The 72,089-nt window shown below is 44.8% G+C and overlaps 1 protein-coding gene across 1 annotated transcript; it reads right to left on the bottom strand.

Moving 5' to 3' along the window:
• Positions 1–16,894: 16,894 nt before the first annotated feature.
• On the bottom strand, positions 16,895–56,444 carry LOC147726153 (C-C motif chemokine 19-like). Its single transcript, XM_086960259.1, has 4 exons — positions 56,231–56,444; positions 45,723–45,849; positions 29,228–29,333; positions 16,895–18,199 (listed from the first exon to the last, which is right to left on the bottom strand). Exons 1-4 carry the CDS (start codon positions 56,289–56,291, stop codon positions 18,176–18,178), a joined length of 318 nt encoding a protein of 105 aa, XP_086816385.1. The 5' UTR covers positions 56,292–56,444; the 3' UTR covers positions 16,895–18,175.
• Between the last annotated feature and the right edge of the window lie 15,645 nt (positions 56,445–72,089).

The following is a 72,089-nucleotide window of genomic DNA, read 5'->3' as shown; positions in this document are numbered from 1 at the left end:
AGGCACTTTATTTTTTTTCTGTTGGGTCTGATGGTTCTGTGGAGTAAAGTATGGGGCTTGAGTCTGCTTGACCTTGTGGCCACAGGTTCAAATTCCAGCTGGCCCATTCAACTTTTCACCCTTCTGAAATCAATAAAATGTGTGCCATTGATGTGCTAACAATAAACATCTGGGACCATAATATCAAAAGTACAATGGGCTTGTACACTTAAATCTTGCACCCACTCTTTGTGACCCCAGGCACTTGGTCTTGCAGAATGGGAGGCAGATGCTTGTGTGGCCACATCTGTAACACAGGGCGCACTGGCACAGACGCACTGCCAGCGTGACATCAAGGAGGCAGATGATTGTGTGACCCTTTCTGTAATGCAGGTCGCACTGCCTCACAAGTCATGCCAGCTCGATATCAAGGGGGAGTTCCCTCAGTTTCATGTAGGTGTGAGCCCAGGCAAGTGAGGAAACACTTTTGCCATATTATTGATGCTGGTGTACAGGTAAAGGACATGCCAAAGGGTGTACTGACTCGTGCCACAGAGAGATGGTGCAAAGCCAGTGATCCCCCAAGGTGAACCCTCAAAAGTGGAAAAAGTGAGAGTCAGAGAACCACTCAGGCATTCCCCTCCAGAAGGATTCATGTACTTTTATGATCTGATTTAATGAAAGATCGAATAACGTTTTCTATGATGATGATTCGGTCACTCACTGCACACGTCAGCAGGCATATCTCTGCCACCCTTTATGGGAGGAGGACCTTGGAAAACCAATACCAGAGACGACATGGCCACGGCTCGTGCGGAGGGCCTGGAAAGGCACGCGCAACGCCCAGTTTCAATTAGTTCAATATTTCACGCTGCACAGGGCTTATTTAACACTGGTCAAAATTCAGCGAGCTTTTGGGGGGACTCATTCGATGTGTCCCCGATGAAATGCAGAGGGTGCTGATTTTGGTCATATGTTTTGGTCCTGCGCGGGTCTGGGTTCTTATTGGACAGAAGTGGTGGCGTGTCTGAACCGGGTAACGGAGCGTCGGATTGAAGTGGGGATGGGAGTTTGCCTTTTGCTTTGGTTCCCACATACACCCGCCACAAAAATTACCAGCCAGTTCTACGATTTGGGGTTGGTCATGGCGAAAAGGGAGCTCACCTTGCATTGGAAGTCGAGAGCGGGACCTAGCTTTCAGAGATGGCGGGGGAGTTTCCTGAATTGGGCGAGCAGTGAAGGGACGCTTAGACTACAGTTAGCCAGGCGTACCTCTAATGACAAGGCGCTAGAAGCAGCTAGAGCGTGGGGCGTGCTGGTAGTGGAACTTCAGTCTTCAACAGAGGCAGATGAGGAGGATGGGGGGGATGTGCCAGCGACCCAGGAACTAGAGACTGGGGCGGGGAACACGGGGGAGCACACTGGGGACGGGGCCACCTAGACACATGCAGGCTGGAGTAGGTTTCCGCGCACTAGGTTGGGCAGGGCGGCGGACTCGGAGTAGGGACACAGGGTACACCTGATTATTTAAATGGAACCATCAATTTTCCGAGGCGGACATGGCTGTGCACATACAATGGCTGGAGTTAGGTACCTGAACGCACGGGGTTACTGTCATTTCATTAGGGGGGGTAGAGGAGGGCACACTGACATGGGGGGTGGGGGTAGAGGGGGAGGTGGGTTGGTTCGGGCTAGGCAAGAGATGTTGGGTATTGGATACTCCTGACTTGTATTCTGAGGATCGGACCGTCGAAGAGATGGCCCAGATTGAACTGTAAGAATGTTGGTAAGGTGACTGAAGAAAATTAATACAATTTGTTTACAAAAAAAATATCTCTGCCACCCTTTCAAATGCAGTCCGGGTGGTCTGGCAGCCATAAAAAGTGGGTCTGTCTTTCTCTTATGCACTGGCCCCAGGGTAGGCACAAGTTTATGCTGCTGGGCCTTGCATTTACGATGAGAGGGAGTCCAGATCCTGTTTGCACAAGATGTTTCCAGTTAAAGGTGTGCTGTGGCATTAGCCAAGGAACTAACCCTTATTTGTAATACATGTGAGCCCTATTGGAAATGGGGTTTACGGTTAGCAGAGTTATGCACCCTGTCGAAGCAGAAACTACAATCCTTTTTCATGGTAAGTTAGATACACAATCTAATTTAACCTGTGCTCACCCTCTGCAGCTTCGCACAGAGCAGTCAGACTTAACTTAAGAGGCAATGTGTAAAGTACTTTTGTAATACTTCAAACATTCAAACAGTGAAAACAAAAAGATGCCAAAACTGGTTAGAACAAAACAAGACCAAAATGACAAAATCCAATAAGTAGAACCAGAGCTTATGTTTTTTAAAAGAATATATTGAATTACAGTGTTTATAAGCATAAGGCGCTAACCGGGGCTATTTCATCAGGGTCAGATCCAAAAGTTCAGGCTGACCTCTTTGGTGCACGGGTCAGATAAAGGGACCAGCCTTGGCCTGCTGCAAATTACCTTTTTTGTGTCGACTTCAAGGGAGATGCGAGGAGCAGAGGTGGCGAGGCGGTGTTGTCAATCCTTGGGACACAATTAATTAATTAGATGATGCATCAGCTCAGAGCAGCACAAAGTCAGAGATGCATTGGAGATGGAGGTGATATGTTGCACTGCCAGCAATGCGATGCATTAAATCCTCGCAGCAGAATCACAGATGGCAGAGAACAGGTGCTGTAGCAGGGTAGTTGAAAGCCACTGATGTACCTGAGACTTCAGAACAGGAGGTCAGCTAGAAAGTCGTAATCACTCTCGGTTTAATTTGTGCAGGTCCAGTCCTTCTCACCCACGCAAGGAGGGCAGAAGGCTGCAGGAAGGTCAACAGAGCAGAAAAGCAGTACTTCCAGAACAGCTGTCCAATACAGTGGCGGTCCATCAGCAGCACAGCAGTTCTTCCTAGCAGAGTATCCACAGGTCCAGAAGTGTTCTGAGTTGGTGGTGTCAGAGGTCCAGTACTTATACCCAGTTGTACCTCTGAAGTTGGGGAGACTTCCCAGAGGGTGCTTTGAAGTACATAGACGTCCTCCCATCCTGCCTTGGCTCCAGACTTACTACAGGGTGTAAAGCAATGCTTTATGTGGGGAAAGGACACAGCCTATTGAGGTGTAAGTGTGAGGCTGTGCCTAGCTCCTCCCTCCCATCCAGCCCCGTAAGGCCCATAATGATGTGGATGGCCCACCAGTCACACTTCTAAGCTCCCTTTGTGTGTGGCTGTCTATAGGGAATGCAAAAGGCCCACCTGTCACTCACCCCAGTCATGTTTGGAGACGGGCAGCAGGCACACAGGGCTAAGAGCAGATAAATGCCATATTTCTGATGGTGGCATTTTTAAAACTGCAATGATGCATTCGACTTTACCATTACAGATGATTTATCATTACAGTTCCATAGGTACTAAACATGACCGCTCTACTACCTTCCAATTGGGAATTACACTTATTAGATGTAGCAAGGAACCCCCAATGTTAACCTATAGGTGAGTTAGACCTCAATGTAATGAAAACAAATTTGAGAGTTTTTTACTATCAGTGCATGTGAAACTTAAAAGTACATGTCCTGCCTTTTACTTACACATCACCCTACACTACAGTCTACCTTGGGCCTACCTTTGAGGTGACTTATATGTAGTAAAAGGGGAGTTTAAGGCTTGGCAAGGGGGTTTAAATACCAACTCAACATGGCAGTGTAAACCGCACACATAGGGCCTGAAGTAGCAGGCCTGAGACATGTTTTAAAGGGCTACTCATGTAGGTGGCACAATCAGTGCTGCAGGCTCACTAACAACATTTAATTTACATGCCCGGGGCACAGGTAGTGCACTTTACTAGGGACTCATAAATGAATTAAAAATGCTGATTGTGGATTAGTCAATCAAACCATGTTTAGGAAGAGAGCACATTCACTTCAGCGCTTGTTAGCAGTGATAAAGTGCCCAGAGTCCTAAAACCAACAAAACATTTGGGGGAAGACCACCCTAAGGCTGACTGTTCTAACAAGACCTGGTAATGAAGATCCCCCAATGACCCAGGGATGAACTTATGCTTTAGAAATACAGGTTATGTTGAGACATCCAAGCAATTTAAAGGGCTGTTACATTTCATGTAAATGCACATGATAACAATGCACATTTCTATGGTATACACTGTACAATCCAGTTATCTGAACACTGAGAAAAGGTAAACGTGTGTTTAATGTCCAGTACCTGAAATCTGTGGTTTGCATGATTTGTGCTGCAAGTAGCCCCCTATGCTACTATTTGACCACACTCCTGTAGGATTACTAAAGCAGTACAGTACCCTTTCTGACCATGCATGAATCAATGCACTTCTGGTAAAGCACTGGGGTCTTATATTTGCTTGAATATTAGACCCCAGGTGCACTTACCAACACGAGGACGGGTCTAAGTTTGAGTTGGAGGGTTGCCTTTACCCTGATTATTTTGTAGATTTTCTTTCCAGCAAGGCTCATGCTCCTACTTTAGCTGGTGAATTTAAGATTGAATCATTTAAACTATAATTGAAAATATTGAAACTATGCTGTATATTGGCATATGGATATCTGTCAAGGGAGGATAGCAGCGATTTAGCTAGCAGCTGGGTAAATAGTGAATTGCATCTGCTCTTAGGCCAGCAGTTATGAAAATTGAAGCAAAGCTTCACTATTTATCCAGCCACTTGCTAAGTAATAGAGATTCTGCACTGGATGGCCAGTAGGCATGCGAATGGAAGAAAATCTTCACTATTTACCCAGCTACTGGCTGCACTGTTTGACCAGCAGCTTTGCACATAACAAGGACATTTCTCACCACTTCCACCGCTTCAACTCGGTCTAGTGGTTGCGGGGAAGGCAGCTGCTGCTCTGCAGGGCTGAGTGGCGGGGAGGGGCGAGGGATGATGCACTGGAGCGGACGCGCACAGCGGGCGTGCTGCTGGTGCGCCAAAGGCGTGCCTAAGGCAAGCCCGTCTGTGCCTGTCTGCACCCGAAGGGACCAGGGGCCAGGACCTCTGGTCAAATTCAGTCCTACTCGGCGGAGTGCAAGGATCTCCCCCTGGAGAAGCACGTAGAAGACACACTTGATATTCAAAAGAGAGGAGAGTCAAGGCTAAGAATTTCGCACCAGTCTGAGATACCTTATCTATGCAAAATCTATTACTTACTTCAATGGTGCAAAGGGGCCTGAAACATGACCTCCATATGTCCCAAAAAGAAAGTCGCACGAATCCCACTAAAACAAATTAAACAGAGGGTGGCCCAGCACTCAAGCATGTACATTTATGTAAAAGGAACTTATTTGTAATCCACAAATGCAAAAAGACAACAAGTAAGCAGTGTGTCAAAATTTTCCCAAACAGAAATAAAAAAAAACACTTGTAAGGGCGATCTTGAATTTTAACCATTGAAAATAAGAATAAAGAACATTGCCATCTACAAATTGGCTGGGTCCCTCCGGGTCTTAGCCCCGATAGTAATCGGACAATTGAAACTGGTCCTTTTCTGGCCCTACATCCATGTCAGCACTTCAGTCCCTGTTTATATTTTAAATGTGTTACTTGCATTCTCTAAGAGTGTAAGATATTAGCAGGATGTTGTTTCTTCGTGTAGTATATAACTCTTGCATAACATATGCTTTCAACTGAGTCTCCTCTGAGTATTTATAGCAGGCCTCGAGCGAGAGCTCTGGAGTTGAGGCTGAAGGCAGTGTGAGTTTCTCATAGTGCCTGTACATGAGTCAGAAAGGTCTTCAGAATACTGGATCTTCCAATCCTTGGCCTCTCTGCAGAGCGCACAGAGCAATGGTCATGATTCTATTTGCAATTGTGACTCTGTAAATGCTTCGGAAGGAGGTAATACAGTTGTCAAAATATTGACAAGACGAAAATAAAAGAAACTGCGATGTTTACAGGGGCGGGTGTGTTGTGTTTTTAGAGGGGGTAAAGTGAAGGAGATGTGAGAAATTACATTCAGGATAGAGTGAAACGAGGGTGCTGAAGAGGAAAGAGATGAGGTGTAATATATGCAGATGGTCGAGATGTGGAGAGAAATAGGGTCTGAGTATATAACATAGAGTGAACATAACAGGAGTGATTGAGACACTCTGGAGACTTTCCCCAGGTCCCAGTAATGGTTAACTCACCGTTTTACAATTTCAGAACTGAAAAATGTTCAATATTATTTACAATAACGTCTTTGTTGTTACTCATTTGCCTTCCTAACAAGATTAGATTATGTATCCCTTGTGTTATTTATCTGAATGAAATGAGAGAAAGCTAAGTGAGGAACTAAAATATCACTAGGGTGGCTCACTATGTGAATTATGAAAATTCAGCTTTCATATTTAAGACACATCCTTGATTGCATAGGCCATGCCCTTTTTAAGTCTTGCCTACACAGCGCGCATGCGCTGCATAGGAAAAGGACCTTTTGGAATCAATTCACTTTTCGCCCTAAAACGGGCACTTGTTGCATTGCTTTCAATGGCAATGCCTGCACGTTTGGCGATTCCCTTGCGGGTGCGAGCTTTGACACCATATGTTTGTAATTAACTTGCAAAAAAATGGTGCCCCTGGCTCTCTCCAGCAAGAGAAACGCTTTGTTGATTATCGGTCGCACTCCCCTCAACTCTCCCACTTTGTAAACCCGCTGCATTTTTTTTTTACAGCATGCGCGACACTGCAATTGTGTTCCCTGTATTTTTTCCTGCTTTCCCTGTGCGATCACAGCAAGGCTACAACCTGAGTGAGTTACAGTCACTCTGAGGGCTGTCATTTGGCCTTTTGTAAAGCATTAAAACATTTTTATTTTGCTAATAGCCTCTCAATGTGTGGACTTGCAGATAAGTCGCCTTTCTCCCGCCTCGCTCTTGTGAGTGGCTGTGCCCCAGCAGGGTGACCGCCTGGGTCCATCGCCCATGTGGATGGGTTATGGTAAATACTGTAATTCCTAAGTGGGCCTTTATTACGGTTTTACAAACGTAATGCATTTCGTTTTGGAGGGTGTGTTATAAAGCACTCACGCCTCCGCTACCCCAGTGTGCACAAACGCTCTGCAAAAGGTGACATCAGCGCCGCTCAGCCCGTCGCCAATTCATATCTCCCTCGTTGCTGTCTGTGCAGCTCTTGCACCGCGCCGCACCTGTGAGCAGCGACTGACCACGTTGCCACAATGCTATGTATACCACGATTACCTTCAAGCATCAAACTCACCAAGAGAGCAGCCAGTTTTAATGATGCTCTTCACCCTGGAACTGACTTCCTAAACACTTATAAGGTCCCAAAGGCGAGACCTATTGGCTATGCCAATGCTTGTTAGAGATCTCCCCAGTTTTTTCATCCCACTTAAAGCTGTGACAGCTAGGCTCCGAAAATAAACTTTCTGATAAAAATAAACTTTCTGATAAATGAAGCAGTGATGGCAGTGCCGGTAGTAACACCCGTGGTAGTTCTTATCACTATATTTAGAGGGTGCCTGGAATGATGGGAAATAACCAGAACACAAGTCGGAGGTAACATGCGGGTGTACAGCGTCCATGCATTATTTTTACAGGGTGGACGCCGTCCACCCTTCCAAGAAGTTGTGCCCCACTGTAAAATATGCTGAGCTCGTCCCGGTGTAATTTTAAGACACTGAGACACATCCAGCAGCGAATACTTAGTATCTGCTCTCCTTCCAAGAAGCATCGTGCAGGAGGGGAGGGAGGCTTTGTCATTTGATACTAAAGCTGAGCCACAAGAAAGGCCAAACTTAATGGGGTCATTTGGCATCATTTTAACCAAATATCCTCCAAGGGAGCTGCCTGTAACCTCACTAGAAGCGAAGTGGAAGGGAAACAAAAGCAAGCAGCTTGTTAGCACTTCACAGGTACTTGAGAAAGGCACAGATTTTGACTTTGTTAGGGCCCCAATATGTAATAGATATTCATGCACTGTAAGAATGTCAGATGTGTTACTCTGTCCCAGCGCAAAATAACAATTTTTAATTTTTATTTATTTTCCATAGCTATTCATCCCAATGTAGGGTGTCAGAGCACTTTACATCACATATACACATTATTTTGACAATAAATCATGCAAACGTTTGTAAATCATTGTCCAGGATGTATTACATACGACAGCGAGGGTTACTAGGTGTTAGAGCCACATACCATCCTTCATAGCTCGCTGTGCTATATTAGAAGGATTAAAGTGCAATTGCAAGTAACCTCAGGATCTGTGTTTAAAGCAGTAACCCACTTCATAGCTACATAAAATAAAATCTGCCATCTGCATGATACATGATGTGCTTTGCAGGAGGCGCATTACACTGTATGCTACTTTGAGTCAAAACTGGGACTAGACAAAACACAGATCTCTCCAGCAAACGTGTTAACATCCAGAGTTATTTTACCATTAATACTATTCCCTCAGACTTACTGGAAACACAAAAATCTCTACAGCAGGTGCCTTAACCCCATATGATATTTTAAAATTCAGGCTTTGCAAACAACTAAGCAAAACAGATGTATTGCCACTTGCCTCCTTGTTGCAAAATTCCTTGTAGCAGAGTTAAAAAAAATAATTGTATTAGTTGAGGCCCAGATTTTACGCTGGGGTTCCGTCACCTTTCTGGCACAACCCTGGGGCAAAATCCATTTTGGGATCTACAGTGCTACACAAATCCTGTTTGTGTGGCGTTGACAAAAAACCTAACACAAAGCAGCACTTTGCCCTGGCTTGAGTTATCTTGTGTCTTTTAGACAGTACAAGATTGGTAAGTGGACAATACTATGCATTCACCCATGTATTTTGATGCAAGCCCATATTTACAAAGACTTGGTTATTCCCCATTTATGTGAGGCGACTTTCCAACTAGGCCCCACTACTGAGTACAAGTCTTTGAAAGACTCTTTCTCGAGTGGACGTTTGGAGTGCCCTGGCACATGTCCACGGGAGTTGAGCAGAAGTGTCGATGCTACGGGAGAGGCACTCCTCCACCTTCATGGTAAGCCTCCCTGAATCCGGCGGAAGGTCTTAGGTCCTTCTGGATGGATTGTTATCTGAATCGGAGCTCTTCCTCCACCGGGAATGGCTTGCTTCTCCTTCACAGCTGCATGCTGCCCCTGGGCAAATTCCCTTTCACGTCACCATGGACGCCTCCTGGCATATGGGATTCATAACAGCGCACACAGGGAAACAGCCCCTTCAGGTCACAGCACTGCACAAGGCGACAGTCCTCTTCTCGATAGAGCAGTGCTCCAGGGCGACAGTCCTCAATCATCACAGCAGCTTCTGCCTGACATATGAAGGTCACAGGCAGTACACAGAGTTTCTGCATTCACTTTGTGCCATTCAGCTACTAAATGGAACTCTCTTTGTTTGTCCTATTTCACACCAAAGGTTAATGTTTTACCTTTAAATTCTTGGGGGCAGATTTACAAGAAAGTAACGCATCTGGCGCATGTTGATGCATCTTTTGGGGAAAAAGTCACTCATTGCTGGAGTTGTGTCGCAAGCACGACGTAACTCCAGCAATGCATGGGGAGGTCTATTCTCACTACAGTGCGTCACTCCTTACGCCTGCTGCAAGCAGGCGTAAGGCTTTGACGCAATGGCGTCCTAGAAGTGACGCAGTAAAATCTTGTACATTTCACTGTGTCACTTCTACAAGGCTTCATTATAGCTGACGCAGGAATGATGTGACGCAGGGCTTTACAACGTGACGCATCTCCCGAGATGCGTCACGTTGTAAATGGGCTACATTTTTAATGCCACCGCAGCGTCACAAAAGTGACGCAACAGCAGCGCAAACGTTTTGCAAGGGGCTTGTAAATCTTCCCCTTGGTGCATGAGGTTAGTGTGGCTGGCCGGCAGAAGCTACATGAAAATCAAGTGTTAAGTGCATCCTATATGTGGCCTAGATTCTTATTACATAAGGTGCAACATAACTGCCCATTAAATCAAACACAAGAGAGAGATTTGCCTAGGATCACACAATTTGGTCAAGCTGGGAATCTGGGATCAATCACAGGTTTTCTGCTTTCACATTGCTAATTTCAGCCATTAGATGACATCTTTTTATTTCCCCTATTTTACTTCAAAGGCTAATGCTTTGTCTATAATTCTTGGCACATGGGGTTGGAGTGTGGCAGCAACAGCATTTTTCACTTCAAATAATGACTGGCTTGCATAACTCTGCTTGCTCCTCCAGAAATATCACACTACAACAAAATATGATTTCCAAACTTTCATAACGATGTGCTTTAGCTACATTTCCAATCACTAAATGGTGAAGAGCTGTGTTCCGTGAAAGGAAGACATTGTTTTGTTTATCCTCTGAGGAGGAAGCCAGAGGACTGCACCTTACAAATTGATTTTAAAATGTGTCACTTTCTCTGTCTTTGATTTTAAAAAAGAACTGAGCATACCTGCATTGAAGCGCCGGCTTTCACGCGCTAAAGCAGCCCTCCCAGACCACCCCTGACACAGCGACTTCCAGCGCTGACACAGGGGAAACGCCCACACCGCCAGCGCGGTCCCAAGGCGGAAGCCACGACCACCGCGAGGCCACGCCCACCAAGACTACTACAAAACGCTGTTAGAAAGCGCGTCGCATTATTGTTTTGTTTATCCTCTGAGGCGGAAGCCGGAGGACTGCACCTTACAAATTGATTTTAAAATTTGTCACTTTCTCTGTCTTTGATTTTAAAAAAGCACTGAGCATACCTGCATTGAAGCGCCGGCTTTCACGCGCTAAAGCAGCCCTCCCAGACCACCCCTGACACAGCGACTTCCAGCGCTGACACAGGGGAAACGCCCACACCGCCAGCGCGGTCCCAAGGCGGAAGCCACGCCCACTGCAAGCCCACGCCCACCAAGACTACTACAAAACGCTGTTAGAAAGCGCGTCGCATTATTGTTTTGTTTATCCTCTGAGGCGGAAGCCGGAGGACTGCACCTTACAAATTGATTTTAAAATTTGTCACTTTCTCTGTCTTTGATTTTAAAAAAGCACTGAGCATACCTGCATTGAAGCGCCGGCTTTCACGCGCTAAAGCAGCCCTCCCAGACCACCCCTGACACAGCGACTTCCAGCGCTGTCACAGGGGAAACGCCCACACCGCCAGCGCGGTCCCAAGGCGGAAGCCACGCCCATAACACTCACTACAAATGTGCCGGCCATACCAGTGCAGCGGACGAGCGCAGCGGGAGCGCCGTTTGCGCGCCAAAGGCGCGCCGTTTGCGCGCCAAAGGCGCGCCTAAGGCAAGTCCGTCTGCGCCCGTCCGCGCACGGCCGGGCCTAGGGCCAGAACCCCTGTTGGACAAAGTTGCCCCTAAAGTAAGCTACTCACGTCGGGACCTCCTAAGTCTCAGACCCCCCATCGCCTCCTCCTGTGAGTATGTTCATGATCTGAATGGACCATTCATCAGCTGTACTTACTGCCATCCAGTCCAGCTCACACTCCCTACTCGACCCCACAAGCCCTCAGCCCTTAAACTCGCTTCGCTGAATTGTCGCTCTCTCCCCAAACACGCGATGCTGATTAACCACCTCATAGAAGACCATGAGATAGACGTCCTCTTCCTGACGGAAACGTGGCTCTCCCCACACTCGGAGTCAGATATGGTGCTAGCAATCCCACCGGGCTTCCTCATTCATTCCCTACCTCGTCCCTCAGGTAGGGGTGGTGGTGTCGCCATTATCCACCGGGATTATCTCCCCTGCAAATCCAATGATGCGCAGATTCCCGACTCTGAAAGCCTACAGTTCACAATTAAGTTAGACCCGACTAACTCACTCACAGGGATCCTAGTGTACCGCCCCCCCGGTCATCCAGGTCCTTTTGCTAGTACTCTCCTGGACACAGTAGCTACACAGGCCCACTCCATCACCAATTTCATGATACTAGGAGACCTGAATATTCATTTCGATGACCCTTTAGATTCTGGGGCAGCCGACCTGATCACTGATCTGGCGGCTCTCGACATCCGCCTCCTAAACTCTGGAGCTACTCACAACAAAGGTCACTTGCTGGACCCTGTGTTCACGAGCACCCCCACTATGCAAGCCAGTGAGTCCCTTCCCCTCCCCTGGACGGACCACTTTTTAGTCTCCTTCCAACTACCAGTAACTTTTAGGAAACCTCAAAAACCGCCCACTTACACCAGGGACAGGGCCTGGTCCAAGCTCCCCACCGAAGAATGGGCCAGGACCCTAAAGTCAACTACCCCTGCCTACGCAGAAGACCCGGCTATCGCCGATAGTAAATTTAGAGAGTGGATTACTACCTCCCTGGACTCCGTACTCCCATTTAGAACTCGGGAGGACAAAAATGGGAAACCAGGGTCCGCCCCGTGGTACACCCCGGAACTTCGATTACTACGCAAAAATTGTAAGAGAGCCGAACGACTATGGAGGAAAGACTGGCAGCACGCCAGCAAGGAAGCCTACCAAAACTCAGTTAGATTATACAAAACTGCCATTAGGCGCTCTAAAGCTTCCCATTACGATACTCGGATAAAAGAATCCACCAACTCAGCCAGGGAATCTTTCCTAATCGTAAAAGAGCTTCTGAAAGTACCGACCACTCCTTCCTCCAACACCCCCCCTGTGGACCGAAGCAACGAATTAGCCACCTATTTCAATGACAAAATTACCCGCATCTTAGCATCCCTTCCCCCTCCCTGTCCCTCGGGCCACATGGACAATGATTCACCCCCCAGCCAGATTGGAAGCAGCATACGCCCCCAACTTGCGACATTTAGGCCAGTAACCTGCAACGAGGTAGAAGTAACCATGGCCAAAATGAAAAGCGGATCACCTCTGGACCCTGCACCCATTAGATTCCTCAAAACCGTAGCCCCCGTCATCGTTCCCACGATCACGGAGCTTATTAACAGCTCACTTGCCCAGGGATTTGTTCCCGCTAGCTGGAAGAGCGCAGTGGTGAAAGCACTCCTTAAAAAACCCCAGCTGGACCCAGCAGATATGGCAAACTACCGGCCAATCTCACTCCTCCCTGGCATTAGCAAGGTAGCCGAGAAATTGGTCAACGGACAATTGTCTCAGTTTCTCGAGGCAAATAACATCTTACGGCAATCCCAAACTGGGTTTCGCCCGGCCATGGCACAGATACCGCCCTTCTTGCCGCCATCGAGGAGGCAAGGCGCATTTTGGATTCAGGAGGGTCAGTGGCAGTGATCCTCCTGGATCTTAGCGCAGCCTTCGACACAGTCAACCATCGTGTCCTTCTCCATCGGCTGGCGGCAGCAGGGCTCACCGGGACGGCACTCAGATGGATAGAGTCCTTCCTTGCCGGGCGCACGTTCCAGGTATGGGACGGCAATCACCACTCGTCCACCCTTCCCCTCACGAGCGGGGTCCCTCAGGGATCGTCCCTGAGCCCTACGCTTTTTAATGCTTATATGGCCCCCCTTGAAGACGTGGTGACACCATTCGGTATAAAAATAGTGAGCTACGCCGATGACACACAGCTGGTCGTCTCCCTATCCCAACTAGACGACCACCCAGACAACCTGGCAAACTGCCTTACGGAAATCCACGGTTGGATGTGTGAATCATCACTAAAATTAAACGGGTCAAAGACCGAAGTGATGCTCATGGGAAAGCAATGGGTGACCATCCCCCCAGCGGTCTGGCCAGACGTGTTCGGGGAAATTCCCACCCCGAAACATGAAATTAAGACCCTAGGAGTCTGGCTAGAACCCGAGCTTTCAATGAAAACGCAAGCGGCCAAAACTGCAGGAACCTGTTTTGGGCTTATGCGCACCACCCGCAGGATTCTTCCCTTACTCCCACCTGCATCCAGGAAACTACTAGTCCAAGGGCTCATACTGTCACGGTTGGACTACAGTAACATGGTCTACCTGGGAGCCCCTGAGGCCACCCTGGCGAAACTGCAACGAACACAGAATGCAGCAGCCCGTCTACTCATGAACCTTCCCTCCAGAGTGTCAGCTAAACCTGCCATCAAGGCCCTGCACTGGCTCCCTGTGCGCCAAAGGGTGGAATTCAAAGCCATGTGCACGGCATACAAACTGATCAATGGAGTTGGCCCTTCGATCCTCAGCGGCCTGGTTACTCCTTATAAAGCACCCAGATCCCTGCGGTCCGAGAATGAGCACCTAGCCAACATCCCCAAATTTAAAAAGACACGCACTGGAGGCCGAAGCTTCTCCGTGAAAGCTTCCACTGGATGGAACTCCCTCCCACGTACCCTTAGACTGGAACCCAATTATTTGATTTTCAGAAAAAAATTGAAAACACTTCTATTCCCTAAATAACGTCCTCCCCCTCTTTTCCTCCCTCTCATCTGGATAACAAATCTTTATAGCGCGGGGATGCCCTTGGGTCACCAGGCGCTTTACAAGTCGTTAAATAATAAATAATAATAATAAGTTGCTTTTTTGTAGCTCTAGAAATTTGATTGTGCTGGATACGGCTGTGTAAAATTTTTCTAAGTTGCTGCCCTGTCGGGGTATGGGTGGTCTTGTTTTCTGTCCTTTTCACACCTACCTACTGCAGAAATACTGTAAGGTTTTGCGATGTACTGCCTTATAAAGGGTAGCTTTGCTGTTATGATGTTCTTAGTTCTGGGAAACTGATGTAATTCAGAGGTATGTTATATATGAAATGAAAGATCATGTGTCCATATTTACACTTAGGGCTGGCTCCTGCAGGCGAGACCACAGGTTAGTGTTATTGTAAAGAAGTCAAGTAGGCCATCTCCAATGCACCATTTTGACAGCGTAACATGTCTAGAACATGCCAAATTCTTATTAGCGAGCGTAGTCTAATGCAGGTTCTGATTATTGGCTATAGTTGTGGTGTCTCTCGCTGTTCCTCATTTGGGTAGTGTTTCTGTACTAACCAGCAATATAGGATGTATGTCGTTACAATGCATATTTTTACAACGCCTACCTTTACAACGCATTTTTTACACCGCAACATCTATTACAACGCATTCCATTATAACGCATACCTTTACAACAAATTCTTTGAAACTACCTTTACAACGCATTCCACTACACCGCATACTACATTTACAACGCATACCATTACAACGCATACCATTACATTGCATGTATGGTAAGTATTAGATAGTGTAGGGGTAAAAATTACTATTCTAACTCCAGCGGGTGCAACAGTAGGGTAAGTGTTGGATAGTGTAGGGGTAAAAATTACTATTCTAACTCCAGCGGGTGCAACAGTAGGGTAAGTGTTGGATAGTGTAGGGGTAAAAATTACTATTCTAACTCCAGGGGGTGCAAGAGTAGGGTAAGTGTTGGATAGTGTAGGGGTAAAAATTACTATTCTAACTCCAGGGGGTGCAACAGTAGGGTAAGTGTTGGATAGTGTAGGTATGCGTTGTAATGGTATGCGTTGCAATGACTGCGTTGAAATGACATGCGTTGTAGTGGTATGCGTTGTAGTGAAATGCGTTGTAATGGTTGCGTTGTAATGGCATGCGTTGTAATGGATGTTGCGTTGTAAAAGTTTTGCTGTAAAGGTAGTGCGCTGTAAAAGTTGCGTTGTAAGTGTTGTTTCCCAGCAATATATTCTTGTAAAGGACAACATTGTCTTGAAAGTGCTAGTTGGGACGAGAATTGAATGCCTTTTTCTTGCCAGTTATCCTTGTCATCATTGTATTCTCATCTTTGGATATTGGGTGGCTTACACTTATTTTGATGTGGAGCTGATACATCTTACTGTGAAATTTGTGGTCTATTCTTGGTATGAGCATTCTGGTGGTACTGATTCCAGGGTGAGCTGTCAGGCTGCGCTGGTGAATGTGAGGGTGGTTTAGATATAGTCACGCCAATTATAAGAACATGAGAGATGTCTGCTGCTAAATGTGGAGCTGACATTTGTGGAGGGAGCAATGTGTAATTTGTAAAAACATAAATGCAGAACCCCAATCTTTTTCTTAGGGTCCTATTGCTGAATTGCAATGTTACCTTAACCCTTTTCTTTAACCACTCTACACTTGCTTATTCTTGCTGGTTCTTTTTTCATTCTGTTTTCTGTCTTCAGCATTGTTTTCCTATCTCTCTTTCTCCTTTCTACCCTTTCTGTCTTTTCATCTTGCTTTGAGTCATGGTCTCCTAAAATGAGTGCAGGTGCCCACCACAGGCCCATTAAGTGGCGGGTAGGGCTAAGTGAGCATACTGCATAGACGAGCAGTCTCACCTCCTGAGAGCGCAGGTAGCTACATCTACATGGAAATGTGCTGCACATGGAATGTTACTCTTGGTGGTTTAGGCTGGCAGCAGAGTTAGATTGTCAAACCTTGGATAAAGGAACCTTTATGCTGGCAAAACACCACATTCTTTTACGTGTAGCTTACAAAAGCTTGAGTCTTCTGCCTAAGTCAGGAATGTTTGTGTGCACACTCATAATGTCCTCAAATGTACTCATGATATACCGGCTAAACATATGTGTGCGCCTTAAGACATATTCTCACTTCTTGTGATGTCACTTCTTGTAAAGTCATGGATGTGATACCACTTCCTCTGATGTAACTTCCTGTGATGCCACATGTAATTTCATGCACTGTGATGTCATGGGCCATGATGTCACGTGCCGAGTTGTCACCTGCATACTGCCCACCTTGGTCAGTCCCCCCACTTTTTTGGGGGGACTTGTGCCCTGGAATTAACAGATGGTGACATTTGTTACCCATATCTGCATTCTAACAGACTTCAGCCACTGGAAACACTGCCAGAAATTACTAGGATGTGCTTCGGTGTTACCAACAAAACGTCCATAATTTCTGCCAATGTTAAAATGTGTCAGAGTGGAGAAACCGTCCACTACCTGCGTTCTGAGAGTTATTGATTCTCGCCCAGCGACAACACTGATACAGGCACATGTCGCGAAAAGCACCACACAGAAACTTTTAATTGTATCATTTATTGTATTAAAAATATACTTTGAGAAAAGTTAAAAATATAGAAATCAGAGATTGTAATTGCATTAATCGTGCATGAAAAGGTACAGCCATAAACTACATGCTCCCACCCTCTCCCAATGTACACTAGTGACTAAGAAACAGTCATCATATGCAGAAACCAAAAAGCTCTAGTCACCATCACCACAGAGCAGCTTTACAACATAAAGTCCTATGTCACCAGATCCCTAGTCCTCTTCTGTCACTTGTGCCATCGCTGCTGGGATTGACAGGTGCTCATCTGCATGAAAGGGGGGAAAGCCGAGCTCTCCTTCTAAGAGGGCGTTTGATTGGATATTTTCATGGTCCACAGGCTGGTTCACACATTTGCACAATATATCAGCATAAAAACCAGACTGAGGACAGCATTCAGCGCAGCAATACTTGGCCAATTCACAAGGAACCTTGCAATCCAAGCTGGAAAGATCACATTGCACAGAGTTAAGAATTTCCAAGAACAGGTCACGCGTCGAGCTCGCGGGCCTGACTACGGCGCACGCGGCTTGGGCCTGAACGGTCTTGTCCCGCAGCGCCCAACAGGCAAACTTGGGATCCTCATTAATCAGGTGAGAAAGTATCAGCAGCCTGTGCAAGAAGTTACAATAATGTATTCTTCTTTAAATCTAAGGGCATGGAAGGGGACTCTGGGAAATGGGGGTCTGTGGAATAGAAAAGATGCTCGGCTCGCCCTGTCTTCCTAGGGTCCCTTAGAGAATCTAGCACCTCCAATCAATTTATTGAAAACACGCATAGTACTGTAAAAACTGTTGATATTGAATGGGACAAACATTTAAATGACCACTCATCATGCATGCCACACCACTATACGTCACCACTATAGATGCATGCATCCTCAGAGTGGACAAGCTTCCTTCTCTGTCATACACAGACTGAGCTATCTAATTCACATTTTGTTTCACAATGGCAAAATAACTCTTCCCAAATGACCATCACGTCTGTCGCAGGGATTTCCTTTCCAAGAAGTCAGAAGAGACACAAAAGAAAACACAGTTTGATGGGGAGGACAGGGTGCAGGACAGATGCCTTCACTCTTTTGCTGTCTGCCCTCAGAGACCCAGCTTCACATTTGAAAGGAATACAGCCCTCGCCCTCAGCATCTGCCGCTAGGGAAGCTGGGAAGGGATGAAGACTTCAGATGTTGCCCCCGAACTTCTTGCATCCTTCACTTCCCAAGGTCACGGGTCAGCCTTGGGTGGCATCATTGTGGCTAATAGCTGCTGTCCTGCTTAACCTTTAAAAAACAAATCAGACAATATGTCCTGTGTAGGAGGCCAGCATGTTTCATGACATATGCATTTTGTCCTAGTAGTCACTCCCTAGACATCAGAATCGCAGAGTGATACAAATCTTAGGCATTATTTGATACATCACAAGTCAACTTTATACGCTAACACCATGGTCAGAAAATAAGTTACATCTTCAAAAAAGCAGGCATAGTTTCTTTCTACAGCACTCTGATACCTGATGGTCACTGTTTGTGCTTTATAAAACACTATAAATAATTAGATGTCATATTGAGAGGGCCATTGAGAGAATATAATCCTTGCCTTGCGTTTGAGATCTGAGTGACAAAGTGAAAGTATCTGATGAAGGACGCAACACAATAGAGCTCACATATGGCAATCTCATGGTTCCACAGGACCACTAAACAGGTTTGCTAGTTGTAGTAAAGAAACAATTCTTATTGATGGATTTCAGTATGAACTTCAATGTTTATCTATTTATATAGAACCAACATGGTACCCCTCAGCTACTCCAGAACACCAGGGGCAAGATGGAGGCCATAGTTGGGTGGTTATGTGCTTGGTGGGGTGTTAGTAACAGACTGAACTAGTTGTTCATTTGAATTCAGTGAATGACAATAAACCTGCCAGTTTATCACAGTTCATGGTGCCATAACCCCTGATGAATCTCCTGCTGAGGCCTAAGAAGGGGCTCACCTCTGTCTGGGTCTTGGGGGTTTCTCCCATGCCAGGGTAGTTTGAATTTTGGTCTGGAGGGGCTGCACTTTGCCCCCACCAACTTGGTGTCCCAAGTTGACAATTGAGCCCTGCCCTATCTGCCACTTGCTCACCTTGATAGTCTGGTCAGGTCTGCTTTCTCCAGGGCCTGAAACACTTCCTGGAGGTGGAACAGGTGATCTAAAAGGAATGGAAGGTAGCAATGTTGTCCAGGTAGGTGCCACTGAAAGCCTCCATACCAGCCAGGAACCTGTTGAACAGTTCCTGGAAGGTGGCAGGAGCATTCCCCAATCCAAAGGACATCACCCTGACTAGGAATTGGCACTCCGTTGTAAAGAGCGCTTTCCTCTCCTTAGCCCTCTCAGTTAAGGCAATCTGCCAAAGCTCGTACATTATGTCAAAGGTGCTCAGCAACTTGGCAGTTTCTAACCGATAAATAACCTCCTCAGGATGGGGTGAGTGCCAGTCTTGGTGACTCCACTGAGATCAATGTAGTCCACACATAACCAGAGTTCTTGTGTGGCACCTGGTGGGGTAGCCTTTGGGAGTACAACAACTGGACTAGACTAAGGGCTGTTAGAGTGCTCAATCGCTGCTAACTCCAGCATCTAGATACCTCTCCTTGATGCTGGCTCTCACCTTCTCAGACAGCCTGTAGATTTGATTCTTAACAGGCATGCTGTCCCCAGTGTTAATATCACAGGTGCACCAAATGGTGATCACTGGGGTCAGTGAGAAGAGGAGGCGAACTGACTCAGCAAGTAGGGACAGTTCCTCGGTTGCTCTGGGGTCAGGGTAGAAGAGAAATTAACACCTTCCACTGACCCAACCTGCTCCTTGGAAGATAGCAGATCTGGAGAGGTTTGCCTTCCTCCTCCAGTCCTTTTTCGGTCACCAGGAGCATGGTGACTCCAGACCTCTCATGTATGGATCCATATGTAGGACCTTCAAGGGCTTCCTTAGGGTATGGAGATCCACTAGGTAGGTGCCCTCCCCTTGCGCTTTTTCATCTGAAAGGGCCCGGTCTACCAGTCCTGCATGGCCCGGGGTTCCAGTGGCTCCATCACCCACACTTTTTCACCAGGCTGAAACTCAACTATAGTTGCTTTCTGGTCATGACATAGTTTCATAACAACTTTTCTCATCTGAGTCCGGAGTGCCAACATATAGCAGACTACACCCTGGGGGATTTTCATGGTTGTTTTCTCCCACTCCTCCTTCATTAGGCTGAGAGGCACTCTGACAGGGTGGGTGGCCATACAGAAGCTCACAGGGGCTAAACCCCACTCCCTTCTGTGGTACCTCCCTGTAAACAAACAACAGGCATAGTAAGAGGGCATCCCCTTCCATCTTGCAGGCTCAGACAGACCCATGATCATGCTTTTGAAAGTCTTGTTGGTCTGGAGATGATATGTTTGGGAGAAGCTGTAGGTTACTAAACTTGTCTCACAATAACTTCATGAATGCAGGCATGAAGTTATCCCGATCAGATAATACCTCCTTGGGGAAACCCACTCAGGTAAAGTTCCCCATCAGTGATCTGGCCACTGAGTGCACAGTCACTGTTCTCAGGTGTATAGCCTCCAGGTATGGGGTGGCATGATCCACCCAGTCCAGGCTGACCCTGTTGTCTAACGCAGACTTGGGGTCTAGGGGTTTCACAATGTTAATGCCCACCCTCTCAAAGGAGGTGCATACGACAGGGAGAGGTACAAACTGTGACTTTCACTTTCCCCCTGACTTCCCACTTGCCTGGCAGTTTGGACAAAATCTACAGAATGCATCTGAGGTCACTCTCATTTGGGGCCAACAAAAACAGCTGACAAACCTGGCAAAGGTCATGTCTTGCCCCAGATTTCCTGCTATGGATACATCATAAGCCACACCCAGTAGAAAGACCCTGTAGCACTGGAGGACCACCAACACATGGGTTGTACCAGGCTCAGGAGCCAGAGGCTCTCTATACAGGAGGTCCTTCTCCCAGTACATCATGTGATCTCCAGAGGTGTGCCAGCTGCCTGGGCCTACACCGGCCACCGTAAGGCACTCTTTCTGGGACTTGCAGAATTCCTTCCTGATAGGCACTCCATCACTTTGCCAGCCAGCCAGCTCAGGCAGATTCCCCAGGGCAGCAATGTCCTTCCCTGTAGGTCCTGGGACGCCATCCTCAGGCTCAGCCTCCTCCCTGACAGTGGGAGATTTAGGTGCGGGTTTCCCATGCCCCTTGCCCTTCCACTTTATGGCAGATACCTGGACCATTTTTCCCGGCACCAGGTTTTCTCGACTTCCCTTTTCGGGGACAATGGATCGTACATTTTAGCACACTCACTCAAGCAACCCTAACATCTCCAGGTGGGACCCGAGCTCCGTCTCCTTCCAAATGTCGGTACCAAGGAAGCTATCCACAGACATGGCTGGACTCACTGCTACTCTCAAGGAACCTGAGTCTCCCCCGCCTCTCCCCCATTTAAAGGGATCCAGAGCTACAAGATAGCGACTCTCAGGGTTGTCAGCTACTACAGCCTGGTGGAATATATTTGGGATTACCGGCTCTGTGGACACCAGATGACACCTGACAGTAGTCATATTGAAGCTTTTGTCTCTCAGAGCCTCCACCCGCTGCCCATTGATGGTAAATCACTGCCTATACCTTTTAGTATTATTAGGCATATGGACTTTTGACACCATCTCTCTGTTACCCAGGGACACTAGAGTAACTTCTGCAATACCTTACATGCTAACAAGGACAACCTACTACCCAGACTACACTATTCATCCCTGATGTCTTCATTTGGCGTCCTCCTTGATGTGCCCCTTACCTGTAGCACTGATAGTGTTTGGTGGAGAACTTCCCTGAGGATTTCTTCTCAGGAAAACAACTCTTCTTTTAGTCTGGTTGGGACTGGGAATCTTTACCCTGGCAACTGTTTTGCAGGCATTTTAGGTACTCCTTGTTTTTATTTTCATCTCCCCCCTCTTCCTTCTGGTGGGGACCCTATCCATCCTTTTGAAGATCGTCCCTCAGATGCCTTCTTGGACACTCAGGTGCTGACCCAGAGGCCTGCCTTCCTAGGTGAAGGAAGGTGTTGGCAAAACTCTGTAAAGAAATTGTTGAGTATGTCCTCTCACAAAATCAGGTCATATACATTCAGCACATTAAAATCACTCAATTTACTGTCCCTCACAGAACCACTTTGTGTCTTACTGGTGTAATCAAGGAACTCACTTGAACCCAGGACTGCCAGAGCGATTCCAAGAGCTAGTTTGCTGGACTCTAGTTCAGAGCCACAGGGACATAACAGGCTCCCACCATCTAGCTTGAGTGAGAACTAACGTCCCAAGAGGTGCCCCTCCTGTCCTAGACTCTTTGTGGTGGTACTAAATGTGCCCAGATAGCCTAAATCCAAAACTTGGGACTTAGATTATTTTTGGCTAAAAACTTGTCTGAGAACCGAGGGAAAACTGGGCCCAACCTGCTGTTCAGTCCACACAATGTGCATCGCCGGCCGGCCTGACTTCGCAGCCACTTCCATTATGGTATTCTCCACAGCAGCAAATTTTGTTTAGTGGTCCTGTTTCAGATTTTTGTCAAAGGTGTATACGGCCTTGTGGAACTCTTGTCGACTACAGTCTCCTCCATCCTCCCGCTGGAGATTTTCAACTTCCATAATAGTGACTACGTCCAAGCGTAGAAATCTTCACTGTGACTTCGTCCAACGGCTCTTTTATGACGAGGCTCCCTACTTTACACATTGCCTCTCAGTTAAGCCTGACTAATTTGTGTACCAAGCTAACCAGAGTTAAGCAGAGGTTATTTAAGTGTTTTTTTGTGGTTCACCTTGCCAGGTATTGTAGTTCTTGCTTGACCTCAGCTAACACTCCAGTTAACCAACAACTCAATTTCTCACACTGCCCTCTGAACCTTTAGGTCCCACCTTAGCAGTAAGTTATATGTATTAAAAAAGAAAATATTAATGCTTGTCAAAAGGTGTATTTTGCCAGGTTGAATTGGCAGTTTAAAACTGCACTACAGGCTGCAGTGGCAGGCCTGAGACATATTTTTACAAGACTACTTTATTGGGTGGCAGAATGAGTGCTGGAGGCCCACTAGAAGCATTGCATTTATAAGCCCTGGGTACATGCAGTACATTTTTTACTAGGGACTTAAAAGTAAATTAAATGTGCAAATATGGTGTAAGTCAATTCTACTAGATATTAAGGAAAGAGCACAATCAGTGTAGCACTTGATGGCAGTGTTAAAATGCACAGAGTCATAAAGCAAACAAAAAATAATTCAGCAAAATAGGAAGAATGAAGGCAAAAGGTTTGTGGGAGTGCCACACCAAGGATCTCAGGTCTAACAAAATCAATAAGTTCTTTCATCATAGATAAAAACATCTTGATTGATTGCTTTAAAATAAAAGTTATTATTTTATATTTGGTTTCAGACTGCTATTAGCCAGACATTTACTCTGACATGGCCCTGATCCTCATATTTTCAGTCCTTTAATTAACACAAATAAATATGTAGACACCTTGAGAGATGGTAGTCTAAACTGACACTATGTTTATCCTGCGTCTAAATCAACTCACCATGGCACTAGAGAGAACACTCAAGGTCTTCTTGCAGAAATATGCATTGCAAAGGATAGCCTAACTATTGTATAGGTCTTCCTCTGCAACCCAAAGTCAATTCCACTTGCAACTTTATTCTTAAAAGGGTCTTTTTGCATAATATTACATTTATATTTACCAATAGTTTTAGGAGACTTTCTTACAAATAATTTACCCTCACTCCAATATAAAAAATCTAATGAATTGTATAGGCTCCAAAGTGTTTTATGGGAATCAAGCTAAAAAACATTCAGGAAAGGACGTTGCCCAAACAATAACAATTCCCACAAGGTTTATCACAAGACACATTTTGATAAATGTGACTTGAATTAAAGGAGGTGCATCTTATCAAGTTTTCTAATACCAGAAAAAAATGCAGGTATGTTTGGAAGTCTGCTAATGCTTAAAAGAAAATTACCCAATAGAAGTGAGTGTATTATGTTTTTATTTGAGGTCACCACAATCTGCTCATATAAGAGGGTAATCCTGAAATCAGGTCTCCTTGTCTGACTTTTCAGGGGAAGAGGTTTGGTCAGGTGGTAAAACTGTTGACTTTACACCCTGGAGACTTGGAGTCCAAACCTAGATTTGGTACCTGAACAACCATTGGGTGAGCCTGGACAGATCATTCTGATTCCTACGCATGAATGTGCGTATTTTAGGATGAATATGTTGTCAGGTGTACTGTCCCAACCATGGCAAATCTCTCCACTACTTCTTTATGTAACCATTGCACTGCAAGCAGTCTAATGGACCTATCTGCTACTATGTGCAACATTTGTGGAAAAAACTCTCAGTTTACAAATAAAATCCAAGCCCCTGAAGGCCAGCCCATCAAGTGGCAGTAATGACTAGTGAAAAGGGTATAATGCTTTGATGTTGTTACATTATGAGTACAGCAGGATTCAGAACACGTGGGTCAAACACCCAAACCAACCCCTCAGGTGAGTGCTTCCCCTCTACCTTCCCTTTCTTTCCCCTCAAAGGTGGGCAGAAGACTGAAGTATTTCGTAAAAAATTGGGAATCCATCACTCAGGATCCTTGGGTTCTAAGCACTGTAAGGGGTTTTACGATAGATTTCGATCAAGAACCTACTCACCTTTCTCTCCCAAAATGTATTCCAATGTCTCAGGATCAACAAGCCATAATAGAAGAGGAAATCTCTTCTATGATTCAAAAAGGTGCAATCTTGGAGGTCCCTATGGATCTCATAGGTTTTGTGAGCAACCTTTTTTTGGTCAAAAAGAAAGACAAGGGTTGGAGGCCGGTTATAAACCTTCGCCAAGTAAACCGATTCATTTCCTACAGGCATTTCAAGATGGAGGGTATTCACCTCCTGAGAGATCTTCTCCTAGAAGGGGACTGGTTGGCCAAACTAGACCTCAAGGAGGCCTATTTTACTATCCCCATGGCCAAAGTTCATCAACCTTTTCTCCAATTTCTTTGGAAAGGTCGATTGTACCAATTTCAAGCTCTACCATTTGGTCTCTCTTCCGCACCTTGGTGCTTCACGAAAGTGATGAGAGCCGTTGTTTCCCACCTAAGATAAAGGGGTGTTCATCTAATTATCTACCTAGACGATATTCTAATTATGGCACAAGAAAAGTCGCACCTAATTCGAGACCTGGATTTTACGATGAAACTCATAGAAAGTCTAGGTTTCATCATAAACAAGGAGAAGTCTCACTTGACTCCCTCAAAATCACTGGAGTTTCTGGGCTTCACAGTCGATACCACCCGTTGTCTCCTCCTTCTTCCTTCGAAGAAAATCTTAAAGATAAAGAAGCAAATAAAACATGCTCTTGGCAGACAGTCCCTCTCCCTCAGGGACTTAGCCAGGTTACTAGGTCTCCTTTCGTCTTCAATTCAAGCGCTTTTTCCAGGGCCACTCAATTATCGGGCTCTTCAGAGAGTCAAGGCGAGAGCCCTGAGATCAGGGCTTTGGTACGGAGATCAGATTTCTCTGGACTCAGACTCTCGTTCAGAGTTAACTTGGTGGCTAGACAATCTGGAGGCTTGGAACGGCAAAGCCATTTTTGGCTCTTCCCCGGAATTTGTACTGGAATCGGACGCCAGCCTTCACGGCTGGGGTGCTTGCCTCTCGGATTTAAACACTGGAGGACTTTGGTCCCAAGAGGAATCTCTCCGTCACATAAACTATCTGGAGCTGACGGCCGGACTTTATGCTCTTATGAGCTTCAAGGATTCGCTTCAAGGAAGGTCTGTCCTGTTGAAAATGGACAACATGTCGGCAGTGGCTTATATCAATCGTCTAGGAGGCACGAGATCTGCGGATCTCTCGGATCTAGCGAAGAAACTTTGGATGTTTTGTCTGGGGCACAAGATTGCTCTAAAAGCAGAATACCTTCCGGGCGCTGCCAACTCATCCGTGGATTGGAACTCCAGGTTCCTTGTAGATTTCAGCGATTGGAAGCTGAACCCTCTTGTCTTCAGGACCTTGAACCACATTTGGGGTCCTCTCGAGGTGGATCTCTTTGCAAGCAGACTCACCTCCCAACTTCCGGATTATTTCAGCTGGATGCCCGACCCGGGTGCTCGAGCATTCAACTCTTTCCTCCAGTCCTGGAAGGATGTTCGAGGATATGCCTTTCCCCCCCTTTGCGATGATTCAGAGAGTCCTCCAGAAGGTGAGACAAGAACAATGTCTCCTCACATTGATAACTCCCTTCTGGCCCTCCCAAGCTTGGTTTCCGACTGCTCTGGAACTAACTTGCAGCATTCCTTTCTTAATCCCGTCTCTGGAAGATCTTCTCACAGATTCAGACGGTCGAATTCATCCCCTTATTCTCAATCAGACTTTGTCCCTTCTTGCTTGGAAAGTGTCAGGAGATCTAACGAGATCTCAGGACTTTCGGACACGGCTTCAGTTCTCCTCAAGGAGTCTTGGGCCCCAGGCACACATTACAGATACAATAGAATCTGGAAACTTTGGGTTTGTTGGTGCATGGAAAGGAACCTGGATCCCTTGGAGGCTCCTATTGTTGACGTCACCAATTTTCTAGTCGAACAATTTGAAAGAGGACTTAGTTATAGATCCATTAATTGCTTTAGGTCGGCAATTTCCGCGGGACATACCCTCGTTAATGGCAAAACCATTGGAAAAAATGTTATCATTTGTAGGGTTATGAAGAGTATTCGTCTCAAAAGACCCCCTAGACCCAAGTATGACATACTTTGGGATGTTAATTTGATTCTTCGTCTCTTTAGTAATTGGCCTTCTAATTCTCTCCTCAATAGGAAGTATCTTTCTATTAAACTCGCTACCCTTTTATGCCTAGTTTCCTGCAGAAGATCCTCAGATATCCGTTCTCTGGATATTTCCTATCGTTCTTACAATGTTTTTGGCGTTAAATTTGAGATTCATAGTCGTACTAAAACCATGTCTGACTCCATATTTTATCCACGATTTGATCTTCATCCTAAACTCTGTGTTGTCGAGTGCATGAAAGAATATGACCTTAGAATGTCCGGTCTCCGTCCAGTTGGCGTTAATCAACTACTTATCTCTTTTGTTAAACCTCATAAGGGTATTAGTTCCCCTTCTATTGCTAGATGGATTAAAATCGCTATGAAACTAGCCGGAGTTGATTTGTCAATTTTTCAAGCTCATTCCCTAAGAGGTGCTATGGCTAGCAAATCTCTTTGGTCTGGAGGTAAATTGGATGATATTTTGAAAGCTGCTGATTAGTCCAATGCAGGTACCTTCGCTCGTCATTACTGTAAACCCATCCAACACATGTCTGATGCTGTTTTGGGAAGCTTCCAACATGCATAATGTAGCCTCCGGTCTTGTGATGAAATTGCGATTCTCATATTTACATGACTAGAGAATCTGGATTTCATTAAAGACTCGGAGGCTGACATTATCCCTCCCTCCCTCCTTAGGAGGCATTCAATTGAGGCATTCAAATTATTATTGCTATAATCTAATGTTACTTTGTATATTCTATTGTAATGTAATGTTACTTTGATTTATGACCCTTGAATTTGTTCTTTCTCATGTCTCTTGAGATCATTTAGCCTATTTGTTTTATCTTTTCAGATAACGCCTGATCTGGAATGCGCCTTTTTCAAGTCTACGTCCTGTCTGACTTCTTCTTTTGGACCTTCTCCAGTCAAGTTTCAAGTTATGCGATCTCCTTGTTCCGAAGTTTGATTCTTCTCTACTTCAACATTTGAACTTTGAACTTTATCTTCTTGTCCTCATTTAAAAGAGGCTGTGTGTTGTTGGCTCATGGCTTTTAGCTGTTGCCTTTGTTCTATTTGGAACTTTCTATTGTGATGCGGCTGCTGGGATCTGCATTAAAGTTGTATGCATAATGTCAGCCTCCGAGTCTTTAATGAAATCCAGATTCTCTAGTCATGTAAATTTGAGAATCGCAATTCCTACGCGTGAAGGTGCGTATTTTAGGATGACTATGTCGTCAGGTGTATTGTTCCAACCATGGCAAATCTCTCCACCACTACTTTATGTAACCATTGCACTGCAAGCAGTCTAATGGACCTATCTGCTACTATGTGTAACATTTGTGAAAAAAACTCTCAGTTTACAAATAAAATCCAAGCCCCTGAAGGCCAGCCCATCAAGTGGCAGTAATGACTAGTGAAAAGGGTATAATGCTTTGATGTTGTTACATTATGAGTACAGCACACGTAGGCCATAAAGTTTGGTGGTGCGTAAACGCGAAACCGACATGTCTGTGATCGAAGTAGCAGCACTATAGCTTATTGGTGGAAAAACTGATTTTCCTGACTGCAGAAATGTTAAGGGCAGGTGTGGCTCCTACGTAATGGAGACATCGCACTAATGCTCAAAGTCAGTAGTTGAACAATAAAATAATGATAAACCAGTTTTATTATCATTTTATTTTAAAGTGACTAGCTAAGCCTGTGAGCCATTGCCTGTGTAGGGAGGGGCAGGCCTGGCCATGGCAGGGAGGAGTAGTGGTGGGCACTGTAAGTGCGCATGTCGGTTTGGCCAGCCGTCTTAGGCCGGCCAAACCGACATACACACTTAGGTTTCTCCAACCCAGCTGTGTTCCACAGCCTGGTGGAGAAATGGCACAAGACTCCCTGTGCCTGAGCGAGGATCAAACCAGCCCACTCAGGCCAATCCTGATGATGATCTCATGCTTGGTAATAGCATGAGAGCAGTATCTGGAGGGATGGGGAGTTTGGGATGGTGTCACCGGGACTGCCGGGAGCAGGAGAGCAGCATCAGGTAAGTGTTTTCTAAAATGCCTTATTAATCCCCCAAACCAGCCACTGTATATTGGCAGCAGCCGCGACTGATAAAGAGGTTTGCAATGTCTACGATGCACAGGGTAAAGGTGTTTTATGGTGTGGCTTGAAGGACTCGTCCCACACTTACCCCACTGGGGTACAGAAAGAGTACAGAAACATGAGGTTGCAGATCCTAGCATGTGAGTCATGCGCAGTGGAGGAATCCGATGATGCATCACGCAGACGTAAACTTAACCTTGTGTCTTGCAGGAAGTCAAAGGACAACTTCCGGGGGGCCACAGCAGCCTGCACAATGAGACTAGGAAGGGAAAGTCGCACAGAAAGTGCACACTTGGAGCTAGTTCCTGGATTGGATAGATAGTTGCAGCATTGCAGAAAATAAAACTTTAACTATGAGGTGTAACCAAAATCTGCTTACCACATTATTCACCTCATGGGCACGGTTTTTTAGTTGGTTGATCAGTTTATGTACCCATCTCTGGCTAGGTGGGGCACACAGAGGCTTGTCCCTCTTGGTAATAAATCTAGAGGAAGTAAAAGAAAATTACAATTCAACAGCTCGATACAAAACATCAGTGTTAAATGAGCTACTCCAGCTTATGTATTTGCGCAAGCATAAAAATTCAAGCATAACTTACTGCAAAGTACATTCATGGAATTTCAAAACATGTAGTAGATCCAATGAATACAATGCATATATTGGGGGGCAAAGATACTCATTTAACCTGATGAATGTGTGCCAGCTTCACAAGTGGGGTGTCAGCTTCACAAGCGGGGTGCCAGCTTCACAAGTGGGGTGCCAGCTTCACAAGCGGGGTGTTGTATCGATCAGAGGAGCTGTGGTTTTCTAGCCTTTTGAACACTTTGTAGGCACCGAAGGGGACTCTGGGTTTCATATAGGTGGTGATCATGGAGTGGAAGTGTGAATCTGGCCTTGTGAATATACTGAGAGACAACATGAGATCCTGCACGCTCCTAGCAACAGGGATTTCTCCATCTCTTAAGGCCTGGACTTTTACATGAACTGAGGCCCATTCTCAGGGCCTGAGTCCAGTCCAGGCACCCCAGGGCCCGCTCTTGCAGAAATTGACAGCTGTCCAATAAGGCCTGACCTCCTGGGACTGGTGTTTGTAGTAGTGGACTTTGTGGTGGAAGGGACAGGCCTTTTTACCAGTCTCAATCATGGGGATTTGCCTACTGACCATCTCTAAGTAAAGGTTTCTACTAGTCTCATAACCATGGGCCTTTACACTCATCTGTGTGCGTTGGGAGCGAAAAGTGTATGAAGACCATCGGCAATGCTCGGAATGAGTGTGAAGCCTGCGTGCATCCATTTTGGCTTCCCTGCATGTCTACGGCAACTTCAAAGAGTCAAGAGCGCTGCACAAGGCTGGCCTCCTCACCTCACCTCTGCCCCTCTTCCTGCCTTATCTGCTTCACAAAGCATTTGTTGCGCTGTCTGTGCCCCAAGACACATCCCTTTCTGAACTGTCTGCAACCAACCCAGGAGGACTCCTTTTGTCCATGGCTCTTGCATGAGCTTATCATACAGTAGCTATCCTTGATAGGAAGAGCCCTCCTACAATTTGACCCATGGCTGTGAACTGATTGGTCAGCTCTGGGGGTGAATACTGGATAGCTTGAGCAGTACTTTACTCTAGGAACCCCCATGACAAAGGAAGGGGCTGGGCACCAGTACACTCGAGGAGCGACTGAGCTCCAGGGCTAAAGGCTCCAGCCCGCATCCTCTGACTAGACTGCCGAGTAAGTCTGGATCAAAATTCCAGTTGAAAGGAGTTGCTTGAGTGCCCCCTGCAAACAGAGCCTGCCTGAGAGAAGGAGTTCATTAGCTCAGCTTCCTGAGGAACATTGGAAGCTTCTGTGAGGTCCAGTCCTCCAGGGAGAGAAGGCTGCCCAGCTGCTGTGCAGGAAGAAGCCTCTAATTGTCTGTATTGACTGGAGCCCAGAGAGAGATTCGTTACCTATAGCGCCTGCTTTGGTGAGATGTTTCTGCCCCATCAGCACCACAGGGAAATCTCTTTTTTGGGCCCAGGCAGCCTACTTAGAACCTTGGTTGTCCCCTTGGTTCCATCTCTTGGCCTGGAGACAGTCAGAGGGGCAGCTCAGTGAGGCTTCTCTGTTTCCAATGCTGCAAACCAAGATAATGATCAGTCAATGTTTGCAAGGATATCAGAATGTGTAACCCGCTCTGTAACCTTTAAATCCGTTGCACAGCGATCGCATCACATGGAGATGTGGGCACAAAAGCAAAAAATGACCAGTCGTTCCTGAGATTTAAAATTTTTAATTAAATAAAGAAAAACATTGAATTCCTGAGGAGGGGCGGTGGAATTATATAGTCCCCTGACATTAAAGACTATGAACTGTGCCATCCAAGAAATGCTTCACCTCCCACACCCTCTAAGTGCCTCTCAGCATGACCAAGCCCAGGTGGAATCTTCAGGCCAATTTTGGTTGGTGACCACGGGGTCAGGCCTGAACGTTTCCTGTGTTAAAGACCAGTTACCCTGGATTTATCTTGAGGCCTTTGAAGTCAACTAGTCTGAGTGACCATGAACTGTGTCTGATAAGAACGCTGTTTTGCACTTTTGCCTGTTTGGTCCATGGATTGAATTGAGGATTGGGCACGCCGTTTCTTAAGCACCACTGAAAATCAATGACACAGACACAACACTGTATGAAAACAAGTACTTACCACCTAGGCGTTGTACTAAGGTTTGGACCTCTTGCTAGGAAGGGCCCAGAATGTTACGGATTTATGTGCTATTTTTTAAAAACATTTTTATGTGTATTTAAATAGTTTTCTTTCTACAATGTAAAGCACTAACTGAGGTGGATGTTCCTACTGAGTGATATTACTGTGTCTTACTGTGTTCTGACGTTCTGTTCCGCACCATCCTCTTGAGGGCTCCTTGGCTATCCTGTGGGTCAAGTGCTAAAGGCGTATTTGGTCATCCAGATGGCCAACAGCATACTGGCCCCTAATGGTAAATGACTCCAATTGTCTAGTGTGGAATCCATTAACATCTGACTGATCTTGGATCACAGACATCGGGCATCAAAAGCCACCAATGGCGAATACAACTCCTGCACTCTGAGTGAACGGAAGCCTTCACCTCACGATACTGAATTGGATTCTATCTAGTATCTCTTATTGCTGCTGTACTGTTAACTACTCAAGACTGTTATTTACGTCGCTTTAAAGCACTCTGATACCCCTTGGGTCGTGCCTGTGCTATATAAAACTCCTAAAATAAAAATAGAGGCATTTACTGCGGGGGGGGGCAGAGGTCTCCTGCCAGGATCGCAGGATCACACCCAGTGGTAGACAGATTATGTATGCTCTCTTTTGATGGTGTATAATAAGAAGACTGTCACGACGAAGGTCTGCTAATACAGAAGACTTGAGAACAGAAGAGGCATAAGAGTGCAGTCATGTACTGTAGCCTTAGACCATGTTCAGCAGGATGAGAAAATCATGCTGAGAAAAAATCAAGATGGCAGCCAATGCTCCTAACAATGGCGCCCTAGAAACAACTCCACTGAGTTCTAGTTTGCCAACTGAGGTCACTGGCGTAACGAAACTTGAGGGGGCCTCCCAGCAAGGTACATGGAGGGGGCCCCCCGGGCTCAATCAAAAGCTCTCCGGCCAGAGTGCTGTGCTGAGGGGGCACCCTGGAGCTTGGGGCCCACACCGCACCGCAGAGGCTGCGGGGGCCTGTGTTAGACCCCTGACTGAGGTCCTAACTGCATTTCTAGTGGATACAACGCGACTACTCTGCAGAACTCATCTCAATCAATGGCTTCAATGTTCCCATGGGGCTGTGGGGTAACGGACCTTGAAAGGATACAGCCAGTTGATGTAATTGCCAGATGCCATTTTCCCTCACTTGGCAGGCAAGCTGATTATATCAACTTAACCTCAATGAAAATACAACAGACATCACATGTAAACACAGCATCTAAAATAGTGATGCCTACCTGTGCTGGTGAGAGGATACTTTCTATTTACTGTGGCCATTATCATGTTTTACTTGATATAATACCGTGATAAATGTGTGTTGAAAATGGCCCTTTCTGCCGGGTCACACCATACTTTTTGCTTTCCTCCTCCCGTTTCTGCTGAATTCGTTTTTGTAGACCTTAGGACTCTGTGCACTTTACCACTGCCAACTAGTGCTAAAGTGCTAGTGTCCACTCACCTAAACATAGTTTGATTTACATATTCACAACAGGCATTTTTAACTTACCTTTAAGTCCATGGTAAAGTGCACTACCTGTGTCCAGGGCCTGTAAAGTAAAAGCTACGTGTGGCCCTGTAGCACTGATTTTGCCACCCTCTTAAGTAGCCCTTTAAACATGTCTCAGGCCTACTGTTGCACATCCTGTGTGTGCAGTTAACACAGTTTAAGCAGTGTCGACTTGGCATTTAAAAACCCATCCCAAGCCTTAAACTCCCGTTTATTACATATAGGTTGCACCTAAGGTAGGCCCTAGGTAGCCCTTAGGGCAGGGTGCAGTGTAATTAAAAGATAGGAAAGGTACATCTACCTTTTACATGTCTTGGTAGTGAAAAACTCCCAAATTTGTTTTTCAGTACAGTGAACCCTACCCCTCCCATTGATTACCATTGGGGATTCCTTCTTACCGCTAATAAGCTGTAATTCCAAATTGAAAGGAGGTAGAGCTGTCATGTTTAGTACCTGTGGAATTGTAATCATAAATCCTCTTTAATGGTAAAGTTGAATTCATAATTACAATTTTTAAAATGGCACTTTTGGAAAGATGGCATTTTTCTACCCTTCCCCTGTTTGTCTTCAGTACATGTCTGGGTAGGGTGACAGATGAGCTTTGTGCCTTCGCTCTCGACAGCCACACACAATGGGAGCTTAGGTGTGACTTAATTGGCCATCCTTGGAGAATGGGAGGGAGGGTCTGGTCACAGCCTCAGACGTACACACCTGAATAGGCTGTGCCCTGTCCCCACACAAAGGGCTGCATACCTCCACGTAGTAAGTCTGGAGACAGGAAAGTAAGGGAGGACATCTGTGCACTGCAAAAACACTTCTTTCAAGTCCCCCCTACTTCAAAGGCACCAGTGGGTATAAGAACTGGTCTTCTGACCATACCACTTCAGTACACCTCTGGACCTGTGGATACTCTGGCAGGAAGAAGGATTGCCATGCTGCTAAATGTCTGCCACACTGCTGCTCTGGAAGAACTGCTTTCTTGCTGTATTGACATGCTGCCTGTTTCCCCGCTTGCCTGCATGAGAAGTACTGGACCCACGTCACTTGAACCAAGAACCAGAGTGAATCCAAGGACTTGCTGGCTTGCCTTCTGATTGAAGTCTTAGGGACATAAAAGACTTCCAACTCATCTGCCTCAGCACCTTGACTCTGCTCTGCCAAGTGGTGCCAACACAGTCCTATGCCCTAGTAAGTCAGTTTAAGTGCTTCTCTAGCAGAAACCATGTATTGCCGGTGTCGCAGAGGCCTCGGAACCGCTGCAAGGATCGACTCGAATCCATCACTCACAGCACTATGCATCAACTCCATTCTTAACACATCATCACCGACACATCGCCTACCTGTGTAAACTGACGACTACACATCGCCGCTCTGCACCCTGCATCTTGTCTTTGACAATGGCGCAGCCAAAGTACTTTGCAATGGGCCATGGATGTTCGTTGTATCCGACCCGCGCTCAATTGTGGTTGGCCTTAACTTTTGGATTTCCCTGGCCAAGAACCACCAGATAGCCCTGGTTGGCGCTTTATGCTTTCAAGCAGTATATCTCTGTTTATTCTATAAAAATGTATAACTCCGGCTCTACTTACTGGATTTTTGTTGTTCAGGGTTTGTTTTGTACATTAGAATATGTACTAATTGTGTACCCAGGTGTGGGATCTTTCTGTGTGGTGTTTATGTTTGAAGTGTTGCATAAATACTTTACACATTGCCTGACTACTCTGTGCCAAGCTACCAAGGAGTGAGCACAGGATAATTTAGGGTGTGTTTGTGACTTACCCTGGCTTTTATTGTGCCTCCTGCTTGGGTAGGGTGCATACCTCTGCCAGCCAGAAACCCAATTTTTAACAATGTAGCGTAACTTCAATTAGATAAGTAATTACTGTAGATTTTATGCGCCAAGACAGGGCAGACCCAAGGACAGACATTTAAAAACAATATTTCATTCATAAACGTCTGCACACGATGCACAAGTTTTCTTCTTATCTTTAAGACGATATCCCTTGTACGCCACAAACCACAATAAAAACCCATGGAGGATTATAAAGCCACCTAAACCAATAATGAAGCAACGGCAAGTAAATCATTTCCTGTCGCCTTCCTCTGTGCCCTCTATACAGCCTTATGGAGAGCTCAGTGGTGGGCTGCCAGGAGAGAAACACGTGTCGGGGATTTCTTTTTGAATATCTCTAACATGAGCACAGTTAAATCTGCTGCTGATGGATTCGATCTCGATTTGATCACTGAGATTGTTATAACGATTGTAAAGAAACAAAGTCAAGAAGTCAAATACAGTGAAATCTATATTGCATAACTTAGAAAAATAATGTTTATAACTACTTTCAAATTGTGTTTGTAGAAGTAAGATGTTTTATAAATTGATATTGTGATTGTGGAAGTAAAAAAAAAACTGAGGAATTGTTGTCGATTTGAAATCTCATATTTGTGACCCTGACCTGTCATCTCTGTACTGCATCCCATTTCTGTCCTCATGGTATTGATTTTGGGGGGGGCTCAGTTCAGGTGAGCATGGAGGCGCCTGCCTGAAAGTATGACGTTAGTAATCTTACCTAATTCGTTTTGTTTTCCTCTTAGTAAGCACACAACGTGACATTCCCTCCTCCCCCAAATTCTGCCACCTTAGCCCCCACTACGGCCAAGAACTCTCAGAATCAAGGTAGGTTGTCAATGGCGTAGCCTTTTATTCACATCAAGCCAAGGAATTAACCACAGACCATTACCAAGTAAAGTATCATTCTTAGATATATCAGAATTATTCACAGCATCACACTTTAGCTGCATCAACATGTTAACAGCAGTAAGGAAATTAAGTACGACATTACATTTAAACTTTAACTCGGCCGTACACTAAAATAACATGGCCATATATTTGAACTTTACACTTTAACTTTTTTAACTCGGCCATACACTAGAACTTGGCCGTACATTTGACTTGGCCGTCTCAGCCACCAATGTCCTACTCTGCTGCGCACATTGTGCCGGCAGGCCACAACGCGCTACAGCCAACAGTTGCACTTTAACTTTTAACTAGGCCGTACACTAGAACTTGGCCGTACATTTGAACTTGGCCGTCTCGGCCACCAATGTCCAATTCTGCTGCGCACATTGTGCCGGCAGGCCCCAAAGCGCTACAGCCAATAGTTGCACTACTTGAGATCAAGGGCACCGCATAACCCACCGGCCCATCGGGGTACCTGCCCACAGGCAACCTCCCCAAGATTGTTCTCAGTCCATACGTCGTGTGTTAGGGCAGTAGAGTCCAGGACTACCGGCAGGTCAGTCCCTCCTCCCCGCCGACCCACTGCAAACGTGGAATCTACCCCCTCCTGGGGTCCATGGAATGGCTGCACCTCTATTGTTGTGCATCCGTCTTTGCTGTTAACTGTCAGCGCTCCGCAACGCCTTACTCTTCTGCCGGGTGGGTGGGTGGTCGACGACGCTTCTTCCATCCAGGCTGTACATGAAGGGGACAAAGAGAACGAAACCCCTCATCGCACAGCCTTAAATAGCCTGCTAAGTTTTGTTTCCTGCTAGTTTCATTTCTACGTCAACCCGGCCAGCCAACCCCCTTCCTTATCCAGGGGCTCTAGAGGAGGCTCAGCCCCGTGGTGCTACTAAGGGCGCCCCTCCCCTAGGCGAGGGGGGCGCCTGTCATATCCATTCCTCACACCACCGCTCCCTTTTTAGTGGGAAGTGGATCTAGCATCAACAAGAACAATTTCTTGGCAGAGAACAATCGGGGTATGGAGTGGAAATAGAGGATTTGCAAAACTGCTTTAGATTTTAAATAAAAATATCTTCCTGTTTTTGGTTACGGAAATTATGCTTTAAAAGGCATAGGTAGGCAAGGAGTCAGATTGTGCAAATTGGGTATCAATCATCTCCCCAATCAATCAATCAAGACACTTGTATAGCGCGCTACTCACTCAGAAGGGTCTCAAGGCGCTTGGGGAGGGGGTCCACTACTGCTCGAACAGCCAGGTTTTGAGTAGTCTCCTGAAGGCGAGGTGGTCCTGGGTCAGTCGGAGGTGGATGGGGAGGGAGTTCCATGTCTTGGCCGCCAGGTAGGAGAAGGATCTGCCTCCGGCGGTGGCTCTTCGGATGCGTGGTACGGTGGCGAGGGCGAGGCTGGCAGACCATAATATTTACACATCCATGGTGGAAGTAGCACATGCACTGCCATGAGGGAGAGAGGTGATGGTGGTAGAAGCACGTTCATTGCCATGAGGGGGAGGGGTCATGGTGGTAGTAGCACGTACACTGCCATGAGGGGGAGGGGTCCTTGTGGTAGTAGCGTGTGCACTGCCATGAGGGAGAGGGGTAGAGCTATTTTTACAGTCAGATCTATCATTCCTTTGCATCCTATCACTGACCATGAGGTTCCATGTCTAATTTGGGTGGTTTGTTTGTGAGTTGAGGGCTGCTGACATAAACCCACTTGACACACCACTTAAACCACAGTGATTCATGGCACCCACAACTGGAACCACAGCAGTACACAGCACCCACGACTGGAACCACAGCAATACATAGCAACAAAATTGGAACCATAACAATACAAAGCACCCACTACTAGTAAAACAGTGATACACAGGACCCAAGATGGAGCCACGATGCATAGCACCCACGACTGGTACCACATCAATGCATAGCGCCCAAGACTGGGACCACAACAATACGCAGCACCCACAACTGGAACCACAGCAATACATAACACCCATGTTGGAGCAAGAGCAATGTATATCACCCATGACTGGAACCACAGTAATGCTTAGCACTCACGACTGGTATAACAGTGATACACAGGATCCAACGTGGAACCACAGCGATACATAGAATACACAACTGGAATCACATCAATACATACCACTTATGACAGGTATAGCAGTCCCACGACTAGAACTGGAACCACAGCAATACATAGCTCCCACGACTAGAACCACAGCAATACATAGCACCCACGACTGCAACCACAAGGTTACATAGCACCCATTACTGGAACCACAGCGATACATAGCACCCATGACTAGAATCACAGCAATAGATAGCACGCACGTCTGTAACCAAAGCAATACATAGCACCAACGACTGTGACCACAGAGATACATAGGCCAACAACTGGAACCACAGGATATATAGAACCCATGACTGGTACAATGGGGACATATAGCCTTCACGGCTGGAATCACAGGGATACATAGCACCCACGGCTGGAACCACAGGGATACACAGCACCCACGGCTGGAACCACAGGGATACACAGCACCCACGGCTGGAGCCACATGGATACATAGCACCCACGGCGGGAACCACAGCATTATCTCTAAGACTTCCTTAACCCTCTGAACAACCACTGACGGGATTGGTACTTGAACCTGTGTAGTGAGACGTGGAGGCTGAAAGGCTCATACCACTTTAATAGTAGGGTGACCAACTGGCGTGGTTGCAAATACAGGAGGGTGAGTTAAAAATTCAGGACAAAGGGTCAAAATTCAGGACAAAAGTTCAGGTCAGATCGTCAAAATTCAGGAGAAAACTTTTGGACAAGAGGTAAGTTTTACAGACCTTTCAGAGGAAGTTGCGCAATAGTATATAAGTAAACAGACGACCACTTAAGTACAAGTCAAAATATGTTTATATTAGGTTGAGACAATCGTACACCTCACGGTTTTTCAGTATACGTGCAGCTTTGAGCAACTGTGCAGGTCTTTTTATGGTATTTCATAGGATAATAATTTATTGATTTGGTTACTGCACTGGGTTGTCCAGTATGATATTTTGTTTACAATTCATGGTCCGAGCAGTCATGTTTAGTGAGAGAAGTAGTCAGAATGATCTGCTCGGATAGACTTTACTAGCATCTCATATCTGAGTGCCATTGTGAGATGTAAGGTGGCACGCATAGGTGAATGAAAGGTAGGATTGCAGTGATGAACCCACATTAGGGAACGCATTATGAGTGTTTCAGATAGGGGAACTTAAAATATGGAATTAGACTTTGTTCATGGGGACTTTGCAGAGAGTTGCACTGGCTGACAGAAGTCACAAAGGTGCTCTTCCCTGTATCTTTATAAAAGAAGGTACTGTCAAAACACTATTACTTAGTTTATTTTTGACGCCTCGCCTATTGCTACAAACACAATATACATCTCAAGCACAGCTCATGACACTATGAGGCTCTCCCTAAAACCTTACTCCTAAAACAAAACATGTAAATATTTAAAATTCATAGTGTAACATTCAAGTAGCAGTTGGGTGTCACTCAAAATGTCATATGCATGATGTATAGATCCCACACATAAGCACACAGCAAATACAGAAAAATACCTCCCACTTTAAACTAAAGTTCTTATGTCTCCAAGAAAGCAAAGTAAGTAATTACAAACCTCCCCAGAAGAGCTCTCCTATCCAATGATCTAGCAATTCTGTCTTCCATCAACCCGCTGATATCCACCATTTCACATTTACATTCTGTCATCCATTCATTCTTTCATCCATCATTCAGTCTTTCACTATTCATTCTGTCCTTCCATCTGTGTGCCCATCCATATCCAAACCTATTCAACAATTTTGCAAACCTATCCATCATCTATCCTTCCATCCACCATTTCACTCATCCATCCCTCCATCCACCCTTTCACTTATCCATCCATCTACCCTTTCACCCAATCCATCCTTTCACTCATCCATCCACTCTTCCAGCCATCCATTCACCCATTCATCCAACCATTTACCTTTCACCCATCCAGCCATCCTTTCACTTACTCATCCACCCAGTCACTCAGCCGTCCACCCATTCACCATTTTACTCATCCATCCTATTTTCCAGCTCTCCACCCTCCTTTTCACTCATCTATGCATTCTTTCACTTATCCACCTTTACATCCTTCGTTTCACTCATCCATGCACCCATTCGTCCATCCATCCTGTCAATCATCCATCCACACTTTCACTCCTCCATCCATCTTCCCTTTCTCTCTCCATCCCCCTTTCACTTAGCCATCCACCCTTCCATCCACCCTTTACCCAACCACTCACCCATCCATCTCCTCATCCACTCATGAATCCATCCATTGACCCTATCTCTCATCCATCCTTTCACTCATCCATCATCCTTTCACTCATCCGTCCATCCTTTCTCTAATCCTTCCACCCTTTCACTCATCTATCCATCCTTTTTTCCATCTACCCTGTCTTTCACTCACTCCTCCTTCCTTACATCCACGGTTTCACTCATTCATCCATTCAGCCTTTCACTTATCAAATCATCCTTTCACTCATTCATCCATCCTTTTACCCATCCATCTACACTTCCACCCATCCATCCATCCATTTACCCTCATCCATCCTTGCACTCACTCATCCATCCTTTCTCTCATTATCCATCCCTTTACCCTTTCACTCACCCATTCATCCATTCACCCTTTCACTCACCCATTCATCCATTCCACCCATCCCTCCACTTAGTCATTCAACCACCTCCTCACATTAATTATGAGCTGAGCCTTTGTCTGCAAAGTTGCAGATGGAAGAGGCCCATCAAGAACTCCACTCTCGCTGTATCTTCTAAAGCAAGGAGTGGGGTGAGGGGAGGGTTCCGATATGGGAGATTGGCATAACCGATTTAGTTTCGAGCATTGGAATATCGACTGACTGATTGCATATGGAACTACTGAGTTCAACCATAAAATCCAACTGTATTGAGGTATGTTTGTGAGTAATGGTCTTGGGTTCTTTTGGCAGACACAAATTACAACACACTCTGATTTGATTATGGACTTCAATATATTTTCTGCTAAGAAATAAAATGTTTTGTAAGGATCACTGGCAGAATATCGTAGGCAAAATATCGACCTTCAAAAATATCGCAGCAAGAATATCGAAGTCAAGAATATCGACATCCTAGCTACATTATGGTCAGTAGAAATATATCGAAAAAAAATATCGTTAAAAATATCGTTTTTTTAAGTTAAAGAAATAATGTAAAATAAAGTAAATAATACTTATAATTAAAATAAACATGATTAAAAATATTTAAAAATGTTTCAAATTCATAAATTATACTTATAATTTATAAATACATTTAATATATACATATAATATATACATGTACTTAAATAAATATATGTAACAAATTAAAAAAATAAACATTTGTTTTAATTTTTTTTAAATTAATTGTATATTACATTATCTAAAATAATACAAAAAATATTAGATAGTGGAGGGAATAACATTACTATTCCAACTCCAAACATTGCAACAGTAGGTTAAATGTTGGATAGCGTAGGAGTTAAAATTACTATTCCCACTCCAGTGAGTACAACAGTAGAGAAAGTGTGGGATAGCGTAGGGGTAAAAATTACTATTCCCACTCCAGTGAGTACAACAGTAGGGAAAGTGTTGGACAGCGTAGGGGTAAAAGTTACTATTCCCAATCCAGTGACTGCACCAGTAGGGAAAGTGTTGGATAGCTCAGAGGTAAAAATTACTATTCAAACTCCAGTGAGTGCAACAGTAGGGAAAGTGTGGGATAGCGTAGGGGTAAACATTACTATTCCCACTCCAGTGAGTGCAACAGTAGGGTAAGTGTTGGATAGCATAGGGGTAAATATTACTATTCCCACTCTAGAGAGTGCAACAGTAGGGAAAGTGTTGGATAGCGGAGGGGTAAAAATTACTATTCCCACTCCAGTGAGTGCAAAGGTAGGAAAAGTGCTGGATAGCATAGGGGTTAAAAATAACATACTTATAATTAAAATATATTTTTTAAATAAATAATGTTTTAATTACTAAATAACAATAAATTATCAATACCAATAAATATTTAATAAAAATAATTACCATTCATTATGTATCAATACATTAATGATAAATCCCAATAATTAATAATTATTAAACATTACTTACCCCAAACAATGTATATAAAAAATAAAGTAATTTTCAATACCCAAAAACAATAATTATTAAAAAGTAATTACCAATTAATAATTAACATTTTTTGATAAATACAAAGAAATAATAATTAATAAAATATATTTACCAAGTAATAATCAATGAACAATAAATTCATTATTAATACCAAAAAAAAATTATTATTTAAAACAAATCTGATTAATAAATAATAAAAAATAAATTAATTATCAATACACAAAAATAAAATTAATAATTTATTAATCAGAATTAAATTACTTCCCACCCTATTCCCCTATAAACTCACAACCCACTCCAATAACAAATTAATACACTTAATATCATTATCAATTAATCAATTAATAAAAATTAATTATCAATTAATAATTTATAAACAATAAATGTATTATCAATACCAATAAATAAATAAAAATAATTTTTTCATAACAATTAAATAATTACTTCCCATCCTATTCCCCTATAAACCCACAACCCACTACAGAACTAAAACACATTTAATTAAAAATAATTAATAATTCCTAAAAATTATTAATTAATTTACTATAATTAAATTAAATTTACTTAAAAAAAACATTACTTCTAAAAAATGTATACATATATTTAAAAACAAGTACAATATTTAACAACAAATATATAACACGTAAATATAAAATACATAAAACTAATATAAATATCAATATTAGTAACATCGATTTTTTTGCTATCGATATTACTGACATAGATATTAACAAAAACAATATTTCTTACCTTCAGGTTGATATTCTGGTCATCGATATTCTTGATTTCGATATTCTGTCCCTACGATATTTGCAACTCGACATTTCTGTAGACCGATATTTAAAAGTTGATATTTAGACTGTGCACCGTTCTGTACGATATTACTTTGCTGGCATATATTGTCTCTTGATTGAGGAGCTCTAATATAGGGTTCCTGCATGCGTGCAAGATGCCTCTTTTTCCTAGGACTTTGTTTTGGAGAAGCTTTAGTGAGTGTGTTGGTTATGGGGCAGCGTAGAGCTTTTGCTCTTGATACATCTTGTGATGCTGTTCATACTGTCTTTTGGGAACTTTATTCACTATTGATCTGTTTGGTTGGAATTGGAGAATCCCAGTGTTTGTTGCAATGCTCTGGGCCATGTTTAATGTTAGGAAGATAAATCGTACCATAAATGGTCTGTCACTTAGATTTGATACTTTGATGTTGAGTTTAATCACTAAATCCAGTCCTTGGCTGGTTTTGCGTGGGTCCACTCACTGCACATAGGCAATCTGAAAACATGGAAGTCACGAATCATGCATGCTGCACAGGATGTGAGGTGACTGTGACATGGTGTTGTTTCCAGGGCTTTTAGCGGCATGAACAAACTTTGGGGTCTCTCCAAAGGGTATGCCCGATGTAATTAAGGGTGTGGCTTAAAAAACCTCAGCTAAAAATCCGTGCTTAGCCTAGTGTGCCCCCGACAGGTATGTTGCTGCTTCTGTCATTGCATCCAGATATGTAACACAGCAAGTAACGTTACACCTACAACAAGCCATGACTTTTGGCTTTGTCAATGGTAAGTTGCATACAATAAAAAAATCAGCAACTATGGCTTCATTGTATATAATATTCAAAATGCTTCAGCTCTGAAATGTTGAGACTGTGAAAGAAATATAACCTCTTCTTTTTAACTTCTTTCTCCGGCTTCTTTTCATGAACTGGCACATAGCAGTATGGGCATTTTTGTACATTTGTTTTGTACATTTCTTCCATGGGACCCTAACAGAAGGGCCTGCTCTAGACTAAGGCTGGAGGAGACCACCATATTCTTTAACAGCCCATGGGCTCATTGTCATTCTGTATGTTACAATCATCAGCCCATACAGAATGACAATGGGCGGAGTGGGACTGCTCTTGTACTCAGAGGCATATTGTAGTGGGGTATGTTTTAGAAGTGGTGTTGAAGCCCTGCCCCTATTTTTCATTGGCTGGCGTCATCGACTATGGTAAACGCTGGCTTCCAATTGAAAATGAGGCTTCTTAGTCCCTCCATATTACCGCCCTGTCTCCTTTTGGGACGGCCCATCAGGACTGGATCTTTTACTGGCGGTGTTATACTGTCTCCTTTAATTAATCGGTGAGCACTTTTTTTTTTATTTGCAGTGCGGTTGCTTTCATTTTAGTGGGTGTGCTTGTTTTTCTAAATATTTACTTTTTTTACACGTTGGCGGCACACGCGCTTGACCTTTAGCCATGTTAAGCTAAAGCGCAGATGCGGCGATTGTTGAAAAAGTAAAGAAATATATTGTTTTCTATTTCTTTACTTCTGCAGCACATGCGGCACCCGCGCTTTACTTTAACATTGTTTAAGGTAAAGCGCGTACGCCGCGATTGCAGCAAAAGTAAAGATATAGAGAAAAAGAGTGGCCTGCCATTTTTTTTCTATTTGTTTACTCCATGCTTGTTTGCTGTGACGTAGGAGGGTCTGCTGCTAGCGGGAAAAGGCCACGACAACGCAGCCGTTTCCATGCAAACCTTTACCACGCACATTTTTTTTAAAAAGCATGGAAATAAAAAGGGGGTTCTCCCCTCCCCCCAAAAAACGCACCTGATGTGAAGCGAAGTGGAGGCAATCAGCGTCGTTTGAGAGGAAACAGAAAGAAACTTCTGCTTTCTCTTTATGACGTCCAACGTCAAAAAGGAAGATGAAGGAGAGGAGACGACGTGATGAGGTAAGGGGAATTTTAGTTTTTAAAAAAAGTTTGAGGGTTAAGGGCAGGGGTAAATAAATAAATAAATAAAAAGGATTGTGACCCCCCAGACCACAATCCTTCTTATTTATTTATTTATTTATTGCAAACGCATTTTATTATTTTCAAAGGAAAACATTAAACAGCAGCTGCAAGGATTTGTTACAGAGAATACATAGTGCATAGGAAATGTCAAAAAGTCCAGTAAGTAAGTAAAAATGACAAGCAAGCAAGCACATATAATAAATAGGGTAACATTGACAAGCAAGGAAAAACATGTGCTAAATAGATTAAAAATGACAAGCTAGCAAACACATATAAAAATATCAAGTAAGCAAATACATCTAATAAAAAGGTTAAACATGTTTTGCAAGCAGGTACATACAATAGATAAAATCTGAGTGCAAAACCTATTGGAACAACTCATTAGACCCTTACATCCCCCAACTAGCAAACAACACCAACCCACTCCCCCTCCTAAAGCTACCCCTTGTCTTACGACTGCATGACTGCACTCAATCACTGACCCTTCCCACCAAGTCGTGGGATCCCACCCCAGAGACACCACAGCAATGCCTTAGTACACTGTATAAGCATGAAGGCATTCTTGGGAGCTGAGATGTGCATGACATCTAGGCCTTGATGTAGACCATGTCTGCAAATTACCTTGGACATAGCTGGTATGATATTACCATTACTGTCAGTAGTTTCCACAGTATCGGGAACACGCTTGGATATTTTTGGGGAATGACTATGCCGAAACATTGCTTTGACCAGACTGGCTGTACTGCACCTCCTCCCCACCTACATGTATGGAAACAATTGGCTGTCTCCAAGTGGTGGGTTTGTCGATATAAAACACATAAAAAGTGGGCATCATCTGAACCCTGCCGAAGCAACTGATGACACCACAGTTTGCTCTTTGGAACCCCCCGAAGTAGATCATTTTTGGATACTCACACCACAGCCTCGATGGCACAACCGTCTTCAAGGGACTGGATTTGGAATCCTTTCAGTCGCCGGAAGGGGATCCGGGTTCCACTAACCTTTAAGCAGCAGTCCACGACATCATTGTTGCTGCAGTGAACTAGGAAACAGAAGCAACATTCTGTTGGTGAATGAACCCCAACTCTCATTGGTGATTGAGAAAATAGAAAAGAATGATATAAGTCAATCCCTGAGGGGGATTTACCCATTGTGTGAAACCTTTGAGATCAACGGCCTTATTTAGGAGCTGGTGGTAATGGCAAATACTCTGACTTATGGTGAAGTGATCAGTACAAACGAGAAACACAACCAACACAACTTCCCTGGTGGAACAGAAACAGTAGGGCGAAGGACATTCTGCAGGTAGAGCCACACCTAGATCTAACGCTTCCTCTACAAAACAATCCATTACCACTGAAGTCTTAATCAGGACCTATAAACTGGAAGATGTTGTTCTACCACCCATCTCTACATAAGGGCCTGCAGACCTGACTTTGAGTTGGGAGCCAATGGAAAATCCTCTTATTATAAACACAGCGATACATACTCTGTTGGAGAATTCTTACCTCAGCAGTACTGATCCAGTAGCAGAGGTAATTACTTCACAGTATTCTCTGCTGGCTGTGAATCCTTCAGCAATGGATTTTCCACTAACTCCAGCAGCCAGTGGATTTTACTGTACCGCCCAACTCTAAAGCAGGCCGGAAGACTTTATGAACATCTGTCCACAAATGTGGTATAAGATATGGGTAATGCTTCACCAGCATACAGGAACTCTGAAATATGTCACTATGTCATCATCAAGTACATTTTTCGGAGTGTGTTTTTATATGAAAAGTCTTAAGCATCTCTATCGATAACAGAGAAGAGCATTCATTAAAAAAAAGACAAAAGTATTGGGAAAAATAACGGGCCCGATTCACAAAGGTAAACTGAGACATCTGGTCTTAGTTTAGACCAAAAGTCTAACATTACTACTTTTTGGTATTCACAAAGGTAAGTTAAGAGTACTATTGTTATGACTGCACAGGTTTTCCGCACTCGGGCTGAGTTTCCACATTCGGGGAGGAATCTCCGCTCTAAGGGCTCATTAGGATCGCGGATGGAATTGAGTCCGTCCACGACCCCAGAGTAGGAGGGAACGTCCGCAGGGGCCGCGGCGTTCCCTCCTTGCAGATTAGGATGTGACCGCCAGGGTGGCGGTCACATCCTCTATCTTTAACATTGCAGCGGGTGCAGCTTCAAGCTGCACCTGCCGCAATGTTAAAAATGCATACATTGCATTTGTATGCAGAAAGCGGCAGGCACCGCGGTGCCTGCCGATTTCTGCATACAAATGCAGGGGGTACCATGGGTACCCCCCATGTGCACCCCCACCCCCCCTTCACCCAGGGGGCCCGCAACGGGCCCCGACATCAAATTCCGTATGCTTTTCCACGGCGGAAAAGCCGCCGTGGAAAAGCATCTCTTTTACTCTATCCTAATATGGCTGGCGGTGTCTGATAGACACCGCCAGCCATGTTACAGCTTTTCCGCTGCAGTTGTAAGTCAACCGCGGCGGAAAAGCGGCGGACTGAAACCAGGACCCACCAGCCATCCTAATGTGGCGGTGGGTCTTTGGTAGGTCCGCAGAGGATTTTCCGCATCCTCCGGGCCGGCGGAAGCCACCGCTGGCCCGGAGGATGCGGGAAATCCTCCATCCTAATCAGCCCCTTAGGGTGAAATTTCCACACTCAGGGCGGATCACTGCTCGAGTGCAGAGATTCCCAATATTCACGGAAATAACAGTAAGCAACCAGGTACAATTGCTTCACATGGTGGACGTAAGTTTTTTTTTGCTCATGCAGTCAACATCTAAATCTTTTTTTTAGAGGAACTAGGCATTTTCTCCTAAAGGCAAGATTTGATGGTTACTTGTCTACCTTCTCAAGCATGCCATGACAACTTTGCCTAAAAAGCCAGAAACTGGAAGCTCTATTTTCATCTTATTGTTAACAAATACATTCATTCAGTGAGTTGTTAACCAGCATCTCTGTACAGGCGTTGAATCCATGAGATTCTCTGTGTCTACATTAATTCTAGCTTTAGACGACTGATGGGGCAGAGTATGCCTCTGTGGGCGGGCAACAATGGCAAGGCAGCAGTTTTCATACTACTGACCTCTTTGTTGCTTTGATTTTGGGCACAAGGTGCTACTGGACAGACTAGGCAAATTGTCAGAAATGACAGCTATAACTTTTGCTTGGGTCAGGTGTTTCTTGGTAATCTCATATCATCAAGTCAAGATGGTGGGCATTTTCTGTTGACAACTCACTACCTCAAAGGAGTGGTTTTTCAGGGTCATACTTTTTCCCTATTTCTACATCTGTTAGCAATAGTGGATTCCTAAATGTGGTGTGATGACCTCAAACTAGTAGTATGTCTGGATGACAAGAACAAGAACCATGCATGAAGCAACTTTTCTGCTGTTCAAGTGGTAAAATTGGACAAAGAAAGAGGTTATGTATGTAAGGAAAGGCGTCGTCCCACTCTCCATTCTCTAGGGGCGTCTTGTCTCTACGGCCTGCTGCGACCGGCTAACAGCTTACATCAGCTGACCAGGTTAACAATCTACGGGCCTGATTTCACAATGGCGGACGGGTTACTCCCGTCCATCGAAATATCCCGTCCATCGAAATATAAATCCCATTATATCCTATGAGATTTATATTATCAGGTGGACAGGATATCTGTCGCCGGTGTGATGGAGTAATCTGTGATCCAAGTTCTAAATCAGGCCCAAAGACTGATTACATTCTAGGAGAGATTGCCTTTGATTTACCCTGAAATAAAACATCCAGACACAATCGTACATTTACAATGCATGCGGATCCTTCGCCATTATCTGTATGCTTTTTACCAGCTTTTAAATTAAATAGCTCTACTAATACTCTATAATAATTGTCAAAGACATGCAAGTATTTAGAGTTAGGGATCCTGAATTAAGCCGGGAGTGAGAGAACACCAATAGCCATTTCTTCTTATTATGTACGTTTTTTTGTTTGGGCAAATACACGTGGATGCAAACACTGAAGTTTGAAGGCCTGTGGAGCATTTAAACATCAAGGCCCCTTCCCCCTGGCCCTCCTCTCTAGGGCCTGAGGCGCTGCATTGTGCACCGTGGTACAGGCACCACATGGTACGCCCAAGGCCCTTGGCGCCCAAGTGGTGGAATGCCCTCCCACTGGAACTAAGATCCCTACCCACTCTTCAGGCATTCAGAAGTGCTCTGAAGACGCATCTCTTTGTGCAGGCCTATCTGTAATGGTGTCAGGCTTATAAATTTTGATATGCTTTGTTAGGCGCCTTGATGCCTTCGGGTTATTGTTTGCGCGATATAAATTTTATTCAAATCAAATCAATCATGGTACCTGCTCCACGGTTCAGGGATGTTTAAACAACAAGCCGCAATGGAAATAATACAGAACCCGACCACCAACACAGCGGTCAGATCGTAATCTGGGAAGATTCCGCTACGATGCCGGTCGACACGTGTCCAAACGGCATCGTAATCGACCCCTCCGTCCAAACGGCATCGTAATCGACCCCTTTATACATAAAAGCCTATGGGGCAGATTTATGAGTTCTGGCGCATCTCTGCAAATCAGCAGGGATGCGCCAGAACTGATGCGTCACGCAATTCCCTCCTTGCGGTACCACAGATGCGTCGCATTTACAATGCGGCGCACCATGGTGCAAGGAAGGGCAGATGTGTGACGCATCTTGTGGTGTACGGGCGGCGCATTGCTGGAGTAGCGTCGCAAGTGCGACGCAACCTTTGCAATGTACAGAGGCCACCCATACATAACGTGGTGCGTCACTCCTTACACCTGCTTCAAGCAGGCGTAAGGATTTGACACAGCAGCGTCGTAAAACTGACTCAGTGAAATATTGTAGATTTCACTGGGTCAGTTTTATGGGGCTTTCCTACGAGGGAACGCCCACCCTGCGACAGAACGCCCACATGAAACCTGACGCAGGTTCCATGTGGTGCAGGGCTTTACAACGTGACGCATCTGCCTAGATGCGTCATGTTGTAAATAGGTCGCAGGGATGCGCCACGTTTCCGTGCCATTGCGTCACGCAACGGCGGCGTAAACGTGGCGCAAGTCCGACATAAATCTGCCCCCATGTACTTTGCAGCGGTTGTAAAAAATGCAACCTGTGTGGATTTGTTGGCACTTTCTGTGATGTATAATGATAGGAAACATAGAATGCAATTTGAAACTATTACCTGCCCATACCTGTCTCCATCATCATCAGCATTACCCTGCTACCTTATACTGCTCCACTCTTTTATCCCATGTCTTTTTAATTTTTTTATTAATACGTTACGTTACGTTAGGTTAGGTTAGGTAATGCTATGTTACAGGCAGTTGCAGTGCACCCAATTTGCCATTACAATGTCAGTGCAACATATTTCTTCATCTCACCTACTGGGAGGTGTTACAAGCATTATGTAAAAATGTATAACCTAATTTAAAAATCCCAGCCTTCCCTTTCTCTCCCATATTGGGACCTCGAGTTCTTGTAACACTTTGGCTAAATGCTGTCCTCTTCCTTCCTTTAAAAAAGTTTAACGTCCACTTCAAAGCGGGATGCAGTGAAGACAATCCTCTTTCTAATTAAACATTTGGTGCCGCGGATCAGATCTGCTACTGAGCCAACATAAATAAGGTCGGATTACAAAACGTTTATGGCTGGTGCTTTTCCGTGCCCTTGGTGATAAGTAAGGCAGCGCTTGGTGCAAATTAATCGTTTTAACCCCAACAGGATGAAAGCAGATTTGTGTATGTGGTAATGCATAACTAGAACAAATTTGGGACTAATTAAGCAGGCAAACTGCAGCTGAGGTACAGCTACACCATAACACAAACCTATGTTACCAGCACAGAAACATCAAAACAGTACACAAACAAAACACAACACAACAATGTAACAATACTAATTGTTGTGTTGATGCTTCACTTTGTGTGGTGTTATTGTGTTTTTCACTAGATTTGGAGATATAAACAAATGCTGCAAGTCCCTGTAAAGTTCCGTGACAAACAACCATTTTTCACTATCAAAAGTGGTAACATTTACTCCGCGATCTCTTGCACAATACAAAACACCAGCCAGTCCAAATCTGAGACGGTTCCTGATTTGCGCTATAGAGCCCGTGCTGACTTTTGGGAAATGGCCTTAAACCGTGATACTACTACTAGCACCCTATCAACCCACACCTTGCATTGGATGGATACACACTGCACACACAGGCATTCAGAACCCCACTGCTGCCTGCATACACATAGCGCAGACAGGTACAAAGAAGCCCCCCGTTTCCTGCACTGGATGCATACACACTGCACACACAGCAAATCAGAATCACCCGACGGCTTTTACAGGATACATGCACAACGCACACACCAGAATGCAGAATCACCAGTCGGCTTGAACTGGATGCATGCACACCACACACACCAGAATGCAGAATCACCAGGCGGCTTGAACTGGATGCATGCACACCACACACACCAGAATGCAGAATCAACAAGCGGCTTGCACATGATCCATGCAGAACGCACACATCAGAATGCAGAATCACGTGGCGGCTTGCACTAGATGCATGCACGACGCGCACAGCAGAATGCAGAATCACCCGCCGGCTAGAACTGGATGCATGCACACCACACACACCAGAATGCAGAATCAACAGGCGGCTTGCACATGATGCATGCAGAATGCACACAACAGAATGCAGAATCACCAGGCAGCTTGCACATGATGCATGCAGAACGCACACAACAGAATGCAGAATCACGTGGCGGCTTGCACTAGATGCATGCACGACGCACACACCAGAATGCAGAATCACCAGGCAGCTTGCACATGATGCATGCAGAAAGCACACAACAGAATGCAGAATCACGTGGTGGCTTGCACTAGATGCATGCACGACTCACACACCAGAATGCAGAATCACCCGGCGGCTTGAACTGGATGCATGCACACCACACACACCAGAATGCAGAATCACCAGGCGGCTTGCACATGATGCATGCAGAACGCACACAACAGAATGCAGAATCACGTGGCGACTTGCACTAGATGCATGCACAACGCACACACCAGAATGCAGAATCACCCGGCGGCTTGAACTGGATGCATGCACACCACACGCACCAGAATGCAGAATCACCAGGCGGCTTGCACATGATGCATGCAGAACGCACACAACAAAATGCAGAATCACCAGGCAGCTTGCACATGATGCATGCAGAACGCACACAACAGAATGCAGAATCACGTGGCGGCTTGCACTAGATGCATGCACGACGCACACACCAGAATGCAGAATCACCAGGCAGCTTGCACATGATGCATGCAGAAGGCACACAACGGAATGCAGAATCACGTGGTGGCTTGCACTAGATGCATGCACGACTCACACACCAGAATGCAGAATCACCCGGCGGCTTGAACTGGATACATGCACACCACACACACCAGAATGCAGAATCACCCGGCGGCTTGAACTGGATGCATGCACACCATACACACCAGAATGCAGAATCACCCGGCGGTTTGCACTGGATGCATATACACCGCTCACCAGAATGCAGAATCACCCCGCGGCTTGCAGTGAATGCAGACACACTGCACAAACCAGAATGCAGAATCACTCAGAGGCTTGCACTGGATGGAGACACACTGCACTCAGTAGTGCCCCCGCCACGTTTCTTGCTTTGGATTCATACACACTGCGCACACAGGCATGCAGAAGCTACCAGTTCTTACATTGGATGCATACACACTGCGCACACAGGTATACAGAAGCACCGTGTCACTTCCATTGAATGCATATGCACTGCACAAACAGATATTCAGAAGCTCCCCCTTTCTTGCATTGGAAGCATACATACTGTGCACACTGCATGCAGTAGCCCCCGGTTTCTTACACTGGGTGCATACACACTGCACATAGTAGCCCCCCAGTTTCTTACATTGAATGCATACACACTGCATACAGTAGCCCCCCGTTTCTTGAATCTGTTGCATACACACTGCACACAGTAGCTCCCATTTCTTGAATTGGATGCATACACACTGCACACAGTAGTGCCCCGTTTCTTGCACTGGATGCATACACACTGCACACAGTACCCCCCCTTTCTTGCAATGGATGCATACACACTGCACACAGTAGCACCCCGTTTCTTGCATTGGAAGCACACACACTGCACACAGTAATCCCCCATTTCTTGCATTGAATGCATACACAATGCACACCCTACCCCTCTGTTGTTTGTATTGGTTGCATACACACACTGCACACAGTAGCGCGTCGTTTCTTGTATTGGGTGCATACACACTGCATGCAGTAGCACCCCATTTCTTGCATTGGATGCATACACACTGCACACAGTACACCCTCCCGTTTCTTGCAATTGTGCATATACACTGCACACAGTAGCACCCCGTTTCTTGCATTGGATGCATACACACTGCACGCAGTAGCGCTCCATTTCTTGCATTGGATGCATACGCACTGCACGCAGTACCCCCCACCCCCTTTCTTGCAATGGATGCATACACACTGCACACAGTACCCCTTCCTGTTTCTTGCATTGGATGCATATACACTGCACACAGTACCCCCACCCTGTTTCTTGAAATGGATGCATATACACTGCACACAGAACCCCCTCCTGTTTCTTGCATTGGATGCACACACACTGCCCACAGTAATCCCCCATTTCTTTCATTGGATGCATACACACTGCACACAGTACCCCTCTGTTGTTTGCATTGGTTGCATACACACTGCGCACAGTTGCACCTCATTTCTTGTATTGGGTGCAAAGACACTGCATGCAGGAGCCCCCCCGTTTCTTGCAATGGTGCATATACACTGCACGCAGTAGCACCCCGTTTCTTGCATTGAATGCATACACACTGCACACAGTACCCCTCCGTTTTTTGCATTGGGTGCATACCCACTGCATGCAGTAGCCCCCCCCGTTTCTAGCATTGGATGCATATACACTGCACGCAGCAGCGCTCCGTTTCTTGCATTGGATGCATACACACTGCACGCAGTAGCCCCTGTGACTTTCATAGAATGCATACACACTGCACACAGTGGCCTCGCTTCTTGCATTTACTGCATACACACTGCACACAGTAGCACCCTGTTTCTTGAATCAGATGCATACATACTGCACACAGTAGCACCCCATTTCCTGAATCGGATACATACACACTGCACACAGTAGCCCCCCATTTCCTGAATCGGATGCATACACACTGCACACAATAGCACTCCGTTTCTTGCATTGGGTGCATACGCACTGCACACAGTAGCCCCTGTTTCTTTCATAGAATGCATACACACTGCACACAGTAGCGCCCTGTTTCTTGCACTGGGTGCATACACACTGCACACAGTAGCACCCTGTTTCTTGAATCAGATGCATACCAACTGCACACAGGAGCACCCTGTTTCTTGCACTGGGTGCATACACACTGCACACAGTAGTGCCTCGTTTCTTGCACTAGATGCATAAACACTGCACACAGTACCCCCTCCTGTTTCTTGCATTGGATGCATACACACTGCACACAGTAGCACCCTGTTTCTTACATTGGATGCATACACACTGCACACAGTAATCCCCCATTTCTTGCATTGAATGCATACACACTGCACACAGTACCCCTCCGTTTTTTGCATTGAGTGCATACACATTGCATGCAGTAGTCCCCCCGTTTCTTGCAATGGATGCATATACACTGCACCCAGTAGCACCCTGTTTCTGGCATTGGATGCATACACACTGCATGCAGTAGCACCCCGTTTCTTGCATTGGATGCATACACACTGCACGCAGTAACACCCCATTTCTTGCATTGGATGCCTACGCACTGCTCGCAGTAGCCCCTGTTTCTTGCATTGGGTGCATACGCACTGCACACAGTAGCCCCTGTTTCATTCATAGAATGCATAACACTGCACACAGTGGCCCTGCTTCTTGCATTTAATGCATACACACTGCATACAGTAGCGTCCTGTTTCTTGCACTGGGTGCATACACACTGCACACAGTAGCACCCTGTTTCTTGAATCAGATGCATACCCACTGCACACAGGAGCACCCTGTTTCTTGCACTGGGTGCATACACACTGCACACAGTAGTGCCTCGTTTCTTGCACTAGATGCATACACACTGCACACAGTAGCACCCCGTTTATTGAATTGGATGCATACACACTGCACACAGTACACCCTCCTGTTTCTTGCTTTGGATGCATATACACTGTACACAGTAGCACCCTGTTTCTTGCATTGGATGCATACACACTGCACACAGTAGCCCCTGTTTCATTCATAGAATGCATAACACTGCACACAGTGGCCGTGCTTCTTGCATTAAATGCATACACACTGCACACAGTAGCACCCTGTTTCTTGAATCAGATGCATATCCACTGCATACAGTAGCACCCTGTTGTTTGCACTGGATGCATAAACACTGCACACAGTAGTGCCCCGTGTCTTGCAGAAGAAACGGGGTGCTACTGTGCACAGTGTTTATGCATCTAATGCAAGAAACGAGGCGCTACTGTGTGCAGTGTGTTTTCATCCAATGCAAGAAACGTGGCGGTACTGTGTGCTGTGTGTTTTCATCCAATGCAAGAAACGAGGCGCTATTGTGTGCAGTGTGTATGCATATGATTCAAGAAACGGGGTGCTGCTGTGTGCAATGTGTATGCATATAGTGCAAGAAACAGGGCACTACTGTGTGCAGTGTGTATGCACCCAGTGCAAGAAACGGGTTGCTACTGTGTGCAGCGTGTATGCATCTGATTCAGGAAACGGGGTTCTAGTGTGTGCAGTGTGTATGCATCTGATTCAAGAAACGAGGCACTACTGTGTGAGTACTGCACACAGTAGCGCCTCATTTCTTGCATTCGTTGCATACACACTGCACCCAGTAGCCCCCTGTTTCTTGCAGTGAAAGCATACAGACTGCATACTTTAGCGCCTCGTTTCTTGCATTGGGTGCATACACACTGCACATAGTAGCACCCCTTTTCTTGCATTCTTTGCATGCACACTGCACACAGTAGCCCCCTGTTTCTTGCAGTGGAAGCATACACACTGCATACCGTAGCGCCTTGTTTCTTGCATTGAATGCATACACACTGCACACAATAGTACCTTGTTTCTTGCATTGGATGTATGCACACTGCACACAGTAGCGACTTGTTTTTGGCATTAGGTGCGCACACACTGCACACAGTAGTGCCTCGATTGTTACATTGGGTGCATACACACTGCACACAGTAGCGCCTCTTTTCTTGTATTGGGTCCATACACACTGCAAACAGTAGCACCCCATTTCTTGCATTAGGTGCAAACACACCACACACACAGTCCTAGAACGCCTTTTCTTACCTTGCAGAATGCTGCAGAGGCAAAGGGTGCTGAGGCAAAGCAGTGGTAGGTTCAGAGCCATGGTCGGACAGCAGCTCACAGCACAGTCTGCAGGAAGCAAACACTCAGAAACAGCAGAGGGCCTCGTGGAGAGTTCAGTGAATGCCTGTCCCTCTGCCTGTCCCTGGGCTCTGAGCCCTGCTGAGTGCTCCCGCCTCTATTTATCCAGCTCTCCGGCTGCTCTCAGTTTCATTTCATATCAAGCAGAAACAAAGAAAGAAAAACATGCAAAGGAGTGGGCTGGGAAGTTAAACCCAGATTGTGAAGTGCCTCGAGCCGCTTCCCAGCATCACACACTCATTCACTCTTTTGGGAGCTGGCAAGGTGCAATAAACAAACTTTCCCTTCTCATGCGTCCAAGTGCTCAGTTCCTAACTCTGCCACATCTGAGTCAGTTTCCCATATATTTTTTAAGAGAGATTAATGTCAACGCTCACAGGGCAGGTCAAACATTTTTTGGGGGTTTCTTTGAAATCGCAGCTGGTGCCTAACTTAGGTTACTGAACGAGGGGTCTTAACCCTATTCAAGCAACAACCACTGATCCCTGCCTGAGTGAACCACAAAAGCCACTACATCCACCTGTGTTTACGCCCACTGGTAGCTTGGCACAAAGCAGTCAGGCTAAACTTAGTGGCGATTTGTAAAGAAGGTATGCAACACACAAACAGTAATGCATTGAAAAAACAACAAAAGAAAAATCCAACACCAATGTAGAACAAGCATTGGCAAAGCCAACAGGTCTCATGTATGCAAGAGCTATTGACTTCGCCAATATGTTTTAGCCACGTTGGACACCAGCGTCACTGCAGTTCAGCTTGGCTAAAAGTTAGTGGCCAAAGGAGAGAGGCATGAAATGTCATACAGTGGAGTAGAGGGGTGTGTTATTGAGTGGCGTAGAGTGGTGTTCAGTTGAGTTGAGGGTCTTGGAGTGAGTAGAGTGTAGTAGAGTGGAAGGGCCTGGAATAGAGGTGAGAGACGCATAGTGGAGTAAGGTGAAGGGGCATAGAGTGTTGTGGAGTGGTGTAGAACAGAGTGGAGTGGCACAGAGGGTGTTGCATAAGTGGAGTAGAGTGTTGTAGAGTAGAGTGGCATAGAGTGGAGTAGATTGTCATAGAGTGTAGTGACATAGAGTGGACTAGTGTAGGAGAGTGTTGTGGAGTGTTGTGGAGCAGAGTAAATGGCATAGAGTCTCGTGGTGCAGAGTAGTTGGCAAAGAGTGCTGTGATGTTTAGTGAGTATTGGCTTTCAGTAAAGTGGTGTTTGGTGAGCCTTGGCTTTCAGTAAAGTGTTGTTTGGTGCATTGGCATAGAGTGCAGTGGCACAGAGCAGAGTGGTGTAGAGAGCAATGGTACTGAACAGAGTGGTGTAGAGTACAGTGCCAAAGAGTTGCAGTGGTATTGTGGGATAAAGTGCAGTGTCACAAAGTGGTGCAGAGTAGAGTGCAGTGATGCAAAGTGGAGTGGTGTAGAGTGGAATATGCATGGTGTGGTAGCACACTGCCGTTACAGACAACACATCTTCAATTAAAATGACCATTGCATTTGCAAAGTCATACAGGTCTGATAAGAGTATTCTGGACACAAACAAGTGTGTAAATGTCATCACCTCGTGTACTGCTTTTTTTGATTCCATTAAAATATTTGTTTCCAACATACTACACAATTACAAAAAAATTGCTTCATTTGAGCTTTTGTAAATCTGGTATATTCTGAAATATTAGTCCACTTCAGTTACAGACATTTAAATTTTGTTGTGTGGTAGGAAAAAAAACAACATGCAGCCTTCTTCAAGTCGTCCCCCCCAACCCCATAGCTAGCATGTTTGTCAAACCCTCTCTCTTTGAAGTCAGAGAAAGAAAAATAAACACCAAGCTTACAGGACGACAGAACCTGACATTTGAACTCTGTCTTTGAATACACAGCAAATGTGACAAAATAACAAGATTTAAAAGCATATTTACAGAACTCCAGTACTGGCGGAAGAATACAGTAAATAGGGTTTGGTCAAGGGAATGGACAAACTCAAGCTGGACAGTCTAAAACAAATAGAGACAGCAAATAGAAAGCAAGCAATTGTGAGTTACAAACCACAAAGCCAATGGTAAGCCAGGGATTTCTAGCAATGTTGTATAGCAGCGTGGTTGCTATGTAGCATAGCTGAAAATAATAATAAAAGAATTATATGACCATGATATATCCAGCACAGATTTATTTTTAAAAAGCAGTGGCGGCTCCACCGCTAAGGCGGAGGATCATCACCCCACTGCCTCGAGGCAGCAAGATAAAGGAAAAAATAAAGGATAATAACTAATGTTATTATCATTTTATTATGTCCTCCTGCTACCGCAGCTTGTGTGAGGGGGCGGACGGGGCTGAAGAGCAGGGGAGGAGGGTACAACCCTCCTAAGTGCACAATGACTGTTTGGTTGTCTCTTTCGGTCCACCCATGTTGGTCATGCGCACATTCCCCCTTCACCTTGCAGGCTGCATTACAGCCTGCATGGAGAACATGCCCACCCCTATAGGCCCTGTCTGAGCGCCGTGTCACAGAGTCAGACCAATCACAAGGCTGCATTGCAGCGTTGTATTGGCTGCTGGGAGCATGGGAGCCCTGGTGCTTCCTTTTTTTTTTACAAAAAGCCAGGAAGAGACGGCGCCGGTCAGCTAGCCAGCCGGCCAGGAGCTAAGTGTTTTTTTTTTATTGTGATCCCCACCCGTCCTACTGCTGCTTCCAGGCATCAGTCGTGACTGTAAAAAAGTGCATTCGCTCTGTCTATGCCATAGTGCTTTTTAAAATTAGTTCCAGGCACACTCCAGAGCATCTGCACTGTTGTACAGCATGGCTACACAACATTGCTAATTCTAATAGCGCAAAGGTGAGGCCTATTGGCTTTTGTTAAAATCTGGGGTGAACTGCAAATTTCGACTTCCACACCTGTAAAGCCAACTCAAGTTTTAACACCCCTGAGGTCAATAGACTGACTTGTTCAACTCAGTCACAGATGTACCTGGTATTTGCAGCTGGTAGAAATATCAAAATAGCAATACGGAGCACTATGTAAAAGAAAGATGCAGTTTTATTACAATTCAGCTTGTCAGGGCAAGGAAGGAGTTGCCAAGGATCAGGGCTATAAAGATGTTTCATTTGAGTGCATCACTAGGAATCAGCAGAGACGTTCCTGCTTCATGTTTGGCCCAATCTTTGCACTTGTCTGTTTTCTGGTCTGTCGGCGTTTAGGAACTTTCTGTCCCACTTGATGTCTCTCCATTTCAGTGCCTACCGCTTTCCTTAGCTCTATTGCGCCTAAAGATGTTACTTTGCCCTGTGTGTTAGATGCTGTCAAATCAGTCAAACCTGGAGCCACTCACCTGGGCTGAATGGGAACAGTGATTTGCTGCCAGCCAACAACTGGAGCACATGCATGAAAGAGTTTGGAAACTAAATGCGCCAGTTCACCAACACTTGTAGGATGTACATCTTGAAAGAGTGATTGACATTTTTTTCCCCCTGCGCCGTATTATTTCCATCAAAAAGGGATGTATGATGGCACCATGCAAGCAATTACCACGCATGGCTTTACAACATGGTCATTACAATGACCGTGACATTACTACCCAAGACTTTACCACGCAAATCTTTACCACGCGTATGCCTTTACAACAAAATGTGCGTTGTTAAAGCATTTATGGTAAAGGCATATATGTGTGGTAAAAACTTGGCAGGTGTGCATAACCCAAATTATATATACGTGATCAAGGCCACTGCGTTGGCCAAAACGCATCTGTTTGACTTTGCACCAAACTAAAAATAAAGCGCTTCACTGGGCACTAAGCGTATCAAGTTGTCCGTATCTCTGTGTGTGCATGACTGCACGTTGGAGTTGTAATTGGATATATATGTATCACCAGTAGGTAGTTATAGTTAGGACCTAGTTTCCATAGGAAATCTGTAACATTCTATTTGGAATAACTTTGGAGCCGGTCGACGAATGTTCGTGACATTCTCCAAGAAGATGGAGGGGAGCCACTATGCACCCACGGTCCGGACGGCTTTCGGCGTTCTCCGGGAGCCGGCATTGCTTTTACACATGGGGAGATGCTAACTTGCATGTGGAAATGCCATCTTATTTTGATTTTGAAAGTAAGGACAGATTTCACTGCTTTGTCTTTCAAAATGCAAATTAAGTTTGCTATGGGATGTTGGTAGCCGGAAGACTTCCATCATCTCATAGCAAATAGCAGTGTCCCGGGGGGTTGGCACCCCAGGACACTGGAGGATTCGGCTCTGGGTGTGGCGATCTCCAGGGCTCTCGAGGGCACCTGGCGGAGGGCCACGCAGCCCCATCACACAATACAGAAATCTCCGGGGGGTGGTTGTTCCCAGGGTTTGAGGGGCGTCATTGAGGTCTACACACTTTTAATTTTAATGGGGGGGGCCTTGGACGTGAAAGTGGCGCAAGGGGGTTGTAAATCTGGTACATTGTTTTGTTTTACTTTGCTTTCCTTTCTGTCTTGTTGAGGATCCAGGGTAAATATATTGGTTTTTGTATAGCTAGTACCTTTCACCTCTACCCCCAAACGGCTTTCTGCCTGTACCATAGTCAGGGCCGGACTGGGAACCAAAACCGGCCCTGGAGGTTGGAGGTGTAGCCGAGCTCTTGGTTAGGGCCGGCTTTCGGCCGATTTTGCTGCAAAAACAGCCCTGTAACAAAATCGGCCACCAGGGGCTCAAAACCGACCCCACCGTTGCGGCACACCGGGGGATTTCCCGGTGCCCGCTATGGCCAGTCCGGCCTGACCATAGTAACAGTTTATGTTGTAACACTTACGTGAGAACAGAGGTTAGAAGTTCACCACACTATGTTGGTAATTGAAAAAAGTTACTGTTGTGGAGTTTTAAAACTTTTCTAATTGGAAGCGTTAGTCGTAGCTATAGACTCTGGTACAGATCTGGTAAATAGTCTCAGAATTATACTTCAAAATATAAATATAATTTCTATTGGGGATCGCTACCTCCCCCCCAAAAAAAAGACATGTATACTTTTTTTTAAATTAACTTTTATTAAAACTACAATAAATAACTGGAAAAGTTACTTAAAGATAACAATACAATAAAGAACTAGAAACATAATTTTAATAAAACAATATAATTAACAAAATGTGATGTGTACTCCAATAGACGTACGGTAGGTAATCTGCAAAACAAAAGAGAAAATTAGTTTAAAATTAGATCGATGTGACTAAATAAGGTCAAACATTACAAGTCAAGATAACACTTGACAATATTTCCTTATTTTTATGTGTGCAGTGTGCCTGATACATTTCACTTGTCTTATAGGCCCGGATTCAAGCGGTGTCTGTATGGAAGTGCCTACTGCATCAGATTTAAATTACAGATCAACAGGTCTTTAAAATGATTCAGAGATGAGACAGAATTAGGCGAGAGATCAAATCATTATGTAGGACAATATTCTTTAGTGCTTATTTACAAGGTCTTGCGCCACTTTTGTGTTAATTTTTTTCATGTTGAAAATGACGCAAAAGTGGCACAAGGGGCTTGTAAAAAAGCTATTTTATTTGTAATGCATTTAATCGGTGGTATTGTATATCTAGGACATTCTGCTTACCTTCTGTAAACACTGTGGCCAACAGAGTTCAGAACTTGAACTCAGCTAAGGTTGCACACGGCGGAGTGGACAGCAGCGTCCATAACTTTAAAATAGAAAGAGAAAAGATGTGAGAGAGAGTGAGGAAGAGAAAGAGAGAAAAAACAACATTAAAAACTGGGAGAGAGAAAGTTATAGATGGAGCTGTTAATACTGGAGAAAATACTCGGAGCTCACCTTTGGCCTCCGTTGTGTGTCCAAGCACGTGCTGGTTCATAGTGCACCCTCCAGTTTAGTGATCTGAAAGATAGTGTATAGAGTTAGTAATAGCATAATAGATACAACTGCACATGTATATTTTCGCTTTATTTATTTGTATACTTAGGATAATGTATTTTTTCAACTTCCACTGTAAGGAGGTGTCTGTGCGCTGTTTTTCTTCCATAGTAGTATATCACATACACTCCCACTGCATAGAGGTGAGTTCTCAATATTGCAGGGCAGATTTACAAGCCCCCTGCGCCACCAGTACGTCACTTTTTGTGACGTACTGGTGGCGCAGGGAACTCCTCCATATTTACAAGGAGAGGAAAAGCCACCATGCATGACTTTTCCTCCCCTTGTTAATATGGCCCCTTCACACACAGCACTTTGCGGTGAAGGGGCATTTCATGGGTGTTGCTGTGGGTGTTCCCACACAACACCCATGGAACAAGACACATCTCCAGATTTACGAGAAATCGTAAATCTGGAGATGCATCTGAATGCTACGCCACATAGAGGTGGCGTAGCAAGGTGCAACGAGGAGAAATGTTTTCATTTCTCTTAGTTTTTTTTCCTCTTTCAATGCGTGCTGCATTTTACGCATGCATTGAAAGAGGAAAAAGCCGTTAGTGATTGTTTTTGTGCAGGAAGATTCCCCTTCCTGCACAAAAACAATCTCCCCATGGCGAAGGCATCCTTGCAGCATGGTGCAAGGGTGCCTGCGCCAGCGCCCTATTCCTACGCTCTGAAAGTGCCACAGCATGGTGCAGCCAAAGGGCTTACGGTGCCACGCTGCAGCACTTTCTTATAGACCTGCACCTGCGTACCTAGACTGTTGCACCTCATTGACTCGCAGAGTCTGGAGGTGAGTGTTTTTCTTGAGAAGTCAGAGGCAGATTTACAAGCTCTTTGCACTACTTTTCCCATGTTAAAAGTGACACAAAAGTGGCACAAGGAGCTTGTAGATCTGTTCCTCAGACTGTTGTAGCCTATCTATTCTCACTGCTTGGAGGTAATTGTATATTTCTACGCAGTGAATGTGCTGGACACTACCCACTCTCTCCTTTCACAGATAACTTGTTATTGTTTCGGAAACAAGCTTCTTTGCTCACCTAGTGCCATTGGCGTGATTGAAAGAGGGTGTACTATGTGTCGAAGCAGGCTTCACTGTGGCCAGCAGAGTTCACAACTTGAACTCAGCTAAGGTTGTACACAGCAGAGTGGATAGCAGTGTCCATACCTTTAAAAGAGAAAGACAAATGATGTGACAGAAAATGAGAAAGAGACAGAGAGAAAAAACAACATTAAAACGTGGGAGAGAGAAAGTTATAGATGGAGCAGTTAATACTGGAGAAAATACTCGTAGCTCAACTTTTGCCTGCATTGTGTGTCCAATTACGTGCTTGATCATAGCGCACCCTCCAGTTTAGTGATCTGAAAGATAGTGTAAAGAGTTAGTAAGGTATAGTCCCACTTTCTCCTTTCACTGATGACTTGTCGTTGTTTCGGAAACAAGCTTCTTTGCTCACCTTGTGCCATTGGCCTGATTCAAAGAGGGTGCACTAAGTGTCGAAGCAGCTTTCTCAGAAGTTGTTACGATGGCCACGCTTCATCGCAGAATCCTCAAACATTGACTTTTAGAGGTGTTGGGGAGACGCCAATTTGTGAAACACAACCTGTAAGATAAAAAGGAAGTTAACATTGTGTGTAATTTTTTTATCATATGAGATAGGAAGTGAGAGAGTGACTGCAAAGAATATTCGCAGCTCAACTTTTTGTTACCAGTGTGTTTTTCACTACGTGCTGAGACATAATGCACCCTGAAGATAGTAAAAGAAAGATGTTATGATTGGTAATTGTTACTATGTTAATGTGGAGTTGAATAACATCGCCCTTTTACACACGTTCCTTCTTACATTTAAAATAACTATTTGTATAGTTTATATTCCGGATGTTTGAGCTATTGGAAAAAAAATATATACATGTAATTTGATACACTATATAGGACTGCGTTTTTCTAAATCGCTGCGTCGCTTTTTTGTATCCAGTCTGCTCAGCCCTTCCACTCCCTCCGATGCGTATCCAGGCCTCACTGCTCACCTTTTTGTGTACAGGATACCTTCTGCATCATGTAGTCCCGATCTGCCACAAAGAAGTCTCATATATGGTGCTGAGTCTTGTTATCTCTATGGCTAACAACATACTTGTGCTCCCACCATCATCATTGCAGGTTCTTCACCCGCTCAGTCCTTGCGGTACCACAAATTCAGTGACCAAAGAGGGCATGCATGTGGTAGTGGGCCCCCTTGTTCGGTAGTTTGGGCCTACATGAAGCGTGCGAACCACCAGAACGGGCCATCACAGCGCTTGCAATGGGAGCAACTCTAAAATGGCATAGAGCACGTGCGCCCCATCGTTTTTATAGGTAGGGTCATGTGTGTAGTGACGGATGCGCTGGATGGGTGTGGTGTGGCGGTATACCAGCCATGAGGGAGTGTGTGTGCCGATCTGACAACTAGACCTGGAACTAAGAAATCACTACAATGGAAATATGGGCCATGTAGTGTTGTTGTGTTTTCCTGGTAGCATAAGTGGAGTGGGCTGTACTAACATATTCAGCCTCGATTAATTTACCACAACCCCCGGGGCTTTTAAATGTTAAGAGGGGGCCGCACAGCTCTGGGACGCTGCAGGAGCGGGCCCTGGGGCGTGGCAGGCTCCAGGGCCTTCGAGGGCTCTAGGCATAGGGTCACACAGTCTGCCTCACACAATACACTAAAAAAGAAGAGAAAGTGATGAGAGATGATTTGTGACGTGTTTAGGCTAGAGAGCCTGGATAATCATTAAATGAGGTCTGGCAGTGAAATGCATAGTTATTCTGGAAGAAGTCTTTCGGGGTCTTGCGAAAGCAAGTCATCTTTAATAATTGCCTCTCGCTGCGTGTACTTGCAAGGTTATCTGATTTGCTTGCATGTTTAAAACAGAAACTTTCAACACCTCTTTTTGATTGGTTGTGAAGCATTGTAAGAAGACGTATTAGCGACCAATCCCTTTTCTTGGGCAGATTTTGAAAAACATTTGATTGGCTGTTGTGTGGTTACGTCTACCTTCCTGATCCTAATTTTGATTGGCTTTTTTTTTCTATGTGACATTACGATACACTCACCATGTATATAGCCCATTTTGTGACGCACTTTATTTTACAATGTGTTTCAAAAACTAGTTGTGGTAGGGTGTTTTTAACTTAAACTGTGTACTCTGCTTACGAGTTTGTTGACTGTAAAGGTATTTAAAAATATGCACGTTTTCAAAATATTTTTATTGAGTCTTTTATGTTCATCACATGGGTGAAATGCAAATTTTTTTTTTCATTCATTGGTATCACGCGTTGGACCACATTTCTTTTATTTTATTATAAGCATTCATTTCTTAAGTTTACGTTATATAAGTGTTGCCCCATCATCTTTTTTTAAATGTTTGGGCTTTTTTTACTTTCAGATAATGTAGAATAGAAGTGCTTCGACAAACACTCCCTCACTACTTCATCTTTTTTTTAATGTACATTTCATGTCATTATTACATTTTACAACCATTTTTAAAAATTGAAAGAATTAATATGTAGAGTCACTCATACATGTACTCACTCATCATATGTACTCATACACCTATAGATCCTGTTACACGCCTACACTCATACATAGAGTTACTCACACACATACTCACACATGCAAATAAAGTATGCAACATCCATTTACTTGCACATACAGCTATACACACACCACTACGCTTACTTCTACAGAAACGCACACATACCTACTCTCTTAAACAATCACTTATAGAAACACATACTTATTTATACAGGAACTCTTCCAATCTCTCACTCTCATAAATAGTCACTTATATACATCAATACTCACATATACTAGTTTAAAACATATGTACTTACTCATAAAGATACTATTGAGACAGGCATTCACTCACTAACACACCCATACACACACTCATCCACCCATACAGTCCTGCACACATGCTGTCTTCAAAACACATACAAACAGTGAGTCAGTCATTCATGCATATATGCGCTAAGTAATACCCCCACCAAACCATACAGACACTCATACTGATACTCAAAACACTAACTAATAACCCATATAGACACTCTAGTAGCTACTCACCAACCCCTGCAGCCACTTATACACAAAGTGAGACACTGATACAGATATTTACATATTTTACTCGCTAATACATGTATTTACTAAGATACTCTTAATAAGTCAGTTATACAATCAATTTTACAAAAAACCATCCATTTAGACACTTATTTTTAACCATTTATTCTTCCATCGACCTTAGATATACATATATAAAACATATTTATTTTTTCAGAAACACACACAATCACTGGATGATGTCATCAGTGATGTCATCAGTGATGTCATTTGAGATGTCATCAGCGATGTCATGAGTGATGTCACTGACCATGTCATGAGTGATGTAATATGAGACGTCATAGGCAGTGGATTACGGGCGCGCGAGTTATAGTTAGCTGAACTAACTATAACGGGGGAATTTCAATGGTTTTGTATGAGTGTAATGTCCAGCTAACTATACCATGTGTGAAACCTATGTTTTTTTCAGTGAATTTCTAAGGTTTTTTAAATGCTAATTCCTAACTATAACGTGGCTGAAAGCTATGGTTTTTTCAGTGAATTTGCAAGGTTTTTTAAATGATAATTCCTAACTATAACGTGCCTAAAACCTATGGTTTTTTCAGTGAATATATATATATATATATATATATATATATATTTACGCTCCAAGTTCACCATCAAGGCAATCCTCGCACACTCGTGGACGGGTGCAGCTAGTATGGCGGTGACCCATATGTAAATTAAAGCTCCAGTTTCAGAAAAGCAACGCCGCACTCACAGGACCTCATCAGAAGTGCTTTTATTAACAAGAAACGCATTTTCGGCGTGCTGCCTTCATCAGCTTGTTAAAAGTCCAACTGCACATTCTGACGTGATGTCGATTTGAACAGGAAATCTGTTGCGATTGGATGTGACAGTTAAACAGTGAAAGAGGACTGCATCCTCGTGAATGATGCATGCTGGAATATATAGTCCAGTAGAGCGCACGGGGGAACAAATCCTGCCTGCATGGCCCATTCAATCCAAGCCTCTTCCATTGTGCCGGAATTTTACTTCCTTATGAGGTCCCTCGTCCAGCCAGGGAGATCCTGTGGCTGGACGAGGGACCTCATAAGGAAGTGAAATTCCGGCACAATGGAATTTTAAGAGGACAGTGAACATTCACAAAAAGGCACATGGAAGGAATATACCCATAGAACATACATATATATCCTACTGGCGGTCGCCATTAGATAGTTACAGTTAGGACCTATTATCCATAGGGAAAGCGTTTTTTGATTTGCCATTATCTTTGGCGCAGGTTTAAGTATGTTCGCGAAATTTTCAAAACAAATGGCCCGCTCCGGTCAGCTCCTGTCTTGAAAGTTGCAGGGGGATTCTTCAAGCGGGGGCTGAGAAAAAAGGGGGATCCCAAAATGCTTTTTACCTATGTTAATTTCATAGGAATTTTGGAACTGGCTACAGCCCGAACTGCCGAACAGAATTACACCAAATTTGGCAAAAAGGTAGCTATTGGTTCAGAAAGAACTCTTTTTTTAAAGTGGTGTAAATCCGTCCCACTGGGACCCCCAGGCCAAAAAAAAGATTTTTTTAAAATAATTTTGGCCGAATTCGTGCTGCGTGCGCAATTCCAGCCCAATTTTTTTTTAAATTAAGCACGCCCTCCTGCGCTTCATTTGTTTCAAGCCCCTGGGTGGTCCAAGTTCCAGGGGCAATTCTTAATTGAAGTGTGGGGACCCATGGGGATCCCCACAGCCCTGGGGACCGCCACCTCCCTGGGTCTTTGTTTATCATATGCGATGGGCCTGGGGACCGCCACCTTCTAAGGTCTTTGTCTTAAAATAATGGGTACGGGGTCTCCTGCCTCCCCACGGTGCCCCAGGGACCGCCACCTCCACGGGGCATTGATTATTATCGGCGGGGGGCCTTGCGGGCCCCTGCAAGCCCCAGGGACCGCCACCTTCCTGGGGCTTAAATTAATATAAAAAAGAGGGGGCTTCTGCCCCCCTCCCACACTGCCCTGGGGCCCACCACCTCCCCGGTCATACACTAATTTAAATGCGGGGGTCCGTAGGGGACCCCTGCATCCCCAGGACCACCACTTCCCTGGGGCTTTGAAAATGTAAGGCGGAAGGCCGTGCAGCCCACCTCCTGAAGCCCTTGATGTTCCTGGGGACCGCAATGTCATGGGGTGCCCACCACCGGGAAATTGCTGTTTGCTATGGCAGGGTGGGAGCACGGCTCCGCCCACATTTGCAGAGTGGTGTAAAAAGGGGGTGTGGCCTCGAACCACTATCAGCAATCCAGGTGTGTGGCGCTTACTGGAGGTACCTGGTGGGCTAGCAGGCCCCCAGGAAACCTCAAGAATGAAGGGGACTTAATACCCCAACTTAGAACGCACCAGGAGGAGACTTTGCAGAGTGGTGGAGAAAAGGGGTGTGGCCGTTGTCCACCTCTCTGCAATCCCACTGTGTGGGGCTTACTGGAAGTAAGAGGTAGGCTGGTTGGCCCCTAAAGGACCCCCAGCAGCGAAGGGGACTTCAATCCCCATCCAAGAGCGCGCCAGGGATTGTGTTTGTAGAGTGGTGGGGAAAGGGGGGGGTGGCCTGCTATGATAACTTAGCAACCCTGCTGTGTGGGACTTACTGGAGGTAAAAGGAGGGGTAGTTGGCCCCCAAGGATGTCCTTGAGGGCCAACTACCCCTCTTGTTACCTCCAGTAAGTCCCACACAGTGGGATTGCTAAGATATCTTCGGAGGCTATGCCCGGCTTTCTCCACCACTCTGCAAACGCGCCTCCTGGCAGACTACGGGATGGGGGTGAAGTCCAAATTACTCCTTAGGGACTTTGGGGGCCAAAACGTCCTCCTGGTACCTCCTGTAAGTCCTATGCATTGGAATTCCTGAGTGCTGGTCGGTGGCCAGGCACCCTTTCTCCAGCACACTGCATAGGCGACTACTAGTTAAAGAAGTGTTTGCAATGTAATTTGCGAGAATTAGAGCTATTTGCATTGTAAATGTAAACTTTTTTTACTAATGTTTTTTGGAGTGGAGTGGATGTACGCTGTATGTAGTGGAAATATCTGGTATGTTGTGAAGTGAAATTATGTGGATATAAAGTATTTGGTATTTAGTGCATAGGAATTATGTTCAGTGGGATTATGTGTTATGGAGAGTAATTATGTGGTATGGTAGTCCGTGATGTGGAGTGGTAACGTTAGGTTCATTTTTCCTCATTTCCATAGAAGCTCAACTATGAAATCAGTGAGACAAAAAAAGAAGGAATCACTGAAGAGCACTTGTGGACCTAGTCAGAGGTATGAGCAGGGCCACTGGATTTATGCGACTGGCTGCAACAACTTTCACACAATAATACATTTCCTGCATTAGCCACATAATTCATCATCTGTTCCCTAATCTGCAGATTTGAACAAAAAAAGCCTTGTTTGTAGCTCAGATAGCTCAAACATTACCAAAAATGCTGCAACAAGTGTTACAGCGTGGTGGAAGGCCCTTTGCAAACCTAGAATGGTCACCTGTTACTTATTGCTAAATGTGGGTGTTAAATCGGTACTACTGGTGTGCAAGCCACTCTTGCTTCCTTCTGCGCCTCTCTTGCCTCTTTCTGAATTTCTGTTGCTTCTTTCTGCATATTTCTTTCTTTTTCTGCACTTCTATTGCCTCTTTCTGCAAATCTCTTCTAATTTCTGCACCTCTCTTCCCTCTTTCTGCATGTCTGTTGGTTCTATCTGCACCTCATTTGTTTCTTTCCGTGCCCCTCTTGCCTGTTTCTGCACCTTTCTCCCCTCTTTCTGCACCTCTCTTGCCTCTTTCTGTACACCACTTACATCTTTCTGCACCCTTTTTGCCTCTTTCTGCACCTCTGTTCCTTCTTTCTGCACTTCTTTTGTTTATTTCTGCTCATGTCTTACTTCTTTCTGCAAAAACAAAAAAAAAAAAAAAAAAAAAAAACAAGGGGCCCAATGGGAAGGAGGGTAGGCAGGGCCACACTAATATGAAAAAGGAATGATTGCCTATGCCTCCAAACTAGTTAAAGTACACACTAGTTTAAGTACAAGTAAACCACAATTTATTAGTTTACCCAAAACAGTTTATGTTTTCAATTTATATGCAATTTACAAACACAAAGGAGAAATTCAGAAAACACAGAACTAAGACCACTATCAACTTCATGTCTTAGCCATACACAATTTCAAAAACACTTTTTACATATATACAGTGAACCAAACATATAATTGACATTTACAAAAAAGTGACTTATTACCACAAAACAAATATCACCGTAAATAAATTCTAACAGATGGACACAGGTCGTGGGAGTTGAATTATTTTTGAAAACACTTTGTTCTCTCCTCTCCCCGTGTTCTAGTAATTGTTTGTAAGAAATTTTTCCTTCATTCACAAATGTACAAGGTTATTTGTGTCCATCTGTTAGAATTTATTTACGGTGATATTTGTTTTGTGGTAATAAGTCACTTTTTTGTAAATGTCAATTATATGTTTGGTTCACTGTATATATGTAAAAAGTGTTTTTGAAATTGTGTATGGCTAAGACATGAAGTTGATAGTGGTCTTAGTTCTGTGTTTTCTGAATTTCTCCTTTGTGTTTGTAAATTGCATATAAATTGAAAACATAAACTTTTTTGTGTAAACTAATAAATTGTGGTTTACTTGTACTTAAACTAGTGTGTACTTTAACTAGTTTGGAGGCATAGGCAATCATTCCTTTTTCATATTACTTCTTTCTGCAGCCTTCTTGCCTCTTTCTGTACCCCCTTGCCTCTCTCTCCACCCCTCTTCCCTCTTTTTGCACTTCTGTTGCTTCTTTTTGCACTTAACTTGCTTCTTTCTACAACTTATCTTGCTTCTTTCTACACATATCTTGCTTCTTTCTGCACCTCACTTGCCTCTCACTGCACCTCTATTGCCTCTTTCTGCAGTTCTCCTGCCTACTTCTGCACTTCACTTGCTTCTTTCTGTAACTCTCTTGCTTCTTTCTGCACCTTTCTTGCCTCTATCTGCACCTCACTTGCTTCTTTCTGCACCCCTTTTTGCCTGTTTTTGCACCCCTCTTCCCTCTTTGTGCAGCCCTCTTGCCTCTTTCTACACCTCTGTTTCTCTTTCTGTACCACTCTTGCCTCTTTCTCTACCTCAGTTCCTTCTTTCTTCATCTGTCTTGTCTCCTCTTTCTGCACTTTTCTTTCCACAATCCTCTTCCGTCTTGCTGCACTTCTATTGCCTGTTTCTGCACCCCCTTGCCTCTTTCTACACCCGTCTTCCATGTTTGTGCAACTCTCTTGCCTCTTTCTACACCTCTCTTCCCTCTTTCTGCACCACTCTTGCCTCTTTTTGTACCTCTGTTGCTTCTTTCTGCACTTCTCTTGCCTCTTTCTGCACCCTTTGTGCCTGTTTCAGCACCTCTGTTGCTTTGGTCTGCACTTCTCTTGGTTCTTTCTGTACCGCTCTTACCTCTTTCTGCATCCCTCTTCCCTCTTTGAGTACCTCTTTTGCTCTTTCTGCACTCCTCTCGCATATTTCTGTACCCCTTTTTTTCTGCAGATCTTGTGCCTCTTTCTGCACCACACTTGCCCTTTTCAGCACCTCTGTTGCTTTTTTCTGCAGATATCTTGCCTCTTTCTGCACCCCTCATTTCTCTTTCTACACTGCTCTTGTGTCTTTCCGTACCCTGTTTCTGCACCTCTCTTGCCTCTTTCTAGACCTCTGTTGCCTCTTTTTGCGCTTCTCTTGCTCTTTCTGCACCCTTTCCACCTCTTTCAGC

This window comes from Lissotriton vulgaris, chromosome 3_1, assembly GCF_964263255.1.
Source record: "Lissotriton vulgaris chromosome 3_1, aLisVul1.2, whole genome shotgun sequence".
NCBI lineage: Eukaryota > Metazoa > Chordata > Amphibia > Caudata > Salamandridae > Lissotriton > Lissotriton vulgaris.
Note: the sequence above shows the minus strand (reverse complement) of the source record. Positions and strands in the feature narration are given on the sequence as shown.

Coding starts and splice junctions, on each gene's coding strand:
- LOC147726153 (XM_086960259.1), bottom strand. CDS start 56,291: ATGGCTCTGAACCTACCACTGCTTTGCCTCAGCACCCTTTGCCTCTGC. Junction 45,850..56,230: donor CCTCTGCAGCATTCTGCAAG/GTAAGAAAAGGC, acceptor TCTGTTTCCTAG/TTCACTGCAGCAACAATGAT. Junction 29,334..45,722: donor TGTGCCATCGAGGCTGTGGT/GTGAGTATCCAA, acceptor TACTTCCTCTAG/ATTTATTACCAAGAGGGACA.